Genomic DNA, 72,089 nt, shown 5'->3' with positions numbered 1-72,089 from the left:
TGACTGAACCTGTAATGAAGCATTATTCAGGACACACAAATAATAAGAAGATAAAGAACAGTAGTTAGTTACCTTAATTTATATTGACGAAAAGCACTCAGATCATTACAATATCTCCATTGGAACAACATCTGCTATCTCTCCCATCAAACCACTGCATAACATGGAACAACACTCACTACTACCCGATCTCATTCCAACTTCCGATACAAGCAGTGTCCACCACAACTTCTCGGCAAGAACTGCCTGCCGCTACCTCTCAATGAGCACTGCCAGTGGAGGCGGCGGAACAATACTCTCTCTGGCGCGATTTTTGGCGCTGTGGCTCAGTGTAGCCACCTTTCATACAGTGTAGCCACCTTTCAACATTCCCCAGTTATGTAGCCATCTCGTAAATTTGTTAACCATCTGAAAGATCATTTAACAGAGCTCCAGTACCTCTTGTATGCTAGAATGATAACAGCTGGGTGACACAGTGCCGAACACGTACCGTACCAATGCCCAGCGACACGGCAGCGCACGCCATTCTACATTATTCAGTACTTGAAAACTAGCTAGCATACAAAGAGACTATACTTAACATTATTGTCAACCTCCAACGCCGGCCACTGTGGCCGAGCAGTTCTAGGCGCTTCAGTCCGGAACCGCGATACTGCTACGGTCGCAGGTTCGAATCCTTCCTCGGGCATGGATGTGTGTGATGTCCTTAGGTTGGTTGCTTGGTTGCTTGGGGAAGGAGACCAGACAGCGTGGTCATCGGGCTCATCGGATTACGGAAGGATGGGGAAGGAAGTCGGCCGTGCCGTTTCAGAGGAACCATCCCGGCATTTGCCTGGAATGATTTAGGGAAATCATGGAAAACCTAAATCAGGATGGCCGGACGCGGGATTGAACCGTCGTCCTCCCGAATGCGACTCCAGTGTCTAACCACTGCGCCACCTCGCTCGGTGATGTCCTTAGGTTAGTTAGGTTTAAGTAGTTCTAGGGGACTGATGACCCCAGATGTTAAGTCCCATAGTGCTCAGAGCCATTTGAACCATTCAACCTCCAACCATGGTTCACTGTCAATGAATTAATTATCAGAATGGCTTTCACTCCAGTAGTTACTTTACATGAAACCACAGCAACAAACTGGCGGTGCCCTATTTCATCTGAAACTTAAATGACACGAAGTATATTTCTGGTAAATAAGATCGCGATGTATGTTGCTAGTAACAGATACATATTTCCATGCAGTTTCGGGATTGCAGCCGGATAACATCGACTTCCCGCCGCGAAATTTCGCCTGACAATCATTCAGCTATCTTCAGGTGAATGTTTTGCACAGGAGGCTGCTAGTTTTTTTTCTTTATTGTAATTTCATTCCTCTGGCCGTCACTGGCAGGGGAGGGCTGGCAGTGGCACATTATGCTGCTCTTCAGCCGAGTGGCATACGCATAATAAAAGAGCAAAATGATATATAAAAAAGGGAGGAAAAAGGGGTTTATAAAAATACAATAAATGAAGACAATGGAAGTTAAAATATAAGCATCAGGACGTTCATTGGGGGGTCAGCTAAAAAGTCAACATAAAGTTAAAATAACGCAGTCGGCGATTTTTGGGGCACTTAAGATGCATACAAGCTAAAAGTCGGCCACAATATAAAAACACACAGAGCGAGAGACACTTAAGAAATCACTGCAAGCGATGGAGCACATACGAAGAATAAAAACTGCTGGTAGGGACATGCCGAGGGACAATAGGCCTGAGAGGACGGAAAGAGAGGGACAGAAAGGTGCAGTGGAGGGTGTGGAGATGGAGAGGGGGCGGGACACAACAGTAAAGGTGTGGCAATGGGTTGGGGCTGGAGAGGAATGGGGACACAGGGAGTGGGGGGGGAGATCAAGGTGGCAGACGATGTGCAGTATGCAGATGTGTTCCTCAAGTGGGGGAAGGGGAAGAGGTTGTAGAGAGTGTGCATGCAGGACGGAAGGCAGATACGGAAGGCAAGGCAAAGAGCGTGGTGTACCAGGATTTGGAGGGCTTCATAGAATCTGGAATGGGCAGAAATCCAAGCGACACTGACATAGCAAAGGATGGGGAGATCAAGGATTTATAGGTGTGAAGGATTGTGGAAGGATGCAGTCCCCATGCTCAGCCGGACAGGAGTTTCATGAGGCAGAGTCTATTGTGGGCTTTGTGTTGGATTGTAAGGAGATGGGGAGTCCAGGTGAGGAGGCCAATGTATTTCAGGGTAGGAATGAGGTGGATAGGACGACCATAAATGGTGAGGTAAAAATTGTGGAGCTGGAAGGGGTGATACAATCTATGATCATTGCCTGGGTCTTGGAAAGGTTGATGTCAAGGAGCCACTGGTTGCTCCAGGTGGTGAACTGGTCGAGGTGGGTTTGAAGGGAACATTGGGACCATTTAAGGGCAGGATAAAGGGCCAGGAAGGTGGCGACATCATTAAATTGGAGGAGATGAACAGGTGGGGAAGGTTTGGTGATATCGGCAGTATACAGGAGGTAAAGGAGAGGGGAAAGGACTGTGCCTTGGGGCACGCTGGCAGTGGGATAGAAAGTACGGGAGTTAGTATTGTGGATACATAGTTGGGACGATAGGAGAGGAAGGAAGCAACAAGACGGATGCAATTTTGATAATGAAACAAAAACTTTGTTAGAATATTCTGCGTAGCCCGATGATTAGTTTTAAACAATTTCCCGAAAAAGGGCACACAGACCTATTGATCCTTTTTACGGAAAATGCCCTTAATTATAGAATCATTCCAGTCAGCGAGACGGACTATCGAAGTGTTTACATTAACAGATTATGTTTGCAGATGGAATAATTTAGACTGTCATTCGTTGTTCGTTAATTTACAGTGACAATTCCGTCGGTGTTGCTGCCTGCCCTTTCCGTCTCAGGGACAAATGTAGTCTCCTGAGGAAACAAGAGCGTACGTGACCCGAGGCCGTGTTCTGCCTGTACTGCCTGCCGACACGCTAGCATACGCCTGATTTCTCTCTTGCGTGTACTGCACACTGTATGCAGCTACCACTGTCCGTTGGCAGCGTCTAAGAATATCCCACATTGGTTTCCCCATAGTACTGAATTTTATATTCTCTGTCCTAATAATAAAAGATTTTGTCACTTCACTTATAGTTTGATGTAAATCAGCTGATTCTGACGTTTAAGGCCCAAAGCTGCTACGTTCTACATCTACATCCATACTATGAAAACCACCGGAAGTGCTTGGCAGTGGGTAGTTGCTTTTGTACCTGTTATTGCGGTTTTTCCCCGATCCATTCATGCATGGGCCGCTAGTAGAATAATTGGAATGACTGTGTATCCGTCCCTGTTCTCGTGCAATGAGTCTCGTCTTCGCGATACTTACAGGAGGACCGGCTTGTAATATATTTCTAAATTTGTTGCTTTAAGCTGGTTCTTGAAACTGACGGGATAGTTTGTGTTTATCTTCCAAGAGTCTGCAATGTCCCGTTTCTTCAGTATCTCCTTGGCGCTCTCCCACGGATGCAACTAAATGGTTCAAATGGCTCTGAGCACTATGGGACTCAGCTGCTGCGGTCATAAGTCCCCTAGAACTGAGAACTACTTAAACCTAACTAACCTAAGGACATCACACACATCCATGCCCGAGGCAGGATTCGAACCTGCGACCGTAGCGGTCGTGCGGTTCCAGACTGTAGCGCCTTTAACCGCTCGGCCACTTCGGCCGGCTACGGATGCAACAGAAACACAGAAATAACCAAATAAAAGGCCACAGAAATAAACTCTCGGGCACGGTGGTGTAAGGTGCTTAAACAAACCACCCGGAAGGGGCGAACTTTCAATTCAAAATTATGTTACATAAAAATTTAGAAAATTAATTTAAACTGGAAACTTATTACATTAAATTATTACAACAATGGATTCAACAAATGATTCTCGTTGCGGAAGCGATCAGCTACATGCCAACAACGTCCACCTGAGATCAGCGTTACACAACAATTTACAACAGTATGGACAGGTATTTCTGAAACACACACATAAAGTAAAAGAGTTATGATACATGAGAAATTTCAAGAAACCACTGAGTTAATATTAAACGCTCTTTAAACAAAAAACCACTTGACTTCGGCACTATACGATTATGTGACTTAACCAAAAGAGGATAAATCATTAACATCAGTTAAACATGATAAAACACACAGATTGCTCCAACGTGCAGAGATTAGCTCGAGCTTAAAAATTATCTCTAAAACAAATGAAACTTTAACCCGTGCCGGCGAATACAGCAATTAGAATTAACGTCTCAGATCTAAAATTTTAAGTAGTTACGCAAACTGGTAGACAATCTGTTCTCAAACAAATTACGAGGAGACACAGTTGGAATTAAATGAGCCAGAATATGCTTGATATTAATAACAGACAAACATGCAAATAAAGCTGTTCGTGGCTTGGCACTGCAACTTTGCTATTTCAAAAGGAACAGTAAATTTCTTTTTAACCAGCAATGCTACACAAGCAGGACAACAAAGTGCCAGCATTACACGGAAGTACGAGTACGTTCTCAACAGCCCATTACAACCAAAGCGTGACACTAGCGATGGTAAGGGAGAGCACATCTTTCAACCAGTTATCTCACGGCGAAGGCAAGAAATCAATTTACATTGAAACTGGCCGATGCTCACAGTTTTCAAAATGCAGTGCTGTAGCCTCCACAAACAGGCTCCATGATCCAGTTCTTCACCCATTACGAGTGCTCGACGACCGTAAGGACAAGGTAATAATTTTTTCATAATGCGGGGCCACAGTCATAATATCTTTAAAGTCAGTACCGCCATTAGACTGTTGTTTATTTACAGTGTTACATTTACACTTACACAATCATGATTTTGGCTTCAAAGTGCCATTATCAAGTGTTTTCTGAAAGCAGGTTAGACAATAACAGTGAAATACATAACAAGTGATATAACCGTATAAGAATCCATATTTGTAATGCTTATTTACAAGTGTTATAAATTGCTTAAGATGGCATGCTGTCGTATTAAAATACACTATGAGACACATTGTCTAAGAGTCGATATTTCTGGCAGAGCCTACTGCTTTGTTTCATTGCTGAGTACACCATCTTGACTGGATGAAAGTTGGCTAAGTGTCAAATAATCTTGGTCAAAGAAATTCCTATTATAAGCAGGTGACCTTTTTTTTTATTTTAGTCTTTGGACTCAGTGTCCGGTAGGATAGGAAAGGTTAGGAGCAATTTATTTTCTTTGGTCATCAGGCGTGTAAATCCTGTTACATATGGTGGAACATTACTTAGTAATAATTGCAAATACCACAGGTATGTGAAACAGGTCTTGTACAGAAAAGCATTTAAGCAAATAAAAGAATCAAAAGATTTCATGCTAAACAGCACATTTAAATTTAACATAATATAAAGAGTAGGGATATCCTAGTATTTGTTAATGGTTGATGAGATACAATTACAAACGTGAGTTCACCGTGGTATTGATACATATCGTTATAATCTTGGTGCTAAAAATCCTATTTACATGTTACAGTAGTGACATCTTATTTATATGATGTAAAGATGACTTAGTAATGTTAATCAGCTACCACATACGAAAGCCCCAAGTGGTTTAATTCCTATTTCTTAACAACAAAGATAAATGTAACATTATTGATCATAGTTACTTCTTAGAGAGGGAATAAACAATTGAAAAGAAACACAAGGTCAAGAATACTATGTAGGCATACGAAGTGCAAGTGTAAGGGAGGGGGGGGGGAGGATTTAGAAGGATGGATTGGAGGGGGGGGGGTATAAAATGACTAATGAAATGAAGAAGAAGCTATTATAGTGGGGTGTGGGCGTGGTGGGGGGCAAAAGGGTAACTAATAAAGTAATAAGAATAAAAATGTGAAGCGAGTGACTTTTTTTTCTTAAATTAAGATACACCTATGGTAAATGGGCACTTTTAAATGTCAAAGCTAGGACCAAATATACCATTTCATTAGTCATTTTACAAGGGTGCTCTTCTGTCACGTTGAATGATTCTCTTCAGTCGTCATCGTTGGTCCCGTTCTTGCAAGATGTTTTTCCGGATTCCTGATATTCACGGTACATTCGTGAAATGACCGTACGTGAAAATCCCCACTTCATCGCTACCTCGGAGGTGCTGTGTCCCATCGCTCGGGTGCCGACTGTAACATCACGTTCAGACTCACGTAAATGTTGATAACCTGTCATTGTAGCAACTGTGGCAAACACTGTTGTCTCATACAGGCGTTGCCGACCGCAGTGCTGTATTCTGCCTCTTTACATATCTCTGTTTTTGAATACGCATATCTATACCAGTTTCTTTGGCGCTTCAGTGTAGAAAATGGGAAAAGCAATCAGTGCTGTTTTAACAACAATGCTGACTTAAACGAACTAACAAAGCATAAGGCTTGGTACAGCATTGCTGAGATAATAACTTACCTGTTACCATGTCCCATGGCCTATTAGATGGTACGTGATTACATTCACTGTGCAAGACTTACCCCATTTCCCATTTGGTCTACATGGTCGTTTGTCGCTGTCGTTGTCGAACATTACAAATGATTACAGAATGGCACCATGCAGAGTCTGGAAATATTATACGAAATACAGTATCAATGAAGTACAATGCTCGATTTGCTTTAAGAGATAAAGAACGGGAGGAACAACACAAACTTGCGACGTCATTTAAGGACAAAACTTAAAACTTAACAATTCATCCATAGTTTGCAACAAAAATAGAAAATATCTCATCTGCTGCTTGCGTCTACATAATATGCCTTTATCTGCTTGAAACCTTTAAAATGGACAAATGCTTTCACCCTTTAGCAATGACTATTCGTAACAGTCGTATGATCTTCCATTGACACACGATTTTTGAGCATGATTTCAAAAAAATAGAATAGGTAGGAGAATACTGGCGATTTTTTGAAGTATTCAACCACACACCAGTTTTCGAGGAAAGTAGCGAATTGCGTATGAACTAAGTTTTCCTTTATTTGCCTATTTAATAGTTTGATTCTATATATCGTGAAACTGAGAAGTCAGAATTTTTAATCTTCATTCGGTTTATTACAGGAAATAATAGGAATAAAAAATCGAAACACTCGGATTAAATTGCTGTTCAGAAAAAGCGATATAACCGAAAATCGGTTGTTTTACTGATAACCGCCATACAGACTGTCTCCGATCAGGCCCACGTACTAATTTATTAAGTATCAATGTCATGACTCACCCACCTCCTCAAAGGCAGCGATACCACGCATTTACGAGGTTGGAGTAAATCTCTGGGACCGAGATCAAACTCGCTCCTGTGTGACATTAGGAAGCAATGGAATGGCTAGTGCAGCGCCTGCCTCACCAAAACAAAAGGAACTCGTTTTGTTGATTACCAATATATCTACCTCGGTAACGGATCATTCCGAAGTTGCGTATCGCATTGTGTTTTATATTTATAAACTACGAAAGGCGGCAGTTTTTTGTCAGTATTTAACTCATAGCAAGTAGTAAATTTTACGTCTGTATCTTCCATAACAATTCCATAATGATTCAGAAATGCGCTTATGATTTATTGCTGGCGGGAGGGGCCCAGCACGTTATCAGTCTGCAGCTTAAATCATCTAATATAGGCAGGCCTTGCCGGTTCAGGAAGTATATCCGTCAGGTTTCTTCAGAGTATGCTGATACAATATCTCCATACTTACACAACCACTCTCTCGTCGAAAGAACCGTACCTAAGGGCTGGGAAGTTGAGCAAGTCACACCAGTAGCCAAGAAAGGAAATAGGAGTAATCCGCTGAATTACTCGTACAGATTCATATCACTAACGTCGACTTGCAGTACGGTTGTGGAACATAACCTTGTGCGAATGTCATCAATTACCTCGAAGAAAACGGTCTGTTGACAAATAGCACTGATTCAGAAAATATCTTTATGTGAAACACAACTAGCTCTTTATTCTCGCGAAGTAATTGGTGCTATCGATAGAGGATGTCAAACTGATTCCATATTATTAGATTTCCTGAAGGCTTCTGACACCATACTTCGCAACCGATTTCTTATCAAATTGCGTGCCTAGGTATTATCAGTTGTGCGAATGGATTCGTGATTTCCTTTCAGAAAGGTCAAAGTTCTTAGCAATTAACGGAAAGTCGTCTATTAAAACAGCAGTAATATCTGCCGTTAACTAAGGAACTGTTGTAGACCCTCTTCTGTTTCTGATGTGTACAAATGATTTAGGAGACAATCTGAGCAATCATCTTATACTGTTCGCAGATGATGATGTCATTTACCGTCTTGTAAAGTCATCAGATAATCAAAACCAATTGCAAAATGATTTATACAAGATATCTGTATGGTGCGAAAAGTGGCAGTTGACTCTGAGTAATGAAAACTGTGAAGTCATTCACATGAATACTAAAAGCAATCCACCAAATTTCATTTATACAGTAAGTCACATAAATCTAAAGCTGTAAATTCAACTAAATACCTGGGAATTCAATTGCGAATTGAAAGGTGGCTACACTGAGTCACAACGCCAGAGATTGCGCCAAAGATTATTATTCCGGCGTCTCCACTGGTGCAGTAGTAGTTGAGAGGATGTCGAGGTTCAGTTGTTGTTCTGTTGGGCGAGAGAGTAGATGCTGTTCGGTTGGTGTAATGTATAGATGGAAGAAGTTGCAATTGTCAGAGTGTATTTGAGGAGATGGGCTTTTGATGCTGGTGTAATGGAAAATTTTCGTCAATATGTAATGAGGTAAAAAGGTATTACAGTTTTCTTTAATGACAATGCCTCTTGCTCAAAGGTACAGTCAACAAAGAATCTGGCTCGTGGTCATTTATTAGACTTGTAATTCTGGTTTCTATGTGCAATTATAGTATTTCTGGTTTTTCAATTAGTTCATTGTAAATGGTGTTTAAAATATTCTGTCGTATTGAGAAAGAACCGAGCCAGATACATGTACGTTGAGTCACACTACCACACACAGAACAGTTACACTTGTACTTTGTTGTTTCGTAGCTTTTATAGTTACAGGGGACTTCATTAATCAACTGCGTTAAGGGGAGCCAGACGTGGTTATATCCAAAAAAAATTACGATTTTTTTTGCTACCGAAAATTAATTCGAACATTCCTCTTTAATGTAAACTTTGAATTATTGTTCTACTCGCCTTAGAAGTGGGATTTTCTCGGCCTGTTACGCATACAGCGCCTTATGTTACGCATACAGCGAGTGTGCAAGGGTTGGCTACATTGTTTTCTGTGACAAATGAAGCGCTAAGAGCGCGGAACATCGTCTCTTTGCTGTTTACCGTTTCGAATTAGTTCAGAGTTGCGCATGTTGTTGGTAGTATTATGCTTCTTGTGGAAAGCGTTGTTCTGGTTACGATGCCACGTTTTAGTAACCGTGTATATAAGAAGAGGAAGAACGCAGGGAAAAGAAAATTAACACTAATACCAAGTTGCGATACTACAATTACTGAAACAGTGCGTTCTTCTTCTAAGCAACACATGGCCGGTCATAACCCTGTGCCATCTTCTAGTAAATACTACCTTGGGGATAGTGACTCCAAAGGTTTCAAGACTGTAGAGGAAGTGAAACCATATGGAAATGAATTTGTAGTTGAAAAGTTGGAATGCATTGGGCATGTGCAAAAGTGTATGGGTGCACGGCTTCGAAGACTCAAACAGACTTTGGGTTCAAGTAAGCTCAGTGATGGAAAGACAATAGGAGGGAGAGGCAGGCTTACTGATGAGGTGATTGAACGTCTACAGAGATACTATGGGTATGCTATAAGGCAAAATACTAGTAATATGCGAAAAGCAGTGTGGGCATTGTTCCTTCATACTGCCTCTTTCAATGAATACCCTCAACACAGCCTGTGCCCAAAAGATTCCTGGTGCAAATATAATGCAAAAAAGGACCATGATCACAAACATGGTTTGCCAGCAGCTGTGATAAATGCAATAAAACCAATTTTTCATGACTTAGCACAGCCAGAATTGTTACACAAATGTCTACACGGAAAGACGCAGAATCCTAATGAGAGTGCAAACAATTTGATGTGGAAAGTGATTCCTAAAAGGGTGTTTGCAAGCATAAAAACACTGCACTTTGGCATTTATGATGCAATAGCAACCTACAACCAAGGGAACAGTGTGAAGTGTGAAGTTCTGAAGGCATTAGGATTTACAGCTGGGGTGAACACTGTACGAGCACTAAGAAATATTGACAGAGAAAGGATAAGAGGAGCAGAAAGAAGAGAAAGGCATATGAAGTATGATGGAACAACAGGCCAGAAAAGAAGACAGAAGAGGAAGCTTTTGGAGGATGAAGAAGACCCTGATAATCCATCCTATAGTGCAGGAATGTATTGAGAAACTTTGATGGCCATTTCCCGTAAATTAGAATTTTTCGAATATAAGGAACATTTTCTCAAAATCCACTCAAGCTAGAGAGATGAAATTTTTATACAGCACTCCTAGTGGTCAAACTTACATTGTAACACAGCCATTTGGCAATATGTTCAGTAGTTTCATTTCAGTTTAATTATAAAGCAATTATTGGTAAAAGATTTGGGTCATTAATAAAAAAAATAATTGGAAGGAAACTAGAAAAGGTACTCCAAAATCCCTCTGTCATAACTGCAATACTAAACCACTCTATATGTAAAAAAATTCAAATTTTTCTATTTGGCTGTTTATTCATAAATGTTCCTCAAACTTAGTGATTTTAACATGGGCAGCATAGGCACCTCCGGCTCCCCTTAATGGAAATTCCTTGTCATTCTTTATTTTTATTTTATGCAGTCAGATTGCGTGCTAATACTAGCCAGGGCCAACCGGTTACGAGACTTCATAACCGGTCACACAGCTACTAAAACTATTGCATTTATTCATTAATATTTTTAACTAAGCCCCCATGCAGAATAACCTGAATTCGAACGATCGCACAAATAATACTGCGGGGAAAGCAAGCCAAAGACTGCAATTTATTGGCAGAAAACTTAGAAAATGCAACAGGTATACTAAAGAGACTGCTTACGCTATGTTTGTCTGTCCCCTTCTGGAGTATTGCTGAGCGGTGTGGAATTCGCATCAGATACACTTGTCGGAGGACGTCGAAAAGGTTCGAATTAAGGCAGCTCGTTCTGTATTAGCGCAAAATGGAGGAGAGTGTGCCACGAATATTATCGGGTGACAATCAACAAAACAAAGGTGTTTTTTGTTGAGGCAGGATCTTTTCATGAAATTTCAATCACCAGCTATCTCCTCACAGTGTGAAAATATTTTGTTAACGCCCACATGTGGAGAGATGATCATTATAATAAAATAAGAGAAATCAGAGTTGGTACGGAAATATTTCAGTGTTCATGTTTCCCGCACGCTGTTAGAGAGTGTAACGATAGAGAAATAGCTTGAATGGTTTGATGAACTCACTGCCAGGCACTGAAGTCTGAATAGCAGAGTAATCATGCAGATGTAGAAGAAGATGTAGATGTAAATGCCAAATCCCAGTTAATTTCGTTCGAACTACAGTTCTCTTTTCATTAACACATCCTAAAGCATTTAGTTCCTTTCTTCTTCCATTTCAGACATCCTATTCTACACTACTGCCTTGCTAGCGTGTAGTCCACATTGATGTTTGATTGTTTTCTACTAAAGCTTTCTCTTCCGCTAGGTTTGCAGGCCTGTGAGCTGCCTGTCCCGCTTGACTCTGTGTAACTATCGATTGCCGGCCGCTGTGGCCGAGCAGTTCTAGGCGCTTCAGTCCCGAACCGCGTGTCTAGTACGGTCGCAGGTTCGAATCCTGCCTCGGGCATGGATGTGTGTGATGTCCTTAGGATAGCCAGGTTTAAGTTTTTCTACGTCTAGGGGACTGATGACCTCAGATGTTAAGTCCCATAGTGCTTCGATCCATTTGGACCATTTGAACTGTTCATGAGAAGACCACAGAGCAGGTATCCTCCTGGACTGTATTGGAAGAAAGTTTCTGCTGTTGAGTCGTTGTTTCCAGTGATGTATTCACACCACTCAAGGCTTGCTTCTCTTAATTTATTGATGATCACTATCATGTCCATCCAACCCACGTCGTATTCGCTTTGCAGATGAATTAATCTTGTGACGTCGACGGACCGGGGCAACATTTTCATTTCCGATCCATCCGCCGATTGTTCATGTTTTGTTGTTGTCTTCCAACATTATGAGCCGTATAGAGCCTCCAGATGAATGATGGAACTACAATCTTCCACTTAAGATGGATGGGTACTGTCGTGACACGTAGCACTTCACCGAGTTGGAGCCTTTTCAGACATTCGCCATTAACTCGCGCTCAATCATGTGAGAGCGCCTCGCTAGCTGAAGTTGTGAGAGAGCCAAAGCATTTTCCTGATTGATTCTCTATAACAATCGTGTCTCTTGTCTGAGGTATACATTCTAGATAATCAGTTTTCCTCTTATTTAACTCACTCAGTGTTTTTAGTGATCTTCTATTTCGTTACCACTTATTTCAGTAGGTGCCATTTCGACGTTCGTGTGGTGGTTGAAAGGAGAAAGTGTATTAAGACCCTCCGCACTGTAATAGCTTTGGAAGACCGAATTGACTATTTCAGCCTTTTGTCTGTCCTCTTCCGTCACGGTGACAGTATAAACATATAGCATCGGAGTCAGTAATTCTGATCAGTTTGTTGATGTAGCATAACATCAAAACTTCAAATGGTTCAGAGCACTATGGGACTTAACATCTGAGGTCATCAGTCCCCTAGACTTAGAACTACTTAAACCTAACTAACCTAAGGACATCACACACATCCATGCCCGAGGCAGGATTCGAAACTTCGACCGTAGCAGCAGCGCCTAGAACCGCTCGGCCACAACGGCCGGCTTCATATGAAAACTTTCTAGGGATTTTTCTGCGATCGTTGGCAAAAATTACTTTCGGATTCACTGAACCCTTCTGACATTGCTCTCTTTACGTTCATTTTGCCTTCGTTTACCTTTGTCTGTCAATAAGGTTTTGACTTCTGTATGCTCATTCGTGTCACACTCGCTAAGCAATATTCTTTTACCACTGTTTTTTTTTTGGCTCTTCTTTTATCACTTATAGTTATTGATGCTATGGCAGATTTATAGTCCCTCCTCTACAGGCTGATTTTTTTCCACCGTGTACAAACCCCAGGGATTGATCGATGAGAGGATATGGAACAAAAAAGGTCTAATGAACTTACATCCGGAAATGCATGGTTTCCATGCTAGAGCTCATTTATTCAATCATACAGGGTTGTAGCCTCTCCCCGATGTTATTCAATCTGTATATTGAGCAAGCAGTAAAGGAAACAAAAGAAAATTTCGGAGTAGGTATTAAAATCCATGGAGAAGAAATAAAAACTTTGAGGTTCGCCGATGACATTGTAATTCTGTCAGAGACAGCAAAGGACTTGGAAGAACAGTTGAATGGAATGGACAGTGTCTTGAAAGGAGGATATAAGATGAACATCAACAAAAGCAAAACAAGGATAATGGAATGTAGTCGAATTAAGTCGGGTGATGCTGAGGGAATTAGATTAGGAAATGAGACACTTAAAGTAGTAAAGGAGATTTGCTATTTGGGGAGCAAAATGACTGATGATGGTCGAAGTAGAGAGGATATAAAATGTAGACTGGCAATGGCAAGGAAAGCGTTTCTGAAGAAGAGAAATTTGTTAATATCGAGTATAGATTTAAGTGTCAGGAAGTCATTTCTGAAAGTATTTGTATGGAGTGTAGCCATGTATGGAAGTGAAACATGGACGGTAAATAGTTTGGACAAGAAGAGAATAGAAGCTTTCGAAATGTGGTGCTACAGAAGAATGCTGAAGATTAGATGGGTAGATCACGTAACTAATGAAGAAGTATTGAATAGGATTGGGGAGAAGAGAAGTTTGTGGCACAACTTGACTAGAAGAAGGGATCGGTTGGTAGGACATGTTCTGAGGCATCAAGGGATCACCAATTTAGTATTGGAGGGTAGAGTGGAGGGTAAAAATCGTAGGGGGAGACCAAGAGATGAATACACTAAGCAGATTCAGAAAGATGTAGGTTGCAGTAGGTACTGGGAGATGAAGAAGCTTGCACAGGATAGAGTAGCATGGAGAGCTGCATCAAACCAGTCTCAGGACTGAAGACCACAACAACAACAACAACAACAACAACAACTTTATTACATAGACTGTGGTCTAGATGGCGCTGTACCATGCAGCCATACTTACAGTATGCGTGGTTTCCTCCTAGAAAGTAGTAGTACTGTTCCTCATATCTCATGCTCTAGCGCCCTCTCCTGCCCTAATAATTAGGAATGTTGTGTCCGATTCATTTGCTGACTCATCTTGCAATGGACATGATACAGTGTTGTACTCAACGGTTCCGTATTCGAATCGAGACCTTGCAGACCTAGTGTTTACTTAGGGAAAGGCAAATTGTGATGGGCGGCGGGCAGCGAGGTTGTATCACGAGACAACAGTGTTTAGCCATTTGTCTGAGACATGGTCGTTTCAGGAAGCAGGAAATCATGAAGGTCGTTCCCGAAATGTTCGGACACAAGATTTGGAGGAAAACGTGATTAACACTGTGGCAGATGACCGCCGTGTCAGTACCATGCAGTTGGTCTGCCAGTACAGGATAAGCCAGACGACAGTGTGGAAGATTCTCCATGACAATTGGTGCTACCCTTATCACGTACAGCATGTGAAGGGTTTACTAGCGACAGAAAAAATGGTTCAAATGGCTCTGAGCACTATTGGACTTAACTTCTAAGGTCACCAGTCCCCTAGAACTTAGCACTACTTAAACCTAACTAACCTAAGAACATCATACACATCCATGCCCGAGGCAGGATTCGAACCTGCGACCGTAGCGGTCACGCGGTTCCAGACTGTAGCGCCTTTAATCGCTTGGCCACACCGGTCGGCTAGTGACAGATGTTCCTCATTAGTAGTAGTTTCGAACTGGTTTCTTCATCTTCGTTACAGGATCATTTAGTAATCGCGAAAGCGTTACGGAGATGATAGATAAATTACAGACGGAGATGATAAATAAATTACAGTGGAAGACTCTGCAGGAGAGACGCTCAGTAGCTCGGTACGGGCTTTTGTTGAAGTTTCGAGAACATACCTTCACCGAGGAGTCAAGCAGTATATTGCTCCCTCCTACGTATATCTCGCGAAGAGACCATGAGGATAAAATCAAAGAGATTAGAGCCCACACAGAGGCATACCGACAATCCTTCTATCCACGAACAATACGAGACTGGAATAGAAGGGAGAACCGATAGAGGTACTCAAGGTACCCTCCGCCACGCACCGTCGGGTGGCTTGCGGAGTATGGATGTAGATGTAGATGTAGATCAGGCAATTGCGATTCCGGTATTTGCGTCAGCCATTCCATTCACAGACGACGCCACCCTTACGCGGAGTGGTGTCTTCATCTTTCATATCTGTGGGATAGTATGTAGGACCCCATGGTATGATGACAGCGTATCATCAGCATCGGTGCAGCCGGAATGTGTGGGCCGGGATAATTGGCGACTGTATTTTGGGACCCATCTTTCTCCCACTTCGCCTAACAGACCGTCCGCAGCTCGTGGTCGTGCGGTAGCGTTCTCACTTCCCGCGCCCGGGTTCCCGGGTTCGATTCCCGGCGGGGTCAGGGATTTTCTCTGCCTCGTGATGACTGGGTGTTGTCCTTAGGTTAGTCAGGTTTAAGTAGTTCTAAGTTCTAGGGGACTGATGACCATAGATGTTAAGTCCCGTAGTGCTCAGAGCCATTTTTGAGCCTAACAGACGGCCGCGGTGGTCTAGCGGTTCTGGCGCTGCAGTCCGGAACCGCGGGACTGCTACGGTCGCAGGTTCGAATCCTGCCTCGGGCATGGGTGTGTGTGATGTCCTTAGGTTAATTAGGTTTAAGTAGTTCTAAGTTCTAGGGGACTTATGACCTAAGATGTTGAGTCCCTTAGTGCTGCTCAGAGCCATTTGAACCATTTTTTTGAGCCTAACAGACCATAACTATCGGCGATTCTTGCGGGTGACTTTGCCTGGTGGAAGAAGTGCAATTGGTGGTTCAAAGGGCTATGTGGCTGCTACTGATGGTGCTTCAGCCCACTTCGCTGTTAACGTGTGGACGCATCTCAATCGTGTCTTCCCTGATCGATGGATCGGGCGTGGGGATAAAGTTGTATGGCCTGCTCGTTCACTGGATCTTAAACCGTGCGATCTCAGGTTATGTAACCATCTCAAAATTATCGTGTATGCAGAGCCCATTCAAGATGTGGGGACACTGGAGCAGCATATTCATGTTACCTTTGACACTGTTCGGATGCATCCAGCGCGATGTGAAAGTGTTGTAAGGTGGCTATAATTTCGTATGTTACAAGCACTCATCTACATACTTTGCAGTGATTTACAGCCGGAATACATCGTATATATGAATATTTCAAGAAGACTGAAATCGTCACATACAGCTTGTAAATAGTTGTTAACGCTTATTGCATGAAAGGTGAGGGATCGTCTTTGTTATCAAAACGGCGTATTGAATGGTTGCCTATACTAGCAGAGGTTGGAACGCCAGTGGAAATGAAAAGGCAGGCGTAACTCAGGCCCTGGGTGGAAAAGCCCGTACAGGTGTGTTGGTCCTGCTTAATACAGGAAGTAGCCCAAGACGGACGGTCGGGGCACCTGAGTGCTGAAGCACAGTAGAGTAGCAGCTGGCCGGTTTTGTAGCTAGGCTGAAAATCTGGGACGCAGCAGAGACGAACAACGAAGCGTTACTTCAGAAATCAAGCAGGCTCGGTTATTTCCAAGGATTTTTACTGTGAGAAGCGTGCCATTATATGAATTCCTAATTAACAGAGATAGGTTTTTCCTCGCAAAATTTCCATGCTGGGCGACAAAAGACTAAAATATGGTTGGTCGTCATTTGGAAGAATCTGTAGAGAGAGAGAGAATATTCCGTGGTTTCAAGAATATGGTTCGTCTTCTGCAGTTACGTGGGAGGGGAGCCGAGCTTTGCTGGGAAGCCAGCTGTGGAGAGAAAGAGGTCTTCCGTTTTGAGCGCCCGTGTCTGATGGTCACACAGTATCAGCTTTGTTGGTACAGACGGACTTGCTGTCTTTGCTCTCAGGAGGTTTTATGGTTAGAACGGTTAGGCAATAAAATAAATGTCGTGTGAGTAAGGCTTCCCGTCGGTAGACCATCTGCCGGGTGCAAGTCTATCGATTTGACGCCACTTCGGCGACTTGCTCGTAGATGGGGATGAAATGATGATGATTAGGATCTCGCGTCCGTCGGCCGTCGTAATTTAATATATTATTATTGTTATTATTATTATTTGATTGTTGCCGACTTACGTGGTGGGCCTTAATAAAAATGATATTCCATTTAATTTTTATTTCACGATTAAATGCTTTCCTGAAGTTCTCCTTTTTAACAATATTAATCTCAAATTATTTGTTACGTTAATGAATGTTAGACTCGCGGCATCTTAAAACATGAACATACAAGCTGAACAATGTAATAAACTTTTCATATTAATTTCCTCGCTAGTCAATTCACTTTAAAGCAAAAGATCTTTAGTTGTTAATTACAATTGCGGTCCACACACGCGCGAGAGTATTTTTTCTTACCTCCGTTAACCATTGTATTGTAGTCGGAGTCCTGGCTCTGGGTCTCGGCTATGGTACTGAAAATAAGAATCTTAAAGCTAAGTATTTTCTGCAACGTCGGGCGGCTGTGGAGAAAAATTAATATTATGTTAATAGCGGCCGAGTTTTCCGCTTCCGCTAATTTTTCATAAGTTAATATCGCCACGTAATGGCGTCGTTGGCTGCATCGGCCGCTGCGATTGTTGAACTATAAATTACTTGAATGCAGGTTAATTCAAGGAAGGCGGACATGAAATCGGGATCACCTCTTACAAATTAAAAGTGCACAATAATATTCAATTAATATATTATCTGCTTAACTCATACAAATATGCTCGAAAGATGTCCGTCTATACACACTCAAGACAAAAGAGGAAGTGAAGTCGACTAAAAAATTAACAAAAGAGCGTATCTTGTCTCTTTAGATCATTTTGTCATAAATTATTTCTTTGCAATCTAAACCTACACAGAGAAATTTTTATTTTACGGCTACATGATAAAAATATATTATTCAACTTTTTAATGTCTCTTCTTCATAAATACTGTTTTTAAGTCTTTTCGTAATATGGCACTGGGGAAGCTATAAGGACAACACAACACCAAGTCCCTGAGCCGAGAAAATCTCACTGATAGCACACGTTATTGACATACCTGCTTTAACTCCGAGCAAATGGACTCGCCCGTCCCACGTCAGCGGCGTGCGCACAATCGAGGGAAACACAGCCACTTGTAAGCGGGCGGTCCAACGGAACGGTGTCACTGTGTTTTCGAAACAGGAACAACGGAGTTGGATCAAGATTGAATGTGCCAGAGGCCGTACAGCACGACAGCGTCATCAAGGTCTTCAAGAGGCGTGCGGGGAAACGGCGTTGCCGTACAGAACAGTGGCACATTGGGTATAAGCCTTAAACGAAGGTCAGGCAACTGTGCAGACATGCACTGGCCAGGTCGTCCTAGCGTCTCTGAAGAAGAAGTGCATGCTGTTGCCATGTTAGTGGACAGTGATCGACGCCATACGATTCGTGAGCTCGCCCTCGAAACCGGATTAGTTCATACGACTGTGCTTCGCGTCCTGAAGGAACGGCTGGGCATACGAAAAATTGCATCACGATGGGCTCCGCATGACTTGACGGAAGTGCTGAAATGGATGCGTTACGACGCTGCTCAGACGCACCTGGAGTGCTATGAGCGCGAAGGAGAGGCTTTCTTAAGCCGCATCGTAACACTGGGTGAGACATGGGCCGCATCGTGCGAGCCAAAACTGAAACGAATGGCGTCATTATGGATGGCCGCGAAAGCCGAAAGTGCGTCAGAGCTCCAGTATGGTGAAAGTTATGGTGATTCCCGTGAAGGTGTTATCCTAACGCATTACGTTCCTCCACGGCAGATCATGGTTGAACATTATTAGAGTTCGTTTTTGGAGCATCACCTGCGACCAGCTTTGCGAAAGAAGCGGCGACACGTTCTGCGCAACCCACCCATCATTTTGCACGACAATGCGCGGGCGCATACAGCGCAAGCTGTGGCTGCTCTGTTCGGTCAGGGGGACTGGGAAGTACTGTGCCATCCACCATGCTCCCAGGACTTAAGTCCTTGTGACTTTGATTTGATTCAGAAGATGAGGGAACTACTTCATGGCGTTCGCTTCAGAACTGTTCCAGAGGTTCGACAGGCAGTAGACCGCTCCATTCGCACCACCAACAGAACAGGCTCTGCTAACGGTGTACTACGCCCCCCACGTCGCTGGCAATGGGTTCTACACATCGCTGGTGACTACTTTGAAGGACAGTAACAGGTGCAAACATGTAACTCTTTTGTTTCGGTTGTGAATAAATAGTTGCCACTGCTTAAGTTCAAACCCTCGTATGTAGACTTGAAGAATAAAGATTTAGTATATTAATAACGTTTCTTTTATTTAAAAAGCTTTAAGAGTGTTCACTTAAATTCCGAGTCATTACTCCTCAATACGCTCCCGTGTACGTGAGGGTGCACCTGATGAATTTTTTTTTTTTTAATAGCGGTATATGAAATTAATCTGGGTAGCGCTTTATTTTTGCTCTTTGTCCACCCGTCACGTTTCCGTTAGTTCTGAGGTCCTATATAACCATTATGTCATATAACTCGGACCAAATAACATCGACACAAACTTTTAATGAGCGGCTGACAGATTTAATTTTGACTGTTTTTCTGGTACTGGCGATGCAGCAGTCGTGGGCGGTTCATAACCGGTTTTGGTGTGGCCGGAGCCTCTCCGTCGGATACTCCTAAATCATAGCTTTTTCTAATGCAGGCGGCGATCGTTACACATTGCGCTAGAATCCACTAGCAGCCTCTAGTACCGACAGGGCTAAGTAGCCATTTCTACGTTTGCGAGGTGCCGGGGCTAGCAGTGTATTTAACACTAAATTCTTCTCGAATTTTCATATGGAAATGATGGTCTATGCCCCCCATTTTCTAACTCCTACTTTTTCTGTTGCACATGGATTAAGAAGAAACGCGAACTGACTATAATCGACCCTGCAAGTGTAGTAGAAAAGAGTTTGGCACCTGCAATAATTTAATTTGATAGACATTAATTAAATAAAGGAAAGTTTCAGTAACGTAGTGAGAAATGGAAGGGTTGCTCTACTGATTAACAGAATGAAAGTTCTGTCCAAAATAACAATTTGATTTATTATTACTAAACTCAAAATAATAAACAAAACATATGAAACATTCACAATACATCAAATTGGCTCAAATTGGATACTCAAATAAATGCTGTGAAGGTGAAGTTGTCCCTAAACTAGATCGTGACATTTATGACGAAGTGGTATGTGGAGCCAATTCCTTCCAACTCAAATCTTAAGAGAAACACACATGCCAACCCAACATTAATTGCTGCTACAGTAGTGAGAACTCAGACAATGAACATCCAAGACAGAACAAAGTTAGAAAAGACGAACAGGCGCGCTCTTCTGAGCTCTGATTATCGCCTAGCAAAAATACCTGCTTTGCCGGTGCTGCGGACGTACATTACCAAGCTGTCTTCTTAGCTGCAAGCACACGATCTGGCGTACTGGAAGCGATGGCTGGTTGCTTTGACGTCCCGTCGTGGTGATGATAATGTCGCGAGTATAGCCCGAAACAAATTGTCCTGGTCTGGTTGTTCCAGACTAAAGACTTCCTATCAATACAAATACGCCTCTGAGGGAGACGAAGAAGGCTCGCCACACAATCACTGACGGTACAGTGATTAATTTTCACAAGCGAAGTCACACAGTAACTCCAATACAGTCAACTTTAGCCAAAACTGCCCAAGACAGACAACATAGGCCGCTTGTACGCAGAACGCTCAATTGCCAACTGTACTTGGAAAGTTACGTTGAAGTCGAAACTTCAGCAACTTCGTTAAACAGTTACAATCAAATAAAAGTATATTAGACAGCCAACGGAAGACAGGCTGTCCAGAGCAGCGAGAGTTCAGTCTTGTGACGTACTCCGACCGAAAGGCGAGAGCCGACTACCCACAAGAGCACCCGTACAAACCGAACACAGAACATTCCCGCCCCCACGACAGTGGCCTTGGTTAACCGTTCCAATCAGCAACTCGAAAACCGGTGGAAAATTCCACTCTATTGCCGGAGCACTACCATTCCACCAATGGAGATTCTTGGCGCCAATTTCTGCGCTGATTTTGCTACGTCACGGAGCTATGCCCTGAGCAAGCCAATCACAGTTACGATTTTGCAGAAAGCGCGGGAATTTGCTCGCCACAACTGCCTGGGTACACAAGTCATTCCCATGCCTCGCTGGTAGCCCGCCAGAAAGTGTTTTCGCTAAGTTTCTACGAAGTAACGGAACCTCTAGCCCAGCCGCTACTTCAGGCCCTTGTGAGCGTGTCTCCGCCGCTATTCTACAATGTCGGCGTCTGGAAAGCATTCACTCATCTCCCTCACACCCGTCGGCTTACCCTTTCAAGATCAGCAGATCCCGCCTGTCAGCGGACCACCCGGGTGACGAGAGACGCTGTGTGGGAAGTCCGCGTGTGAAGGAATAGCAACTTTTCACCGCATGCAATTAGAGAGGAAAATCGTAAGATAGAAATATGAGAGGGGGCTCATGCCACCTCTCACGTTACTAATTTTATTTGTACTCTAGAGTCAACTGTAAACGTACCTTACAGTAGGCCGGAGACCACAGCCAGATGTGCTGTCCACATGAAGCGACCAGAGCAGAACTTAAACCCATATATTGGGACAATATCTCCAGTTACCTATACACTATCTTTTTCAATGATTGTCTTTGCTTCTCTTTTGCAACTTCTGAAAAAGTTATATCCGTGCACCCGAATGGTGTACGAACTGAAAAATACAAACAAAAGTTTTAGTTATGGACAGAATCACAACTGGAATGACGAAAACACATACCGATACTAATGTTGCAGTACTAACTATACGGACTGCCAGTGCAGTAAATCAATAATTCAGTACACTCCCATCTCTGTATGTAAGAGGAATGGCTCAAAATTCGATAAAAATGGATTCATAATAACTAATTGTACTCAAAATACAGGTTAAGCAATGAATTCTTTTAGATTCGATAACCACAAAAACGTGTAAGTTAAATCATGTATCAGCCCATATAGTGAAGACGATACGATACGATATTGCGGTACCTGTGTTATTCCGGATTACGATATAATGTTCCTTTTAACATACGTGTGCAAAGGAACATTGCATCGCAATTCCTAATAACACAGGTGCTGTAATACAGTATTTATTCACCGACACCGGGCAAGCGACTTTCAAGTAAAATGTTTCGCCTGTACGTTAATATATATAATGGATGACCGAGTACAGGTTGTAGACATGTGATTGACGACCTATAGAAGTTTGGGTCTAATGGGAAGGCGCTGCTAGCGATAAGTGGGAAACCCGTGTTCGAGGCCCAGACTGGCACAAATTTTCATTGTCGTCTTTCCATTATACAGCTAATGTGTCCATATTCGCAACTGCGAATAGATTTCACGTATACATATGGTGAAGTGTCACACAGTCTGTTCACTCATTACACTAGACTGCTGTTGCAGTACAAATACCGGCATTGTTGTCACGGATTTCAGTGACAAAGTCAAGGAGGTTAAGTATCTCACTCGACTAAAGGACGAATTCCCACGATGACCTTGAAATAATAACCGATTCGAAAACCGACCTGTTTTGGATTTAACCCAGACACTGGGATAAAGTCTCCAATTCACTATCTACACTGTATCGTCGACCAAATGCTGCTGTCGACATTTGGTTCCCCCCGGCACAGTCACTGGAGGGGGGGGGGTTTAAGAGGACTCAAAAACTTACAAAAAAAAACAAAAGAAAAAATCCAACAAGTGAAGACTTTTTTTTAAATAATAAAAAGAATTAACATGGAGATGTACTTGTCCTCCTAGCCCACTTGTCTCTATGATCTGCCTTCGAGGAGCCCCATTGTCGGTCCACGACTGGAAATGCACGCTGTTGTCACAGTGTCACTTGTACATTACTATTTCGTCCAAGAAACTAATAAAAAAACCGAGTACAACAGAATAAAGGCCAATCGTTAGCAATGTATACGTACAACAGTTCACACTTCTGCCGCCTACACAGCTCGCTCGTGTTCAACAGTGGAATTCCAGCTGCTACTTCTTTACTGTATGGTGGGAGTAATATACAGGCTGGTCTTAAACTGCGTGTCAAAAATGTAACGGCAAGTATAGAGGATCGAAATAAGCAGATATCGTATAGGAATGTGTGTGCGACAATGCCGTCTTGTGCCGGCACACAGCGCTCGTAACTGCGCCGCATAAAAGTGCTTCGCTAGCACAGAGCATAGAAGGATATAGAGCGGCCTTCTCCACGGCAGAGGCCCGGCCGGAATGTGCTCGCCTGGCTCGCCCTCTGGGCACCTACCTGGCCGGCTGGGCACAGCCCGCGCCGCGCTCCTGTTTCCTTCCTAATTTTTTGCTTATTACCTTACCTCACCTGATTTTCTGATCTCTAGTTGTTAGTTATTAACGTATTCATGGAGATGAACAAATAAACTAAATAATATAGGCGGCGAGATAAAAAACTTAAAAACAAATCAAATTGCGTGGCATTACTTTCACTGAAAACTTACTTTTTTTAACACATACTATAATTGCTTGCTAATTTTATTACTTTCGCACGGCAATAAGCATCCAAAATTACCTGTAGATTATTGTTATGTTTAATATATTCACAAAAGAAATAACGGAAAAAGCAAATAGGTTGTGCACAATTCTTTTTCATTATCTCTCTGCACCATTCTCTTCCTAGAAATCATAACGGAAAAGCTGTTTTTTAATCCTAGCATAATCCAGAATTAATGTCTTATTAATTTGAACATTAGCATAAATTAAAATGAGTAAATAAATAAGGGAGTAAGCTTAATTATTTCTAACAAATTTTTATTATTCGCTTTTCAAATGAACAATTTTTTAAAGTTTTTGTCTAATTTTGTGTTCCTCAATATTCCGGTTTTTAATACATATATATTTCTTGATTCTAATACTAAAATAAATTTTCCCAGTGCTGTCAGTTATCCTGTTTCTGTGATCGTCTTCCCCACCATTTGAGAAGTGTGGCGAGTCGACCAATAAATTGAGATTTGAGCACTGGTTGAGCAAACTGTTGCAATAAAAGGTAAGATTGCTCTTTGGTCCCCCTTTCAATGTGCTTGTCTTAAAAATGTATTCACAAATCCTACATATGCGATTCACATCAGACGAAGGCTGCACCAACCCTCCACGGTTTTTAATTGAAACCAAATTGACAGCTAACTTCAAAGGCATATTTTCGTTATGTCCACTGATTGCCACCAAACATTCTTCACATTTTATTTTCCGCCCTTTATTTTCACTTCCCATTGAAACTTCTGCGTCCAACAAGCTTGATTTAGGCGTAGACACATTTATTTTATCTTCACTGCTTAATTTAGTTCCAATTCCAAGTCCCAAAAGGTCAATTTTATCAAGTGGTATTACATTTCCACTGCTAACATCACTTTCATGCAACTACTTATACACAATAATTTTCCTGAACAAGTAGCAAAACTCGTAAGCACTTGGGTTGTCGTTGTTTCCTCCTCTCCTTCTGATATAGAACAACAATCTCTCCAAATGGTCTTGACTTATTTTATACATGGGTGTATATTTCAGCAACTTCTCCTCTTTTATAAGTCTGACATACATTCTGCGCTGTTGATGCATCTCAAAAAACCCATAAAACCAGTTTTACGAGGACCATTGAGTACTGATCTGCCGTCTTTTTCTTTTAGTTGCAGAATGTAAGTTTCCGCTCTCTCTAATGTTAGACAAACATCAAGTTCATTATTTTCATTTATTGCTTGTTTTAAATATTTTTCTCTAATAGTTCTGAAATTTAGTACATCAAATAAATCATTAAAAATATTTACGAATTTGATAGTTCGATCACAGTCTTCGAAGCCTGGAATGCCTTTCATTTTACAATATTTCAGTGCATCCGCCACACTCCTACATAGCAACTGAGCTGCTAGCTTCACTTTAATTTTTTGATTTTTGAACCAGACATGCTGATTTTTTATTTTTTTAGCCATACTCATACCTTCCATTTGTTGCAAATGTAACAGTTTATCGAAGACTTTCCAGCATATATATCTCCCATCTGAGTCCACTAATTCTTGCAAGTCGTGGAGAGAATTGCGTACTAACTTTAGCATGTGTGATGGATCGAAAAACACATTGACATGATGAGGTCCTGTTTCTAAATGCGTTACCAGCTGCTTTGGGTCTTTTAAATTACAACCAAATTTTCCGAAACACGCAAAATTGGATGAAGTACCATCACAGGTGACTGAGACGACTTTTATGTTTATGTCTGACAGAAGTTGCAAACACTGAGAAATCAGACAATAAATTTGTTCATGCAATTTTGTCATATGATGACATGTTGGAGACCGTGGCTGTTTTTGAAGACAAATGTTGATGGTGTTAGGACAGCAACCAGCCACAAATTTACTTTGAGTTCCTTTATTCAAAGGAAACTGTTACCGGTTTCGAATCGTTGCGATTCATCATCATACAGTTTACACGCTTTCTTTCTGACATTTGGTGTGTTTTTTATACATTAATTGTCCTAAAATATAAATAACATTACAGTTTTGTAAAAGAATATATGATCCTTTCCAAACATAGGACATCATTGTCAAATGTTACGATATATCATAGCATCTGTGACACCCATATGTTTGTAAACTCTTTGTATGTGCCAAAACATGTGGTGTGTGGGTGGAATGATCTCAGTGACAAATCTAAAGTGTACAGTGAGAACTATTACGTGTGCAACAACAAGGATGCAGTGGAAATGCATTTACATCGATTGGATGAACGTTATGGAAACAATCACTCGAAACCGACGTTTCACGTAAGTCACATGCAACGAAAATCTGCAACGCAACCATCTGTGTGTGGCGTGTTTGTAATTATGTTTTATTTATATTTTAGGACAATTAATGTATAAAAAACACACCAAATGTCAGAAAGAAAGCGTGTAAACCGTCTGATGATGAATCGCAACGATTCGAAACCGGTAACGGTTTCCTTTGAATAAAGGAACTCAAAGTAAATTTGTGGCTGGTTGCTGTCCTAACACCTTCAACATTTGTCTTCAAAAACAGCCACGGTCTCCAACATGTCATCATATGACAAAATTGCATTAAGCTTACCTCGCCAGGTAATGAGAAATATACATGCTTTCAAGAAACATAAAATTAACCTAATGAAAACGTCTCTTAACATTAAATTCAACAAGGAGTGTATGTCACTTAAAATAGTCCCAAAATATGTCAAAGTCAAAATTAACTGCAAAACTAAAGCTGCCAGATTTGCTAAGCAGAAATGTGAAAATATATGGCTAAAAACAGAGATTAAAATGCAATACAAGAAAAAAGAACACTTAAACAATGTCATGTACAACTTGCATCTGCAGCTAGGACACAGCCTCTCACCTTTACAATTCTCGCACATCCTTCAGCACATAGATGATAAAGTAGACAAAGAACAAAAAATTATCCTATCCAAACACAAAAAGAAAATTGAAGCCTTAAAATCTATGAACAATCCAGAGTTTGATAATAACAAACAGCTAAGCCAACACAAATTTTTTGATAGAGTCATTAATACAACTGACATCCAATTTAGCAGCAGTGAACTCACTTTATTAAATGAAGGTCTAAAACATAATATTGGAACAAATCTCAATAATCACAGTGTTAAAAACCTCATAGCCTGCACAAAACTTGCTTGTGACACAGCAAAACGAGACACATGTGAGAAAAATGCAGTTGCATACAAGACAAATAAACTGATAATGAAACAACTTCAAACAAATAATACCTGCAAAAACACTGAACTGAAAGATTTGAAAAATATTAACAGCAAACTGTCTGAAAGTAAAGCACTCATAGTAAAAGCTGACAAAGGAAATTCTTTAATCATAATGCATGAAAGAGAATATGTAGAGAAAACCTTGCAATTTTTCCATAGCAACAATATTACTGAAATAAAGACAGATCCTACAGTAAAATTCCAAACTAAACTCCGAAAGCTACTACAAAACTGTAACTTTTTACTGAATTAATATGAAATACGTAACTGCATAACAATGAATCCCTCGGCACCAAAACTGCGTGCACAGCCAAAGGTTCATTAAGAAAATTGTCCCATCCGCCCGATTGTTAACTCAAGAAACAGCCCTGCATACTTCATAAGCCGTAAATTAAAAGACCTCATTAACAAATACTATACATTTGAAAATAACTACACCATACATAACACACATGAACTCATAAGCTTAATTAAAGACATCCACATCCCACCAACAGCTAAATTAGCATCACTAGACATAGTCAACCTGTACACGAACATCCCTGTGAAAGAGACTATTAACATTATAAGAAACAATCTGCTTAAATATAAGAAAATTAGTGTTGCAGAGATCTGTGAACTCATAGAAATACTTTCACTTATTCTAGAGCATAATTACTTTAGCTTCAACAACAAACTGTACCAACAACATGATAGTTTGGCAATGGGAAGTAGCTTAGCTGGGATACTGGCTGACATCTACATCAACCATATAGAACAAAAATTCTTTTCTGCCAATCAGCACATCTCAAACAAAATAATATACTACAGAAGATATGTTGATGATACAATACTGCTTTTTGATGGTACAAGCAATGAAATAGATGGATTAGCAGCAGATCTTAGCAAAATGCACAAAAATATTAAATTCACAGTTGAACATGAAACTAATAAAAGCATTAACTTTCTTGACCTGAAAATTTGCAATAGTAACAATAAACATCAATTCAGTATTTACAGAAAACCTACCACCACAGATGTCAGTATTAGCAACTCATCTTGCCACCCCCACCAACAAAAAATGGCATATTTCAGAACGATGCTACACCGAATTAAAAAAGTACCAATGAGTGACACAGAACAACAAAATGAAATCAATATAATTAAAACAGTTGCTCATAATAATGAATATAAACCCACAATAATAGAAAAACTCCACAACAAAATGCAGACAAAACCCACAGATCCACTTCACAGCAGTCACTTCAAGCCAAATCAGTGTGCCACTGAAGCCAAACCTAAATATGCTACTCTCCCATACATAGGCCCACTTTCATACCAAATAGCAAACTTATTTAAAAAGAAGAAAAATATCAGAATCAGCTTTTCCACAAATAATAAATTACAACAAAAAGTAATCCATGATGTAAACACCTCCAAGAGTCCCTACCGTAAGTCAGGAATATACAAACTCAAATGTGATACATACCCAAAATTCTACATTGGACAGACAGGCAGAAGTTTTGAAATTAGATACAAAGAACATATTGAAGCTCTAAGACTTGGTAACTTGAACAAATCAGCATTTGCAGCCCATATTGCTGAAGAAAGCCATTCAGTGGGAAACATTGAAGACAACTTAAAGATTTTGCATCTAACAGAAAAAGGAGCCACTATGAATATACTAGAAGAAATAGAAATACACACACACAAAAACAGCACCCCAGACTATATCCTTAACGAACAAACAGAGTTGGCTAACACCCCTTTCCTGAAAAATTTCCAAAAATTACTTTCCAGCCTCCAAAGCAAATAATATTAATACACCTATCTGCAGATCAAGTAGAAAATTTATATGTCACTATAATTCTCATGCTGCCAAATGTAATAAAATAATATACTATTTTACCTATACAGTTCTAAATATATATAAAAAACTTTATAATTAAATTAGCAATAACAGATGAAAAAAAAATTCAATCTCTCTCTGTACTAATGTAAAAGACATTACAGTTTTGTAAAAGAATATATGATCCTTTCCAAACATAGGACATCATTGTCAAATGTTACGATATATCATAGCATCTGTGACACCCATATGTTTGTAAACTCTTTGTATGTGCCAAAACATGTGGTGTGTGGGTGGAATGATCTCAGTGACAAATCTAAAGTGTACAGTGAGAACTATTACGTGTGCAACAACGAGGATGCAGTGGAAATGCATTTACATCGATTGGATGAACGTTATGGAAACAATCACTCGAAACCGACGTTTCACGTAAGTCACATGCAACGAAAATCTGCAACGCAACCATCTGTGTGTGGCGTGTTTGTAATTATGTTTTATTTATATTTTAGGACAATTAATGTATAAAAAACACACCAAATGTCAGAAAGAAAGCGTGTAAACCGTCTGATGATGAATCGCAACGATTCGAAACCGGTAACGGTTTCCTTTGAATAAAGGAACTCAAAGTAAATTTGTGGCTGGTTGCTGTCCTAACACCATCAACATTTGTCTTCAAAAACAGCCACGGTCTCCAACATGTCATCATATGACAAAATTGCATTAAGCTTACCTCGCCAGGTAATGAGAAATATACATGCTTTCAAGAAACATAAAATTAACCTAATGAAAACGTCTCTTAACATTAAATTCAACAAGGAGTGTATGTCACTTAAAATAGTCCCAAAATATGTCAAAGTCAAAATTAACTGCAAAACTAAAGCTGCCAGATTTGCTAAGCAGAAATGTGAAAATATATGGCTAAAAACAGAGATTAAAATGCAATACAAGAAAAAAGAACACTTAAACAATGTCATGTACAACTTGCATCTGCAGCTAGGACACAGCCTCTCACCTTTACAATTCTCGCACATCCTTCAGCACATAGATGATAAAGTAGACAAAGAACAAAAAATTATCCTATCCAAACACAAAAAGAAAATTGAAGCCTTAAAATCTATGAACAATCCAGAGTTTGATAATAACAAACAGCTAAGCCAACACAAATTTTTTGATAGAGTCATTAATACAACTGACATCCAATTTAGCAGCAGTGAACTCACTTTATTAAATGAAGGTCTAAAACATAATATTGGAACAAATCTCAATAATCACAGTGTTAAAAACCTCATAGCCTGCACAAAACTTGCTTGTGACACAGCAAAACGAGACACATGTGAGAAAAATGCAGTTGCATACAAGACAAATAAACTGATAATGAAACAACTTCAAACAAATAATACCTGCAAAAACACTGAACTGAAAGATTTGAAAAATATTAACAGCAAACTGTCTGAAAGTAAAGCACTCATAGTAAAAGCTGACAAAGGAAATTCTTTAATCATAATGCATGAAAGAGAATATGTAGAGAAAACCTTGCAATTTTTCCATAGCAACAATATTACTGAAATAAAGACAGATCCTACAGTAAAATTCCAAACTAAACTCCGAAAGCTACTACAAAACTGTAACTTTTTACTGAATTAATATGAAATACGTAACTGCATAACAATGAATCCCTCGGCACCAAAACTGCGTGCACAGCCAAAGGTTCATTAAGAAAATTGTCCCATCCGCTCGATTGTTAACTCAAGAAACAGCCCTGCATACTTCATAAGCCGTAAATTAAAAGACCTCATTAACAAATACTATACATTTGAAAATAACTACACCATACATAACACACATGAACTCATAAGCTTAATTAAAGACATCCACATCCCACCAACAGCTAAATTAGCATCACTAGACATAGTCAACCTGTACACGAACATCCCTGTGAAAGAGACTATTAACATTATAAGAAACAATCTGCTTAAATATAAGAAAATTAGTGTTGCAGAGATCTGTGAACTCATAGAAATACTTTCACTTATTCTAGAGCATAATTACTTTAGCTTCAACAACAAACTGTACCAACAACATGATAGTTTGGCAATGGGAAGTAGCTTAGCTGGGATACTGGCTGACATCTACATCAACCATATAGAACAAAAATTCTTTTCTGCCAATCAGCACATCTCAAACAAAATAATATACTACAGAAGATATGTTGATGATACAATACTGCTTTTTGATGGTACAAGCAATGAAATAGATGGATTAGCAGCAGATCTTAGCAAAATGCACAAAAATATTAAATTCACAGTTGAACATGAAACTAATAAAAGCATTAACTTTCTTGACCTGAAAATTTGCAATAGTAACAATAAACATCAATTCAGTATTTACAGAAAACCTACCACCACAGATGTCAGTATTAGCAACTCATCTTGCCACCCCCACCAACAAAAAATGGCATATTTCAGAACGATGCTACACCGAATTAAAAACGTACCAATGAGTGACACAGAACAACAAAATGAAATCAATATAATTAAAACAGTTGCTCATAATAATGAATATAAACCCACAATAATAGAAAAACTCCACAACAAAATGCAGACAAAACCCACAGATCCACTTCACAGCAGTCACTTCAAGCCAAATCAGTGTGCCACTGAAGCCAAACCTAAATATGCTACTCTCCCATACATAGGCCCACTTTCATACCAAATAGCAAACTTATTTAAAAAGAAGAAAAATATCAGAATCAGCTTTTCCACAAATAATAAATTACAACAAAAAGTAATCCATGATGTAAACACCTCCAAGAGTCCCTACCGTAAGTCAGGAATATACAAACTCAAATGTGATACATACCCAAAATTCTACATTGGACAGACAGGCAGAAGTTTTGAAATTAGATACAAAGAACATATTGAAGCTCTAAGACTTGGTAACTTGAACAAATCAGCATTTGCAGCCCATATTGCTGAAGAAAGCCATTCAGTGGGAAACATTGAAGACAACTTAAAGATTTTGCATCTAACAGAAAAAGGAGCCACTATGAATATACTAGAAGAAATAGAAATACACACACACAAAAACAGCACCCCAGACTATATCCTTAACGAACAAACAGAGTTGGCTAACACCCCTTTCCTGAAAAATTTCCAAAAATTACTTTCCAGCCTCCAAAGCAAATAATATTAATACACCTATCTGCAGATCAAGTAGAAAATTTATATGTCACTATAATTCTCATGCTGCCAAATGTAATAAAATAATATACTATTTTACCTATACAGTTCTAAATATATATAAAAAACTTTATAATTAAATTAGCAATAACAGATGAAAAAAAAATTCAATCTCTCTCTGTACTAATGTAAAAGACATTACAGTTTTGTAAAAGAATATATGATCCTTTCCAAACATAGGACATCATTGTCAAATGTTACGATATATCATAGCATCTGTGACACCCATATGTTTGTAAACTCTTTGTATGTGCCAAAACATGTGGTGTGTGGGTGGAATGATCTCAGTGACAAATCTAAAGTGTACAGTGAGAACTATTACGTGTGCAACAACGAGGATGCAGTGGAAATGCATTTACATCGATTGGATGAACGTTATGGAAACAATCACTCGAAACCGACGTTTCACGTAAGTCACATGCAACGAAAATCTGCAACGCAACCATCTGTGTGTGGCGTGTTTGTAATTATGTTTTATTTATATTTTAGGACAATTAATGTATAAAAAACACACCAAATGTCAGAAAGAAAGCGTGTAAACCGTCTGATGATGAATCGCAACGATTCGAAACCGGTAACGGTTTCCTTTGAATAAAGGAACTCAAAGTAAATTTGTGGCTGGTTGCTGTCCTAACACCATCAACATTTGTCTTCAAAAACAGCCACGGTCTCCAACATGTCATCATATGACAAAATTGCATTAAGCTTTCCTCGCCAGATAATGAGAAATATACATGCTTTCAAGAAACATAAAATTAACCTAATGAAAACGTCTCTTAACATTAAATTCAACAAAGAGTGTATGTCACTTAAAATAGTCCCAAAATATGTCAAAGTCAAAATTAACTGCAAAACTAAAGCTGCCAGATTTGCTAAGCAGAAATGTGAAAATATATGGCTAAAAACAGAGATTAAAATGCAATACAAGAAAAAAGAACACTTAAACAATGTCATGTACAACTTGCATCTGCAGCTAGGACACAGCCTCTCACCTTTACAATTCTCGCACATCCTACAGCACATAGATGATAAAGTAGACAAAGAACAAAAAATTATCCTATCCAAACACAAAAAGAAAATTGAAGCCTTAAAATCTATGAACAATCCAGAGTTTGATAATAACAAACAGCTAAGCCAACACAAATTTTTTGATAGAGTCATTAATACAACTGACATCCAATTTAGCAGCAGTGAACTCACTTTATTAAATAAAGGTCTGAAACATAATATTGGAACAAATCTCAATAATCACAGTGTTAAAAACCTCATAGCCTGCACAAAACTTGCTTGTGACACAGCAAAACTAGACACATGTGAGAAAAATGCAGTTGCATACAAGACAAATAAACTGATAATGAAACAACTTCAAACAAATAATACCCGCAAAAACACTGAACTGAAAGATTTGAAAAATATTAACAGCAAACTGTCTGAAAGTAAAGCACTCATAGTAAAAGCTGACAAAGGAAATTCTTTAATCATAATGCATGAAAGAGAATATGTAGAGAAAACCTTGCAATTTTTCCATAGCAACAATATTACTGAAATAAAGACAGATCCTACAGTAAAATTCCAAACTAAACTCCGAAAGCTACTACAAAACTGTAACTTTTTACTATGAAATACGTAACTGCATAACAATGAATCCCTCGGCACCAAAACTGCGTGCACAGCCAAAGGTTCATAAAGAAAATTGTCCCATCCGCCCGATTGTTAACTCAAGAAACAGCCCTGCATACTTCATAAGCCATAAATTAAAAGACCTCATTAACAAATACTATACATTTGAAAATAACTACACCACACATAACACACATGAACTCATAAGCTTAATTAAAGACATCCACATCCCACCAACAGCTAAATTAGCATCACTAGACATAGTCAACCTGTACACGAACATCCCTGTGAAAGAGACTATTAACATTATAAGAAACAATCTGCTTAAATATAAGAAAATTAGTGTTGCAGAGATCTGTGAACTCATAGAAATACTTTCACTTATTCTAGAGCATAATTACTTTAGCTTCAACAACAAACTGTACCAACAACATGATGGTTTGGCAATGGGAAGTAGCTTAGCTGGGATATTGGCTGACATCTACATCAACCATATAGAAGAAAATTCTTTTCTGCCAATCAGCACATCTCAAACAAAATAATATACTACAGAAGATATGTTGGTGATACAATACTGCTTTTTGATGGTACAAGCAATGAAATAGATGGATTAGCAGCAGATCTTAGCAAAATGCACAAAAATATTAAATTCACAGTTGAAAATGAAACTAATAAAAGCATTATTTTTCTTGACCTGAAAATTTGCAATAGTAACAATAAACATCAATTCAGTATTTACAGAAAACCTACCACCACAGATGTCAGTATTAGCAACTCATCTTGCCACCCCCACCAACAAAAAATGGCATATTTCAGAACGATGCTACACCGAATTAAAAAAGTACCAATGAGTGACACAGAACAACAAAATGAAATCATAATAATGAATATAAACCCACAATAATAGATAAACTCCACAACAAAATGCAGACAAAACCCACAGATCCACTTCACAGCAGTCACTTCAAGCCAAATCAGTGTGCCACTGAAGCCAAACCTAAATATGCTACTCTCCCATACATAGGCCCACGTTCATACCAAATAGCAAACTTATTTAAAAAGAAGAAAAATATCAGAATCAGCTTTTCCACAAATAATAAATTACAACAAAAAGTAATCCATGATGTAAACACCTCCAAGAGTCCCTACCGTAAGTCAGGAATATACAAACTCAAATGTGATACATGCCCAAAATTCTACATTGGACAGACAGGCAGAAGTTTTGAAATTAGATACAAAGAACATATTGAAGCTCTAAGACTTGGTAACTTGAACAAATCAGCATTTGCAGCCCATATTGCTGAAGAAAGCCATTCAGTGGGAAACATTGAAAACAACTTAAAGATTTTGCATCTAACAGAAAAAGGAGCCACTATGAATATACTAGAAGAAATAGAAATACACACACACAAAAACAGCACCCCAGACTATATCCTTAACGAACAAACAGAGTTGGCTAACACCCCTTTCCTGAAAAATTTCCAAAAATTACTTTCCAGCCTCCAAAGCAAATAATATTAATACACCTATCTGCAGATCAAGTAGAAAATTTATATGTCACTATAATTCTCATGCTGCCAAATGTAATAAAATAATATACTATTTTACCTATACAGTTCTAAATATATATAAAAAACTTTATAATTAAATTAGCAATAACAGATGAAAAAAAAATTCAATCTCTCTCTGTACTAATGTAAAAGACATTACAGTTTTGTAAAAGAATATATGATCCTTTCCAAACATAGGACATCATTGTCAAATGTTACGATATATCATAGCATTTGTGACACCCATATGTTTGTAAACTCTTTGTATGTGCCAAAACATGTGGTGTGTGGGTGGAATGATCTCAGTGACAAATCTAAAGTGTACAGTGAGAACTATTACGTGTGCAACAACGAGGATGCAGTGGAAATGCATTTACATCGATTGGATGAACGTTATGGAAACAATCACTCGAAACCGACGTTTCACGTAAGTCACATGCAACGAAAATCTGCAACGCAACCATCTGTGTGTGGCGTGTTTGTAATTATGTTTTATTTATATTTTAGGACAATTAATGTATAAAAAACACACCAAATGTCAGAAAGAAAGCGTGTAAACCGTCTGATGATGAATCGCAACGATTCGAAACCGGTAACGGTTTCCTTTGAATAAAGGAACTCAAAGTAAATTTGTGGCTGGTTGCTGTCCTAACACCATCAACATTTTTCTTCAAAAACAGCCACGGTCTCCAACATGTCATCATATGACAAAATTGCATTAAGCTTACCTCGCCAGGTAATGAGAAATATACATGCTTTCAAGACACATAAAATTAACCTAATGAAAACGTCTCTTAACTTTAAATTCAACAAGGAGTGTATGTCACTTAAAATAGTCCCAAAATATGTCAAAGTCAAAATTAACTGCAAAACTAAAGCTGCCAGATTTGCTAAGCAGAAATGTGAAAATATATGGCTAAAAACAGAGATTAAAATGCAATACAAGAAAAAAGAACACTTAAACAATGTCATGTACAACTTGCATCTGCAGCTAGGACACAGCCTCTCACCTTTACAATTCTCGCACATCCTACAGCACATAGATGATAAAGTAGACAAAGAACAAAAAATTATCCTATCCAAACACAAAAAGAAAATTGAAGCCTTAAAATCTATGAACAATCCAGAGTTTGATAATAACAAACAGCTAAGCCAACACAAATTTTTTGATAGAGTCATTAATACAACTGACATCCAATTTAGCAGCAGTGAACTCACTTTATTAAATAAAGGTCTGAAACATAATATTGGAACAAATCTCAATAATCACAGTGTTAAAAACCTCATAGCCTGCACAAAACTTGCTTGTGACACAGCAAAACTAGACACATGTGAGAAAAATGCAGTTGCATACAAGACAAATAAACTGATAATGAAACAACTTCAAACAAATAATACCCGCAAAAACACTGAACTGAAAGATTTGAAAAATATTAACAGCAAACTGTCTGAAAGTAAAGCACTCATAGTAAAAGCTGACAAAGGAATTCCTTTAATCATAATGCATGAAAGAGAATATGTAGAGAAAACCTTGCAATTTTTCCATAGCAACAATATTACTGAAATAAAGACAGATCCTACAGTAAAATTCCAAACTAAACTCCGAAAGCTACTACAAAACTGTAACTTTTTACTATGAAATACGTAACTGCATAACAATGAATCCCTCGGCACCAAAACTGCGTGCATAGCCAAAGGTTCATAAAGAAAATTGTCCCATCCGCCCGATTGTTAACTCAAGAAACAGCCCTGCATACTTCATAAGCCGTAAATTAAAAGACCTCATTAACAGATACTATACATTTGAAAATAACTACACCATACATAACACACATGAACTCATAAGCTTAATTAAAGACATCCACATCCCACCAACAGCTAAATTAGCATCACTAGACATAGTCAACCTGTACACGAACATCCCTGTGAAAGAGACTATTAACATTATAAGAAACAATCTGCTTAAATATAAGAAAATTAGTGTTGCAGAGATCTGTGAACTCATAGAAATACTTTCACTTATTCTAGAGCATAATTACTTTAGCTTCAACAACAAACTGTACCAACAACATGATAGTTTGGCAATGGGAAGTAGCTTAGCTGGGATATTGGCTGACATCTACATCAACCATATAGAACAAAAATTCTTTTCTGCCAATCAGCACATCTCAAACAAAATAATATACTACAGAAGATATGTTGGTGATACAATACTGCTTTTTGATGGTACAAGCAATGAAATAGATGGATTAGCAGCAGATCTTAGCAAAATGCACAAAAATATTAAATTCACAGTTGAACATGAAACTAATAAAAGCATTTACTTTCTTGACCTGAAAATTTGCAATAGTAACAATAAACATCAATTCAGTATTTACAGAAAACCTACCACCACAGATGTCAGTATTAGCAACTCATCTTGCCACCCCCACCAACAAAAAATGGCATATTTCAGAACGATGCTACACCGAATTAAAAAAGTACCAATGAGTGACACAGAACAACAAAATGAAATCATAATAATGAATATAAACCCACAATAATAGATAAACTCCACAACAAAATGCAGACAAAACCCACAGATCCACTTCACAGCAGTCACTTCAAGCCAAATCAGTGTGCCACTGAAGCCAAACCTAAATATGCTACTCTCCCATACATAGGCCCACTTTCATACCAAATAGCAAACTTATTTAAAAAGAAGAAAAATATCAGAATCAGCTTTTCCACAAATAATAAATTACAACAAAAAGTAATCCATGATGTAAACACCTCCAAGAGTCCCTACCGTAAGTCAGGAATATACAAGCTCAAATGTGATACATGCCCAAAATTCTACATTGGACAGACAGGCAGAAGTTTTGAAATTAGATACAAAGAACATATTGAAGCTCTAAGACTTGGTAACTTGAACAAATCAGCATTTGCAGCCCATATTGCTGAAGAAAGCCATTCAGTGGGAAACATTGAAAACAACTTAAAGATTTTGCATCTAACAGAAAAAGGAGCCACTATGAATATACTAGAAGAAATAGAAATACACACACACAAAAACAGCACCCCAGACTATATCCTTAACGAACAAACAGAGTTGGCTAACACCCCTTTCCTGAAAAATTTCCAAAAATTACTTTCCAGCCTCCAAAGCAAATAATATTAATACACCTATCTGCAGATCAAGTAGAAAATTTATATGTCACTATAATTCTCATGCTGCCAAATGTAATAAAATAATATACTATTTTACCTATACAGTTCTAAATATATATAAAAAACTTTATAATTAAATTAGCAATAACAGATGAAAAAAAAATTCAATCTCTCTCTGTACTAATGTAAAAGACATTACAGTTTTGTAAAAGAATATATGATCCTTTCCAAACATAGGACATCATTGTCAAATGTTACGATATATCATAGCATCTGTGACACCCATATGTTTGTAAACTCTTTGTATGTGCCAAAACATGTGGTGTGTGGGTGGAATGATCTCAGTGACAAATCTAAAGTGTACAGTGAGAACTATTACGTGTGCAACAACGAGGATGCAGTGGAAATGCATTTACATCGATTGGATGAACGTTATGGAAACAATCACTCGAAACCGACGTTTCACGTAAGTCACATGCAACGAAAATCTGCAACGCAACCATCTGTGTGTGGCGTGTTTGTAATTATGTTTTATTTATATTTTAGGACAATTAATGTATAAAAAACACACCAAATGTCAGAAAGAAAGCGAGTAAACCGTCTGATGATGAATCGCAACGATTCGAAACCGGTAACGGTTTCCTTTGAATAAAGGAACTCAAAGTAAATTTGTGGCTGGTTGCTGTCCTAACACCATCAATAAATTTGTTCGCTAGTGATCCCTTTGATGAAGAAGTAACCCAGAGGAATTTCCACAGTGAATTGATGCACACGAGATGAATGACGAACAATTCACTGCCTCCGTCGTCCGTATTTCCACATCCGAGGTCCATGTACCCATACAACGTTTTTCCATTCCAATCAATATGCTGTCGAATGGCCATTGTGTCGAATGTCAAACTGCACGCAAGTCCATGATGAAGTTTGCAGTTTTCTTTCAGTACCCGGAAGATTTCTGAGCTGAAACCTGGTTCAGTTTTGATGGAAGAAAACCACTTAGCAATTGTTCGTGGATGCGGCAGGCAATTCTGAAAAGTGTGTCGTACAAAGTTGTAAGCCTTAGGAGAGAGGAAATGCAACTTCGTGGCGAAATTCCGTATGCAGTCATCGTACTGTTTCTTCATGTTTGGATTCACACGCTTTTCTGACTCTCTCTGCACAAGACACAATGATGTTGGAGAAATGTTGCACAACAAATCGCCGTGCTCTGACTGAATAAGATTTTTTTTCTTTTTAGTTCTTTAACGATATCTGTTAAACTGGTCACTTTTAATTGCAGTCTCTTTGGTTTCAGTTTCATATTCCGCAGTTTTTTCTAGGTTCATTAAGTTTTTGTTGGGTCTTTTCTAGTTTTTCTTTAGTTATCGTTAAATCAGTTTTTGGTACTTTTTCGGGCACTGACGATGGAATAGGCGAAGTAACACGTTTGAGAACTCTTCTTGCCTATGAAGCTGATGTTGATGGCTGTATATGTGGTGGATGTGAACTAAATATCGATGGAACTGCATCTTCTCTCAAATATCTTTGAAAAGGAGAAGAATTCTCGAAGTCTTCCTCCCTGAAATGACAGCTGCAGATACGGCTGTGAGTTGAAGTTTTCCAGCTGTCTCTTTTGATCGCTCGAATCCATTTCTCCTTCAGTTCTGGATCGTTAGGAAAGCGGTGGAAAGAAATTCTTGTCCTCTCGATATTTTCTTTTTTTTCCTACAGTTATTACAACCGTACGCCACACACATACCCATTCGAAAGCAGGAAAGTTTTCGCGCACAACAGAAAAATCTCACACAATAACAACTCGTCTCCGGCTCTACACCGAACCAACACTGGACTGAACAACGAAAAGCTCTAGACTGCATACCTGTTCGCATAAAGGAAGGAATTAACGGTACCCAGGCGGGAACGGTGGAAGTAGGCTGTTTAGGTTTTTTTAATGGTAACGCCACGTAGCGCTCTGTATGAAAATCACTGGCTGTGCTGTGTGCAGTCTGTGGCTGGGTGGCATTGTTGGAATTTGCTATTGTAGTGTTGGGCAGTTGGCTGTTAACAGCATGTAGCGTTGGCAGTTGGAGGTGAGCCGCCAGCAGTGGTGGATGTGGGGAAGTGAGATGGCGGATTTTTGAGAGCGGATGATCTGGACGTGTGTCCATCAGAAACAGTACATTTGTAAGACTGGATGTCATGAACTGATATATATAATATGACTTTTGAACACTATTAAGGTAAATACATAGTTTGTTCTCTATCAAAATCTTTCATTTGCTAACAATGCCTATCAGTAGTTAGTGCCTTTAGTAGTTTGAATCTTTTATTTAGTTGGCAGTAGTGGCGCTCGCTGCATTGCAGTAGTTCGAGTAATGAAGATTTTTGTGAGGTAAGTGATTTGTGAAACGTATAGATTAATGTCAGCCAGGGCCATTCTTTTGTAGGGATTTTTGAAAGTCAGATTGCGTTGCGCCAAAGATATTGTGTGTCAGTTTAAGCACAGTCATGTATAATTGTTCTAAGGGGACGTTTCAACGGCAGCTCAGGGCCCCAGCGCGGTAGGTGCCCAGCAAGGCGGGGTTACCTGGCACATTCCGCGCCGGTCGAAGGCCGCTCTATATCCTTCTATGCTCTGTGTTCGCTGGCTGGCTTCATTATTTCCCACACGTATCTCGAGCAGCATGCATTGTTTCACCAGTGTCGAGCTTCACAAGGAAATGGATTAGCTGCTCAAACGATGCACAGGAAACTATTCTCGGATAGCAATCAGCCGCATCGCCGAACATCCTGGCGTCTTCGTCGGAAGTTACGGACGGGTGGATCGTTTTATGCTTCCAGGCGTGCATCTGGCATTGGAAGATATCGCATAACTCACGTACTGGAAGAAATAATAGTAAACACAGTAGAAGATAATCCTTCGACAAGATCGAGACGATGACGTCCGTTGGGTGTGAGCTATCAAAGTGTTTTGCGAACTTTACATGATGACGGAATGCATCCGCAGCATTTACAAGGAGTGCAAGCAATGACTCTTGACGATCATCTTCCATGTCTCAGTTATGCTCGTTGGTACCTGCAGAAGATTGCAGACAATGAAATCGTCCCTGCAGGTATTTTATTTGCTGATGAAGAAACTTTACGCCTTCGGGCATGTTGAACATGCGTAATTATCATGGTAACCCACATGGCACAATAGCACACGCCTACTAAGAAACGTTTTCCGTTAATGTTTGGGTAGTATTATATCTCTTAAAAAAAGTAATGTATGCTATTTATTTAGAGGAAACACTCTCTTAGTAAATTTGTTTGTCCTTTGATTTATCGTGATCTGTTACTGATTTTTAGTTTAGTTAGTTTTTACTTTTAGCTTTCAAAAAACTACAAAAGAGATATAATAAGCAAAACAATGAATTTCGTAGGTTGCCAATTACGTATTATATCTGGTTTTATCGAGCGCCAGGCTCCCTACAAATTACTGTAAATGCAATAGTGTAGTATTACTCAGCTCCAGTTCACTATCATAGAAAATAGACAAGTTTTAATAAAATTATTTCACTGGATTACTTCAATTAATCTCACTGAATATTTTTACATAATTTCTTCCGCTCCGGCTATCAGACATTGTGCTGTGAAAAAATATTTTTAAATGTACCGCGTAATGGCGGCTAATTGTTAACAATCAGAGATCACTGTTACTCGCTCCGCAGCAGCTGGAAACATGCTAAATAATTTTCATTAAATATTCTTTTCATAAGATAAATGAGGCGTAGGTTCTTGAAATAACACACGGAGATCACTTTATACTAATATATTCTTACTAGCACACAGTTTACACCATTAAATATTTGCAATTACGATACGACAGAAACAAATGCTAGCGCAGCACAATAGCTTGCGTACCTTATTCCAACTAACACCAGAACGAACAGAACAAAACAGGCTAGACAGAAGAATGAACATTGCATTGTGTTTTATACTCTTACAGAGGTGATAATACTTCTTTTAATTACTTACACATTATAATCTCATACACTAAAAAAAATGTCTTTTCTGCATCTATCAAACTGTATTGTATATTTTTACAGTTAGAGTTATTACCTTTCGCCGATAAATTGATGTTTGCAGTACATTTTCGGTCACATACAGCCATTTTTATTTATGTTTCACCTCGATAAGGGTGAATATTGTTGTGTCTAGACAAGACAGGCTAGACACAATGAGAGGAAGCCGAAAGGCACGCCCTTAAACTCACGCAGGCTGGCGTGAGGTCTGAAACAGGATACGTGATGAATGCTATAAAGAAAAGTACGTAGCTTCTGGAATACTTAACTTTAATCCACATTTGTAGAACATCGCTCTTGAGGATACATTAATAGAATCTCAATATCTATACTTGTAATGGCGCCTTGCTAGGTCGTAGCAAATGTAGCTGAAGGCTATGCTACTATCGTCTCGGCAAATGAGAGCGTAATTCTCAGTGAACCAAGGCTAGCAACGTCGGCTGTACAACTGGGGCGAGTGCTAGAACGTCTCTCTAGACCTGCCGTGTGGTGGCGCTCGGTCTGCAATTACTGACAGTGGCGACACGCGGGTCCGACGTATACTAGCGGACCGCGGCCGATTTAAAAACTACCACCTAGCAAGTGTGGTGTCTGGCGGTGACACCACAAATATTGCAAAAGGGACACTACAGTAGGCATTTGTACAATAAGTAGGACTGTACATTCTACCTAATTGTTTAACTGGCCACACATACAACATCTTCCTACAGAAGGTCTTTCCTGAACCTCTGGGTAATGCTCCTCCAGCTGTCCGCCGACGGATTTGGTTGCAGCACAATGGTGTCCCAGCTCACTTCAGTTGAAACGTCAGAAATCACCTGGACGCTGTCTACGGCCAGTAGAGGATAGGACGGGGCGGTCCAGTTCTCAAATGACTCTGAGTACTATCGGACTTAACGTCTGAGGTCATCAGTACCCTAGGCCTACTTAAACCTGACTAACCTAAGGACATCAAACACATCCATGCCCGAGGCAGGATACGAACCTGCGACCGTAGCAGCAGCGCGGTCCCGGACTGAAACGCCTAGAACCGCTCGTCCACAGCAGCCGGCTGTCCAATTCTCCTGATTTAAGCTGCGTGCATTTTTTCTTGTGGGATCATAAGAAAAGCCTGGTCACATCTGAAGAAGATCTAGTAGCCCGCGTGTCTATTGTTGCTGGATATGTGACCGACATGTCTGACGTCTTTCCTAATTTAAGCCGATCAATGTGCCGTCGCTCTGAATCGTGTACCGCTGATGACGGCCGCTCTTTCGAGTACCTCTTCTAAGCTATTAACCAATTTCTGATGTAATTTGTCTTTACAGACCTTTTCAGTTGCTGTGATTCATACTGCTGTACAAGCTAGCGCAGTAATGTGTCAGTACCGCACACACTTTGCTATACGAAATCTGCTTATTTAAGTCCCCTATAACTGCCTTTACATTTTGGCATATAGTTTAGGACCACCTTGTATAGAAGAATCTGAGGATCTGTTGGCTGGTGTTCTATTTGGTTTTCGGAAAGGTAAAAAAAGTATCACAGACGGAGTTTTGACTATACGAATGATAATGCAAGCACGATTTAAATAACACTTTATTTTACAGGTCCGTCGCGATCACACAAACTTTTGCAATTCACTATTGCCGGTTTCGGTTACTGCCATTTTCAGGTCTCTTACAAACAGAAACAGTTTCCTGACGCTAAATCTATAAAAGGCCTGGTGCTACATAAGAAAGATAAAAAAATATTACATAATTAGTAGCCATGTATACTAGCCATACATACCATAAAATGTTCTCATGTAGTATCAACGTCAAACTAAACATGTAGGTACATAGTGAGAGCTAGTGGCGATCAGAATGCGTCTCGAATTACACACACACACACACACACACACACACACACACACAAAACAAAAAAAAAACTGAGGTCAGCAGAAGGCACTACAGCTAGGGAACCTAATTGACCACTATCATAAATGTAATGGTTATACAGGGTGATTCAAAAAGAATACCACAACTTTAGGAATTTAAAACTCTGCAACGACAAAAGGCAGAGCTAAGCACTATCTGTCGGCGAATTAAGGGAGCTATGAAGTTTCATTTAGTTGTACATTTGTTCGCTTGAGGCGCTGTTGACTAGGCGTCAGCGTCAGTTGATGCTAAGATGGCGACCGCTCAACAGAAAGCTTTTTGTGTTATTGAGTACGGCAGAACTGAATCGACGACAGTTGTTCAGCGTGCATTTCGAACGACGTATGGTGTTAAACCTCCTGATAGGTGGTGTATTAAACGTTGGTATAAACAGTCAACTACCCGAGGCGATGGATCGGCCGCCAGGCAGCCCGTGACAGAGCACTTCATCACTGGCATCCAAGAAGCCCTGATCTTACCCCCTGCGATTTTTTCTTATGGGGGTATGTTAAGGATATGGTGTTTCAGCAACCTCTCCCAGCCACCATTGATGATTTGAAACGAGAAATAACAGCAGCTATCCAAACTGTTACGCCTGATATGCTACAGAGAGTGTGGAACGAGTTGGAGTATCGGGTTGATATTGCTCGAGTGTCTGGAGGGGTCCATATTGAACATCTCTGAACTTGTTTTTGAGTGAAAAAAAAACCTTTTTAAATGCTCTTTGTAATGATGTATAACAGAAGGTTATATTATGTTTCTTTCATTAAATACATATTTTTAAAGTTGTGGTATTCTTTTTGAATGCGGTATGCGTAGTCATTAACTGAAATTGCTTCACATGGTAAAACGAGGGTCTGACAATAAAATATGTATTCACATACTATGCGTGGAATGGATCCGTACTTAAAATCCACATAAAACGTGCAAATCTAATAATGTGAAGCTCCTGGCCTGCAAAGTAAAACATACAGTTTTTTAAAAGTCAGTAAAAAAGTTTAAGAATAAAATCATATCTGTTGTATAAAACGAAATCTTCCAGCATGACAAAACAATCACCGTAACCGTAAGTGTAAGGAAATTAACGAAACAGTGACTAGTAATTAAAAAATTTAAAAATCGACAGTCAATAATACATCCGTAGTGGAATCTCAATGGCGGCGCGTCGTGGCTTCTCTGTATGACGTTCTTGTTTTCCTGCGGCGGAACTTGGGGAGGAAGGCCCAGTCTCCTAGTCGCCGACGGCCGGCGCAGACGACCGCACGCCAAGCTGGTGGGGCGCCCGACGCTGCTCAAACTAGTAGCTTTCTGAATGCATCAAAGTAAGCATTCACGTTAAACTCATTCTGTTCATTCAGCAGCAATTCCGGTTGCCGTTTTCTGTGTACATAAATCGCCATTTCCTCGAGTAGATTCAGTAGCTGTCCCTGTGGCGCCCTATGCAATACTCTCATACTGTTCTCTCTGCTTCCTGCCGAATGTTTTTCTCTGCCCAAATGTGTACCGAAAGCGCTCTTATTTTGGTTATACGTATGCTCTCTAAAACGGGTCTTGAAATTCCTTCCTGTCTGACCGATGTAAAACTTGTAACAGTCTTGGCAGTTGATCTTATAGACACCAGATTCCATATGTTTGTTACTGTTGTTGCCAGATATGTGGCGTAGCCTACAAACAATTGTACTTTTCGTTTGAAATTCGATTTTTTACTTCTTTTTTTGAAAGGCTGTGCAATTCTGTCGGAAAATGCATCGTTGTCCGACATAGCAACAAAATTCTTGCCCTTTGGTTCTATTGTTCTCCTTCTCGTCACATTTTTTTTCACATTACTTTGTTATAAATGAACTGAACATCTCTAAATCGAGCGATGAAGACGGTCTCCAGAACGTATTGAAGAAGAGAAAAGTGTGTATAATGTTTGTCTCACAAACCTTGGCTCCCGAACCAAAACAGCTATGTGTCGAAACCTGACACGACTTCATTGAAATGTAAAAAGTGGACTTTTCTAGAAAAAGTCATCAAGGGTGACGAGTCTTAGTGTTATCAATACGAGTGTTTCATGATGAATGATTCTCCCGTAGTTCACTAAGACCAAACAAGGAGTCAGTGTGCTGCGCAAATTGAGCGATATTCCAGTGAAGGACTTTTCTGACTATTTTTCATGGTTGAATGATCATTCTGTGCGTTGTACTCAAGTAGACGGAGACTATGTAGAACACCTGCAGTGTAAAAACCACCATCTTATCTTGTCTCTATTGGTAATTAATTCGGCCTCAAAAGCTTTTGGACTGAGGGTGTATGCTTTTGTAAGCACCTACTTCAAAAAAGTGTCAGACGTGAGAGGTGTACAGTTATCTCCCGCTACACCAGAATTTTTTGTAATGATGATTAGAGGCTTCAAGAAGGCAAATGATTCGACTCTTAAGGCAGCTTCATTGACTCGCTGGAATGATCTGGGATTGATGATAAAACCAAGAGTTCTATCGAAGACACCATCACTGGCATAAAGTCAAATTGGAGTTCATGGACATATTATTGAGAACGTTTGTAACTGGAGAAGATGTTAGGCAAGGGAATATGATCTCGTTTCAGTTATTTAACATTGTCTTCGAGAAAGTGACAAGGAAGAGGATGACAAAATTGAGATGGTATGTCGAGTTATTTCAGTGATTACGAAATCAAGTGAGATTTACAAGGAACTTGGAAGCATGAACCCATTTACCAGTATCACACTGCACCTCCTCAGAACAGGATGCAAGCACTGATTAGCTTGGGAAGGTTCAAATGGTTCAAATGGCTCTGAGCACTGTGGGACTTAACTTCTGAGGTCATCAGTCCCCTAGAACTTCGAATTACTTAAACCTAACTAACTGTAAGTAGGCTGTTTAGATTTTTATATTGGTAATGCCACGTAGCGCTCTGTATGAAAATCACTGGCTGTGCTGTGTGCAGTCTGTGGCTAGTTTGCATTGTTGTCTACCATTGTAGTGTTGGGCAGCGGCAGCTGGATGTGAACAGCGCGTAGCGTTGCGCAGTTGGAGGTGAGCCGCCAGCAGTGGTGGATGTGGGGAGAGAGATGGCGGAGTTTTGTAATTTGGCAGTAGTGGCGCTCGCTGTATTGCAGTAGTTCGAGTAATGAAGATTTTTGTGAGGTAAGTCATTTGTGAAAGGTATAGTTTAATGTTAGTCAGGGCCATTCTTTTGTAGGGATTTTTGAAAGTCAGATTGCGTTGCGCTAAATAATATTGTGTGTCAGGTTAAGCACAGTCGTGTATAAATTGTTCTAAGGGGACGTTTCATAACCTAAGGACACTAAAATGTAGACTTTCATTATAATTATCCGGGCTGTTATGCCGTGGTCGGTTGATGAATTCTGTGTCGATTCCCAACGTTTCGTCTCCGACTGCGGGAGACATCTTCAAGGGGGTCCGTAGCTCAATGGAAGGTCCAACACACCCACTGGCTCGCTACTGACTGCCGCTAAATTCCGTGTCCCCGCGCTCCCACGCCGCGGCGTGACGTCACGTGTTTTCAGTGCAGTTGGCCGCTGTCCGTCGCAGTCGATCGCCGTTGCCATCACCCAGTAGTGGGCGGGTGGTACACATCTTCTTTAACACCGGCATCCATATGCCGTTTAATTTCACACCCTCCTCCTTACGGTTGAAATTATTTGGGTCGTAATATCCGCTTGTGGCCGCTAGTACTTGCGTCTCCTCGAAACGAATATTGTGGTTCCCTGGCTGGAAAGCATGCTCCGCAACAGCTGATCGTTCCGTTTCTCCTCTTCTGCAATTTCCCTTATGCTCTTCCAAACGTTTAGAAACTGTTTCTAAAGCGACCAATTGCACTGACGTTTTCAAAACACGTGACGTCACACCGCGGCGTGGTAGCGCGCGGACACGGAATTTAGCGGCAGTGAGTAGCGAGCCAGTGGGTGTGTTGGACCTTCCATTGAGCTGCGGACCCCCTTGAAGATATCTCCCGCAGTCGGAACGAAACGTTGGGAATCGACACAGAATTCATCAACCGATCACGGCATAACAGCCCGGATAATTATAATGGACATAGCCTAAGGACATCACAGACATCCATGCCCGAGGCAGGATTCGAACCTGCGACCGTAGCGGTCGCGCGGTGCCAGACTGTAGCGCCTAGAACCGCTCGGCCACCCCGGCCGGCTAGGTTGGGAAGGATGTCATAAAACCGCTCAATCCCCTTCTGAGGCAAGCTTGTCCACAACTTTTGTCGCCGGTCCTTGATATCCTGTATGCTGACACTGGGACAGATTTGATGTCCGAGCTGCTCCCACTTACGTTTTATCAGGGATATGTATGGGGATCTTCATGGCCACAGTATTACCTCAACTTCACGCAGACAGTTCCTGACGACGATTGGCATATGTGGGCAGCCATGGCCCAACTGAAAAATGGCACCATGATACTGCCACATGAGAGGATCCAGGATGTTAGTGATGTACCGTTCTGCCGAGTTCCCTCAGTCGTTAACAGTCGTGATCTGAAGTCCAGTTGAAAAATGGCTCCATAATACTGCCACATGAGAGAGGATGTCGGTGACGTACTGTTCCGCTGAGTGTGTGCGTGTACCTCACCCCTCATGGTAATGTACAGTCGTGGACAAAACGAGCGAGACCCCTCGCCTTTTCGTTATGCTGATCCGCACGGCTTTAAAGTCTGCTACACAGCATAACAGGCAAGGCGACGAAGTGCTACCAACATACTATGCACTTGCGTGAAATTGACAAACTATCTGAACTTTTTTAGGCTGTTTTCAATAATTTGTAAGACTATATTAATGCTGATTAGTGTGTTAAATACAACACGTAAATATAAGACAGAATGAAGGAAGAAACGCTAATTGGTATGAACTGTACCAATAAAAATGAATTTCAACTTATCGAGATAACATAACTGTTTTAGTAAGACAAAGAACGCCGGATCGTTACGAATTAGCAAAATATTATCCGCTTTCGGCCGCGAAACGGTCTGTGTCAACGTTCAGACCAGTCATACTGGATTACCGTTGCTGACCTACCATGAAAGTGTGCAAATTTAGCAATGCGTGAAGATTCATAACGAAATTCAGTTAAAAATCATTCAGTGCCACACTTAAGTCAATTCCATTATTGACAGAAGCGGAAAAAGTAGGCGGTAACATGTATGAAATTCTACAAGAGTGTCATATTGACATGCACAGGGCGGCAGTACAGAATAAAGGTAGCGATAAAAAGTATTGAGGGCGCGAGAATTTCTTAAAATTGCTTTACTGATATTCTACCTGCCTCCATCGAGATTAGAACCGAAAACAAACCAGACCTTCCTTTCACTACGCTAGCAGACAACCCAGGCAAACAGCCCTCTATTATTACCCCAGACATGAATAAGCCGGCAATTTCGCAATGAAAATGGTAAAATGATCTACAGATTCTGTTCCATAGAGCTTTCTGGGCTCAAAAACATGAATTTTCTTCCTTTATGTCACCGCTTATGTGACAACCATTCGGGATGTTTATCGAAATAACAAAATACTGTTATTAGAGAGTAAATTCAGTAGGATATTTCTGCACCACCCCAGGAAATAAACGGCTCCACAGCTGCCAAACGTATTCTATACAGTTTCGAATTCTCCACTAGACTCGCCACAGCCGCAAAACGTTCATTAGCCTCAGTGTTTCTTAAGCTAGCTAGCAATGGGAATGTTGGCACTTCTAAAACGCGGTAGCATTAATACTGGGATGTGAACTACCACGTGTATATGCAAATGGATTCTATTTGCATTCCTGTATACGTGATTTGGATCGAAAGCGTAGCTACGATTAATATGCTGATGTATCGACTGCAACTAGAACATTTCGAATAAAGAGTAGGGGGTGTTATTTATGCAGCCCTCATCTTCAGTCTCTGTCATAGCTGTTTTCGTTGTTAGGATTTCGTCACCTAAACCGGTAAAAACGGAACCCTACAAGTCTCACTTTCTTGACCGTCTATCGGTCTACCCAAACTTTAAAACCCGTTTACCTCCAGAACGGGTAGACATAATAAGCGGAAATGTATCGCACTTCTTGTGGTAACCGGTCCCTTGGTGGTGTAAAAAAGTGAGCTTCTATGTCAACGCAATCTAAAGATACGGCCGTTTATGAAAAAAAAATTTACGTGAAAGGTCAAAAAATGGCTCCAAGAACTATGCGACCAAACTGCTTACGTCATCAGTCGCTAGCCCTATAACTACTTAAACCAACCTAACTTAACACACATCCACGCCCGGGGAAGGATTCGAACTGAAGGCGCAAGCAGACGTGCGATCCGCGATATGACGCTGTTGAAAGCACGGCTAACCCGCGCCGGAAAGCTGTTAATATCATCTGATGTTGCTAACAAGTTATTTACTTCTGGTGAATGATTTTCTGCGCAGTTCATTTAAGATAGAATAACTAAAATATACTTGATGTTACGGAAGACGAAGGGTGCCTAATTCATTTCCCTCTCTTTACTTATTATGTTACATTCGCAATCTGAGCACACGTATTATCCATAACCACACTTTAGCGCCACACAGATACGTGAATGAAACACATTGGAGTACAGTTTTAGACATAAAACCTGACCGCCGGCCGCCTGCCACAGAGACTAAGTCCGAGTCTATTCACTTAACGTAGCCAATAAAACTGACCGGCCATCTGCACAATCTGGCAACACTGTAAGATGCGGAAGCGTTAGGAGGAAGTGTTGTCTACTTCCGAGATGTTCTCGGATTGTGTGAGCCCGTGGTCTAGTGCTAGCCGGCACGGTAGCTCAGCGTGTTCGGTCAGAGAGCCGGTTGGCCTCTGTAATAAAAAAACTGAGTGGAAGGATCAACCACCGAACTTGAACAGGATGTCCTGCGACGTCCGCAACGACCAAACACAACGATCAATAATGAACAATAAGAAAAAAAAGAAAAGAAAAAATGGTAATCGTCATGCATTCTAAACTTATGGTCGCCTGTTCGTGTCCAACTATTTTTTTTTTCCACATTTCGGTCTAAAGTTATGATTCTGATTGAGCATCTAAGATAATTCGCTTAACATTCTACCCACCAGCAATGACAAGTATTCCAGAAACAACTCCGCAGGACAGCTCGTGGCTGCGCCGCGATCATAACAGCTTACGCTCGAGCGTTTCCTCACGCTGCAGCGGCTACCGGCCACCGGCCAGACGCCACCCGCCGCCTGAAATCCGGCGCCGCCCATGTGAACGCGGCGCCACGCTGTCAGTGTATGTATCAACTGTCATTTTCGAATTTGAAGTTCTAGTTATCATCCTGCAGTTAAACATTCGATTTTGCATACTTGAAAATCATGAACTACAGTTAAGCATTGTAAAATTGAGTCGCAAGTGGAAAAAGGTGTAACACCTGAAACACAACGTTTATTTTTGGTATAACAGAGGGGTGAATGCAGAGGAGGCAGCTAGAAAGATTTGAACTGTGTTTAGAGCGAGTGCTTTTGGTAAAAATACGCCAGAAAAAGATATTCGTGTTTCAACAAAGATCGTTCTGGCATGAATGATTTTCCACATTAAGGAAGTCTCGACTACTGATACATGTGATAGATTACCATTTAACCATCATGCGACATTTGCATTCAACAGGCAAAGTTCAGAAGCCTTGTGTAGGAGTACTGCATGCTCTAATTCGAAACAACAAAAATCAACGGAGTGACTATTATTGAACGTCATCAGGTCACTCATCGAGCATTCCTTTCGGTCGAAGTGTAAGAAAATCGAGCAACAAAACTACATCACCTGTGCTACTGTATGATAACGCACTATGTTGATTTGAGAAACAAAACAATCCAGGAGATTGATAGAAAAGTCGTCTGTCAGGCACTTGTATTGATAGGGAAGTCCTCTCTCAAGCACTTGTCCCTCTCGTCATATATTTGTAAAATTTTACCTTTCCCGCTCTTGATCGATCAACCGTCAAGGCAATTCATTTCTAGACGGAAATACTCTTAAAACTACTCTGGTTTAATGACATCGTTAGAACCAGTAGGCTTCTACAGGCGTAGAATTTGTAAACAACTTTAGCATTGTCAGATCGTTTTAGATATCGTGAAAGAAAATTCTGCTGCTGATTAATTTCTCTTTGATAATTACTGTTGCGTTTAGTAAACTAATGGAAAATGCAATTAAAATATTCACTGTACTAATATAAATTAAATTCAGCTTAGTACAGAAACATCACGACGGCAGTCTATCTTAATAAAGCATTATGTGTCTGTGAGACGATCGAACCTATTTTAACACGAATTAGTAGGATATTACCAACTTTTGACTTCGAAAAGATCTGTATTTATTTCATTTACTGTACCATTCGCAAGTATTATGAAAATGTGACATTTCATAGATAAAATTATGTATTCACAACAACAAAAAATATGTCGGCAGAAAACAAAAGTGGCATTATGAATTTGGCAGTACCGTAAGGTTTTCGCTCTGACACTAAGAGTTACTGAAAGTAGCAAGACGAATTTTTCTCGAGCGTTGTCTTACGATTCCCTTATTGAGTTTTTATCAGCCTGCTTGTAGCTGTGCTACAAAAGAATTAAAAATCTGGCTTTCAGCGAGTCGCGAATGGCGAACGAAAGCAGCTTGCACCTGTTAGCTAAGCATGTTACCTGGGAACTGGTTTTTTCCTAAACTGGGAAGACGTCCTTTTGTGGTTGAATTGTTGGCAAATGTCAGTCAGACGTGTGCCGTTGGTCTAAGTGTTACGGTGTGTTGAATTTGTGCCAATGATTTTTCTACAGGTTTCTTCTGTCCCAAATAGAGAGTTGAAATATCCCACTAGTATTTTCACGTCATCCTGGTGAATTTTGCTCATAGTATTTTCGAGTGTGTTCCAAAATTTTTCGACATTTTCGGAGTTTTTCTTATTTTCGATGTTGGTGGGGACACGTGCATTGATGAGTGTATGTTTTTTACTGTGGCTCTGAATGAGCATAGTCATAAGTCGCTTGTTGATGGGCCGGCCACGGTGGCCGAGCGGTTCTAGGCGCTTCAGTTCGGAACCGCGCGACTGCTGCGGTCGATGGTTCGAATCCAGCCTCGGGCATGGAAGTGTGTGATGTCCTTAGGTTAAGTTAGGTTTAATTAGTTCTAAGTTCCAGGGGACTGATGACTTCCGGTGTTAAGTCCCATAGTGCTCAGAGTCATTTGAACCTTTTCATTGTTGATGGGTGTGATTTCTTTGACAGAGTTGATGATAGATCTGTGTTCGAGAAATGCAATGCCGAAGATTGGTACGCCTTTCGCTACCTTCTGTTGTATTTTGCTTTTGAAGACGCAACGGTTTCCCTAATGCAAGGTTTCATTGTCAGTTAGTCGTGGTTCTTGAAGAGCAAGGATGAGAATTTTTTGTCGGTGGATTTCTTTTGTGAGATTATTTAGTTTTCGTGTTTGGATCATTGTATCGATGTTTACTTTTAAATGTATGTTTCTTCCTTGTAGGGAAATTTACCAGAGATCTTCGATATTCTCTGCCGTGCTAACCTGGACTCCCCAGAATCCGAAAATCCAACTGCCGCCTGTCGACAGCCGGGTTGTGTACCACCTGGGGTAAAGTTGACTTTGCTTGCATAGTTCATGTTTGCTTGTGTTTCATTGGTTTGGCTTGGGTGATACGAGGACCGGACAGGACCAGAGGGTGTTGAAGCCTTTGAAAGCAAATATTTTCAGCCAAGCTCATTGAGCTAAGAGACGGTGACCAGAGTAGCGGTGAATTTCACTCAGACGTGTCTGGATTTTGGGTTCAACGGATTTGGTAGCCGTTCAGGATTGTGTTAGTATTTGGTTCACCCCTAGTATTTGATTTCCTCGGTACCACCCATATGGGGGAGGGTTTCCCCTATCCGCCACACGCGATTATTATTATTATTATTATTATTGTCATTATGTCATCAGCAAATCCGATATGGTGTATCTTCCCACCACTGAAATAGATGTGTATTGTTCGATTCAGTATTTCCATCACATAAATGTGGGTTATAATTACGTTACATTGCTGCTAGAAGACATATTTCTCACTTTTTCTTAGACAGTTGCTACCTGTTACACCATCATAGGAATTTATGTGCGCAGCATTGTTGCAATACAGACGTTCAAATTATCCGATTTCTGTAATTTCGTTTCGATACCAGATAGTTCTAATCGGATTCAGCTAGGCAGTCTTAATGTGGATATCTGACTACGACTCTCATCATGTGATAGACTGGGCAAATCACATTCTTAATCGGACTGTTGAATATAGATCACTTATCTCTGACAGCTCCTGAATTCTTAAACACTGTGGAAAATAATAATCCAATGTGCTTATTACAAATACGTTATTTAAATATAAATACATGGACTAACGAGATAATAGTTTATTTACAGGAGCAGAGGCCCATCCATCATAGCAGAGCAGTGCGTGATTGGTTTCAGGCCCAAGAGAGGATAAAGCTGTTGCCGTTTATTCCACGATCACCAAACATCAACCAGATAGAGAATATGTGGGCAGAGGTAACAAGGCCATTGCCACGTGGATCTACAAAAGCAAGCGACCTTTGGACAAATATAGAAAACATATGTTGGGAAGCAAACCATCACGCTACACTGTCGACGACTTAATGAAATCAATTCCCTAAGCCTTCCAGAAATCTTACGTAATGATCGTGGGTGGGTTGGTTACTAAAAGTATAAAAAAATGTTCAAATGTGTGTGAAGTCTTATGGGACTCAACTGCTAAGGTCATCAGTACCTAAGCTTACACACTACTTAACCTAAATTATCCTAAGGACAAACACACACACTCATGGCCGAGGGAGGACTCGAACCTCCGCCGGGATCAGCCACGCAGCCCATGACTGCAGCGCCCCAGACCGCTCGGCTAATCCCGCGCGGCTACTTAAAGTATACTCGTCCACAAAACCCATGTGGACAATTATCTGATAATCGGTCAAGATTTGCTTTGTGGCAGCTCTTTACCATACAAGACCATTTACTTTCAGGCTCCTCCTTACAATTCTTGCAGTGCAAGGTAATTGAAAAAACTCATCCACTCGACGCCAACTGAGGAACTGAGTGGTGCATGTGTTGTTCAACACGCAGTAGTTGTCAGCCTCACTAGAATCAATGACTGTGTGTCTGTCTGTGTGTGTGTGTGTGTGTGTGTGTGTGTGTGTGTGTGTGTGTGTGTGTGTTTTCGTGTTCATGCACAATCTGAATCAATACTATTAACATTAGAGAGACAACCAACAATAAATAATTCATCAAATATGACTGTAAAGTATTTTAATGCGATGGGAAGTTACTAACTGAATTTTCACCCAACGCACGTCCTGCATATTACGTTAAGTAAGATGTATTAACTCCATAGTATCGTTAGCAGAGACAGTGCGCTCTTGTTGTCGAGGCTCGCGACAAGCGCAGCGATCAGCAGTGCCCAATGCCGCCGCGATTTGTTTATGTTGGCTGAGCGTGGACACTGCAGCAGACGCTTCGCCATAAACAGAAAGAAATCACCTTGTCTCTGACCGCAGTGAGCGGATATCACTGCCTGCGTGTTCTTATAGTAACCAACGTGAGAATCTACTCACAGGAGCCATGGAGCAATTGCAATGGGTATCATGTCATTAGTCATCAGAATATTAACCAGTGATGAAATGTCCACTCTATATGAATCCCAAGAAAATAGGAACCTTCTCACAAAGGAATGTGAGGTGATATCAAAATTTATCCAACATACAAAAATTAACTGCAGGGCTTTCATGTATGCAGTAGTAGCACACAAGGAAATATTATGTCTTGGAAGCGTATATTTCATTTCTTCTTCTCATTTTAACGCCCTTGTTTTAGTATGAAGTGGGAAAATAAACACGAAAAACTCAAGTTCCTGAGAAGCATATAAGTCATTTCCTCTTCTCATATCATAACTTTTGTTTTAGTATGAGGTAAAAAAATAAACAGTTTAGGGTTCTGAAACATAATATGACACCAGATTCTTATCGTAGGCGCTATCGGAAACGCAAAAAGCAGGGAGCTGTCCATTGTTTTGTCCAAAAGTCTGTTTCCTTTCATGCATTACTCACGTTAGGAGATTCTTATTTAAGGACTTGTGGGCATCAAGTTCTTCAGCAGAACAAGCCTTATGTTATTGTGCTAATTACGGTATGGAAAAAATGCAACAAAGACGAGTTCCCCTGGAGCACATGTCTGTATTCAGCAATGACCGCCAGCTGCCACAACACTTCACAGAATCCTTGCGGCGGGCAACACAACTGTGCGTGCACTTCAGACTTCATTCAGTAAGACGTCAGGAGATGGATGGAAACGTCAAATTAACGTTTCTTTCCGAGTCGTATTCAACCCAGAATGAGGTGTTATTAAGGTAGTTGAACGTTCTAGCAATTACACTTATATATAATTCCAATATGAGTATTCAGATAGCCAAAAGAACCCGTTAGTGCGAAACCATCTGGAACTGCATTAACATCAAACTGCAAGAACTTGAGACAATACGTGGACTCTTCTCTTCGCTAGGTGACCTATTACTGATATTTAGGATTCTCACCTGCCTAGGCGTAATGGAAACGGAACTTCAGAGGCGCTTTCCGCTATTCTTGACAAACATGAGAAACTTGTAATCACTGTGAGTTACAACTGCGTGATGATAATGGTTCAGGTTGTCAGTAGTTGTGGTGGTGTTATGCTGTCAAACTGCTTACAGCAACGTTAACGGTGGCGCACATAATTTAGCGCTGACTACCTACCTAAGTAAAGATAGTGTTGTGGAGTCGTCGCTTGTCTTTATTTGGCCTCAGCTTGAGTAATCCGATTTAACGAACATAGTACTACATTCGCGGGCTGCTAATGATACAGTATGACTACAGAGATCATCGTGCGGGTATTACATTAATTCTGCAATGAATTGCTTAAAAAATGTTACCCTCAGCTATGCAGCTGGAATGACTCATTACACAGGTACTCTATGTTGCACTTGGTTAAGTGATCAGTTCGCTACAATCCTGCTTCTTCTGTTTGTAAATGCTTGTATACGTCAAAAATGGTTCAAATGGTTCTGAGTGCTATGAGACTTAACATCTGAGGTGGTCAGTCCGCTAGAACTTAGAACTACTTAAACCTAACTAACCTAAGGACATCAGACACATCCATGTCGGAGACTGGAGTCGAACCTGAGACCGTAGCTCTCGCGCGGTTCCAGACTGTAGCGCCTAGAACCGCTCGGCCACCCTGGCCGGCATACTTGTATACTGACCATTCGTTATTTGACTAAATATGAACTACAATCTAATTCGCATGTATATGGCATGTGTTAGCTCCGGCACGAAGGTATGACTAAGGATTGGTTTCCGTTGGAGTCCCGTTATTTTGATGGCAAGACTAATGTTCGCAAATCACCTCTATTGCCTCAAAAAACAATTGCATCTTAAATATCGAAGGACCGACGTCCGCACTGTCACAGCGCGTTGAAATACAGCAACGACAGCAGATGAAAATTTGTGACCGACTGAGCTTCGAACCTAGACCTGCTGCTTACTAGACAGACGTTCTGACCACTGCACTATTACTTTTTTTTAAAGTTTGAGAAGAATTTCAGCACCAGGTAGGCGGAGGCAAAGAGGGCAGGGGTCGAAAATCCGAGGCCTGGCCACAGTGCCTCCCCCATACCTGTCACTGAGCAGCTGCATTATTCACATGTATTCCATGTTTGCACTCATATATTCCTTTAAATTGTTGAACAAAATTGAAGTAGTAATTAAGGTAAAATAAATTACAGATTGTCGCCTCCAATCGCGTGCGATCCTTGTGGAACATAACTTATAACAGTGAACAGGGTGACGGAAAAATAAATAACAAACATTCATTCAGAAATATATTCACAATTTAAGTTATTATGCACTAGATGCATATGAAGTCTGTAAGGAAGCCATATATTTTTCAACAAATGGAAGAAGTTTCGGAGCCGGAGGGGGTTTGCCAAATTAGAACAGTTGTGATTTAAGAACCGACGTAAAAGAATATTCCAGGAAAAAAAAAAGTGAAAGAATAGTATTCTGCTTCTAATCAATAAAACTGTCCATCTCTTTGTAGCCCACATAAAGCAATAGATAAAAAAATTTTAAAACATTCCTTATACTTGTTATTCTTCTTCAGCTTAAAATGTTCTTCTGCAATATAAAACATGCACTCTTCTAAGTTCTAAGTTTTGTTTATTACGACGTACAACACAAACTGTCCCAGAAGCCACGAATAACTGTTATTCTTTGCGGATGGGTAACATTTCCAGTCAGGTTTAAAGCTTCAGTTATCGGTACATGACTTTCTGCGGTTCTGTGGATAGTGCTAATTTCTTCCTAGAACAGAAAACTTTAGATGAGCCGCGGAGACCCAAATAATTATACAGGAAGTTTCAGGAGGAATAATAAATATTGTAGGAGGTGGTAGTATAGACAAGTTGCAGAAAAAATGCCATATTACATGTGTCCAATTTTTATTTCGTACATACAGCTGGGTTCAATGCATTTATGTTTCGTATGTTGGTCCTTACAGGAACCAGTTGTCTACATTTCCATGAAAATGACTTCCAGCGTTATTGGAAGAGGTTTATTTGGCTACAGGAATGCCTATGTTCCTCCAGCATGACGGGGCTCCTGCAAATTCTAGGCGTCAGGTGACACATTATCCAAACCTAACATTTTCTGGAAGATGGATCATTAGATATGGGCACTTTTCTTGGCCTTCAAGGTCCCTGCACGTTCTCTCTTTGGATTTTTGCCTGTGGGGATGGTTAAAGGAGAAGTCTACAAAGAAAAAGTAAACCCAAGAGCTGATTTGATCGTTCGGATTATGAATAGTGCAGCCCTCATAAAAGAACGCAAAGACGACCTCAGAAGATCTAGACGTGGTGTTATCAAGAGAAGTCAAATGTGCATTGAAGTTGGTGGGGAAATTTTTGAAAATCAACTTTGAACGTCCTCATTTGCCTTTGATTTGAGTTTGTTAGGGTTACGTACACTCTTTGCCATAAAACTCGACCGGCGGCCGGCCGCTTCAGAGGCTAAGTCCGCGCCGATCGCGACATGGGACAAAAAAACTGGCCAACTCGCTAATTCTCTAAGTCCGGTTATCTGCACAATCTGGCAACACTGTAGACTGCGGCACTTCCTGGAGGAAAACTTGTCCCAAGATAGAGAGATTCTGGGCTGATTACGCCTGTGGTCTAGCGGTAACGTGCGTTGTTTCTGTTCATAATGTCAGTGGATCGAGAACAGCTGGCATAAAATATTTTTATAGCCTCTTCTGTCTGAATGCTGAAGACGTGAATGTAATGGTAGCGCAGATTCAATCTATTTCGCTTTATGACACACCGATACCAAAATTTTATCTAGTAACGATTTTGCGGCAGATTTCCTGCAGACTGTCCTCCTCTGGACGCCGTATGCGGCAAAGCTCCGGGATCCATTTGCTGGCTACTGGCAGCGGCCGTGGCGACAGCAGCGGCGCTGCACTCCCCCGTTCTTTATCGAAAGCGCCTGCTACCGCTCATCGCTTTTGATGATTTAAAACGCTTTATTATTAAATGTTGCTCCACAGAAAATTTCTACAATTTCCATTCACGCTCAAAAGCAACGGAGACAGACGCCCTGATTAGTAGGCGGGTAATCGGCAAGAGCTGAGTATGGCCCGAAATTAATTTTATACTCTGGGACGAAATTAAACCACCGCACTACTTTCGATGAATTTATAAATGCTTCATACCTCGTTTCTTTTCCTTTCAAACTTAATTATTTGTGCAACTTTTGGTCAATGTTTGGATGTTTTCGTCAAGCCAGAGTGAGCGTCTGTGGTGTAAAGCGTATTACAGTTCTTGTTTCATTCCTTATGGTAAGTCTATGCGATAAACTGTGTGAATACCTTGCAATGCATGCTCTGTAGCAGTGCAGGCACACTGCACATTTGGAGTTCCATGTACGGGTTCATGAAGTATTTATTGTTGATCGGAAGTGATAGTTAAGGTCATCAGATTTCAACCAGAAAAATTTGTCGTTTTGAAGGTTTCAGAGAACGGAAAGGAATTGTTAACGCCGGTGTTAGAAAACGTCTACAGTTAAATGCTATTGCAAAAATTTAGAAGATGGGAACTATATTAATGAACAGGTGCACTTCATAAACAACCTTCCGACATGTTAGACCTATATGACGAACAAAGCTCAAATTTATATCGTTGACAGTCGGTTTGAATCTTTTCAGGACCTATTTTACAGTGAAGCGCCTTGGAATTTGCAAAGCAGAAATCCATGATATTAACTTAATTTACTAAATGGAAATCGGACGAAGATTGATGTTTAAAGGCATTCTTCAGATTTCGCATAAGAAATTTTTACTAGCAGTTTGCAACTCCATTAATTAAAATGGAAAATAAAAGGTTGTAGTCAGCGGCTTCTACCGTGATTCGAACTTATAGTACAAGCACTGCAACGCACAAGGGAACCTCTGCGCTAACGACACACTGGCGGCCAGAGGCGGACTATAGTCACTGCGATGTTGCCTGAGCCTCAAAACGCAACCTTAAACACACAAACAGAGGAGGTGGAGATTACTGTTTTAACATCCCGTCGACCACGATGTCATTAGAGACGGAGCACAAGCTCGGATTAGGGAAGGATGAGGAAGGAAATCGGCCGTGCCCTTCCTAAGGAACCATCCCGGCATTTTCCTGAAGCGGTTTAGGGAAATCATTGAAAACCTAAATCAGGATGGCCGGGCGCGGGATTGCACCGTCGTCCTCCCGAATGCACACACAAACTGGTGTTACTTATGTGAAGAACGCCGTTCTTGGAGTCCAGAAATTAAATATACTTTCTAATTGTGTCATCTAGCAGTCGATTATATCGTACGAGTCTTCGATGTGGAAAACGAATGTCAAGTGAATTTAGCGAGGTAACGCCGACCTACACCCGGAAGTAAATGCACTATCAGAGTGTTGACAAATACTTGCTACGACGCTGCCATTTCTCGGCTCTCTGACGAGGCAGCTCTTCAGCGAAATGCTTGCCGTGATTCTCCGATACGGTTCTTCAGAGTGGAGACGCGCGCGCACGTTTGGTTTTTATGCGGCGTTCTCCCCTGATGGTTTCTGACGTCGCCTTGTGGGCTATGTATACATATGAGACATTCAATTATCATTAATCCAGAATGATACAAGTTTCAGCTTCCGGCGTAGAAGAAGGCTGTTGACGCCGACATTATATCATTTCAACGTAGGGAAAGCAAAACGGATCATTCAATGTTTCTCATTCAACATAAAGCATGTGAGATAAATTTCCGTAACGTTCATAATCATCTAAAAATACAAACGAAGTAAAAATACACCGGAAGCTTATTCGAATTGAATATAATGTAAGATACCAAACGCTTTGCACCTCGATGTCGAATTTGTCCACTTGCAATCGTTTGCAGCATGCACATAGAATGTCATGATTACCACGAGAATGAAGAAATATGTTGGTAAGGATGGAAGCAAGAAGAGACGCAGTCAACAAATATTCTATTCCTCATGGCATTCATTTCATTTGACACGTAAGAAGAGGTAAAGCGGGAATTTACTTTCGTTAACACGAAAGATATGCCGCACATATTGATAACGAGGAAGTCTGCGTCTTCATACGTTCCCTCCTTGAAATCTGTATGCTCTATTATATACTAAGAAGCCCGATCATTGTTTCAGTAATGTTACCCTCTTGTTTGACCCCGTAACGATGAACAGATTCCAAATGCATGTCTCTGCGTGAAAGTAGCTGTTCGAACCCTTCCTGGGTTGTTTTTTGTGTTTTATTGCTTGGAATTCCTGAAGCAGACCACTGTGCCTTCCCCCCTCGTGGGTTAGGTCTCAAAACTAAACCGCTTTGTATGCAATGGCATAATTTATTCATACAGCATCAGCATAAGACTCTTCCGAGTGAGAGAATGACAATAACAATCGTAACAAGAACAAGCAAATAATGAATGGTGTTTATTCCAACGCAGAACGAGAATGGCTTTAAATATAAAAATCTATATCTATATCCATATCTATTGATCTTTGAGTTGGCACAATGCAAATATATTCTTAGCATTTAGTTACTGAATTTAGTTCTGGATGTTTGCAGAGAAAAGGAAAAGTCGGTACTTCTCGCTAGTGTAATATAATGTGAACACGACTCAAGCAGGTCCTCAAGCAGGCACTGCTGCATTCTGTTCCCTGACATTGCTCTGATGACGGTTAATGCAGATACTTCCGATTAGGAAATACAAAACGTATTGTAGGTTAGTTCCTAGGATAGTAACATTGAATTTGCGTTGTAGATGGCACATGAACGTGATGACTATCCATATTACCCATCAATATAAAAAGACAATATTTTGGAAATTTAGTAGGATTACTCAAAATGAATTCTGAAATTGGGTGACTGACCGCACAGGTGCTAAACGTCGTCAAGAGTATACGATGTCCTAATCGCATTAGGAATATGAAGATCGTCTTCGACAGCTCGCCACTTTCACATTGCTATCTCCACCCTACTCCAGACAGCTCTCGGTGGAGTTGCACTACGTTGCCGATGTTATGGAAGGCCTTCAAACCGACAACAGACCACATATTGAAAAATACAAGCGAATTCTCTTGCAGCGTAAGCTTATTGTAACTAATCTAAAAATTATTGGAGAGGAACATTGTCCTATTCAAAAAAAGTAAAATGTTACACACTGTTGACGTCAAACGGACATTATCTATGTCCTGTCTTGTGTCCTACTCATCTATAATATCAAGTGTACTATGAAAATGATTATATATAATGGATTATAAGGTAATGCATTGATACCAGATGGTGGGGGCCGGCCGATGTGGCCGTGCGGTTCTAGGCGCTTCAGTCTGGAACCGCGTGACCGCTACGGTCGCAGGTTCGAATCCTGCCTCGGGCATGGATGTGTGTGATGTCCTTAGGTTAGTTAGGTTTAAGTAGTTCTAAGTTCTAGGGGACTGATGACCTTAGTAGTTAAGTCCGATAGTGCTCAGAGCCATTTGAACCATTTGAACTATTTAACACAAAATGACATTAAAAATTTAAGTTATTCACGAGCAGCTAGTTGAGAATATGTATGAACATTAAATGACACGACGAACCGTCTTGTTCTGCATATGGATTCAAACCCAGCTCATGCAGACTAAGCAAAGATTTCGTGACTGACGGAAACTAACAGTCATTCCTGATTAGGCATACAGAGAGTGATATACCTCGATTTTAGACAGTATCAGTTAGCAAATATCAACTTTAAATTGCATAACGCAAACACTTTTAACAGACGTGAATTCCTACCCAGCATCTATTGTCCCTGTTAACGAACTACGAGAGATGTTAAATATTGCTTCTTCACAAGTAACTTACTTGAAATGCCGTGAGGTAAAGCTGTGTGTTGGACACGGATTCGAACCCGGAACCTAATCGGATTGCCATCGAAGCACAGTCAAATGTGACATATCGGAATTTCGCGGCAGTAACTAGATGTTTTAACTGAAATGACGAGACGAAACATTAATTTTTTCCTTCCCAGGACTCCAACCCGGCACCTATCGCTGTTATATTCTAGAGAAAACTAACGTTAAATATGGGTTTGTTGCACCAGCAGTGACATGTGAGCATGTTTGAACTGAAATAATATGACGAAGAGTTCAGCGCTCACTGGGAATAGAGCCCCACACATATCGTTGTTGACTACACACAAAGAGACGTCAGCTACCGAATTTTTCTCCACCAGCTGCTCAGAATAGCATCTTGAACTTACAGTCATCTCGCAAATAATTCTGTGTCTCACTGGGAGTTAAAAACGTCGGATATCGTTAGTGTTGACAGCGAATGAAAATACATTAAAAATCAAAATTATTATCCACCAGCAGATAGGTGTTCTCATGCTAGAGCTTGATAATACATAATTAAATCTTTAGTGCCGGGCCAGGATTCGATCCCATTCACGCATAATATGTGAAGGTGTTGAGGAATCTGCAGTTTTGAACAAACAACAAATTGTAGTCGAGCTGTATTGCCACGAAGGGATCAAATATCGCGTTAAGGGCGGTCTGAGTTGCATTCCCAGTTCATAACCAATTTTATCGACATACAGAAGCTCAAATAAAAGATGGAATAAGTGTCCTGTGACCATACATAGCGTTTGTGTCGTCACTTGAAATAAATAACTAGTATAAGAAAGGTTACTGGTGATAGAGTTTCTACATGTCGCCACTCCAGACTTTATTGTGGTTCAACCTACCGTCTACTTGGTAAAGAAGGAATATCATCTTTAATGTGAATTTTCAGACCACGCAGCCATTATATCTCCTTCACTTGGTGTAGCCAGGAGAGAATGGAATCTGTCTCTCCCTATCTAAAATCATTGACAGAAGTGGGTATCGAACCCAGACCATAGGTATAACAACCTACCATCCGTCCAACAGACCACGAAATCCTCTTCTCTGCGAGTCATTTTTCTATCGTAACGCAGTTGCGCCACACTGGATGAGAATTCTGACACACAGGCTCCCTGTAGTAATTTGCAGCATGTTCAGTAAATTCATTTACTTGGTTGACCGAATCACCATGAACTAGCTGCCTCGGCTACCCAGTGCATACATTCGACTATTTTGTAATCACAGAAATAAAATCACGTTACTCCCACCTACACACAACTGCCAACATTGTAGGATGCAGAAGTTTAAATAGGAAGTGTTCCTTTCCACTTGAGCTATTCTATTGCGCTATCTGTTACTAGAAAACGTCGTTCAGTCCAAAAGAAAAGCTGTAACTGTTTGTCTCTCAGAAGTCAAGACCTGGCCATATGCATAATCTCACAGTGCTGTGGAATCCGAAAGTTCTGGAGGAATAGTTGCCGAGCTCTGGAGCTGTTGTAGCTACGTGTCAGCTTGTAGCATAGATAAGATGTCGCGAGTTCGAATACATGCAGTGCTACATTTTTTAAAACGCAATTCTGCTCTCTGCTGAAGTTATCAATCTAATGGAACTTTGAACATAATTCCCTTCACTTCTCAACCCAAAGTAGTCGCATGTGGAAAAAGGACTAACTACTGTGACATTTTGTTCTATTCAGGTTTAATAGACAGCAGGCAGCAGATGCATCTCGAAGATGTGCAGGGAGAGCGCATCGTGCCATAATATGTCAGAAAAGTATTTTCTACATTAGCCGTCGTGTGGTAGTGATATTTGATTCTTCTTCAAACTTTGATTGACAGCTTTAACTCAGAACAAATTTTCTACATGCATGTAATCAATAAACTGCATGTGCATTGTCAGACTGTCATAGGTAACATCAGAGAATTCGCATATATCGTTGATGATTAATTTCTCTCTCATATTTACTATTGTTTTAACAACACTAAAGGAAACCTTACGAAAATTGTGCACTGTATTATAAGAAATGAAATAAAACTAACCATGATAACCTTACGACGAAAGTATCTGTACACAAGCATGCCTCTATCGACACGAATTAATAAAATTCTACTCACTTAGATTTTGATTGGGTCTGTGTTTAATTGGTATGCTGTGTCATACTCAAGAGGTATGCAAATGTGGCATTTCATAAATATAGTTACGTATTCCTAGAAACCCAAAATTCGCTTGTCAGCAGCGGAAAGAGGCGTTACGTGTTGTGCAGCATTGTAAGTTTTTCAACATTGCACTATGAGCTGAAAGCATTTTCTTGCGATTTCCTTATTGATGTTTGATCTGACTGCTTGTAGCTCTTTCACAGAAGGGATAAAAACGTTTCAGTCAGTGAGACTGGAACTGCGAACCGTAACAGACGCTGTTTCACAGGTCAGCACGTTACCACAGAGCTGGCGAGGAGGTATGGGTCTCAGCTTCCTATTACGACGGCAATAGTAACTAGAACTCGTAAACCGCTATTTAAAGGTCGAGATTAGTTGCGATTTCCACCTGCAACGACTTTCCTGGGCTGAAAACCGTAAATTTTCAATCTTTTGTTACCCTTCAAGCTATAATAACTCAGATTATTCAATGGAAATGACAGGTAAAATCAAGTGAACTTTGAGGCTTAATTCCGTGCACACCAGGAAGTAACTCGTCGATCACAGAGTTGCCAAACATACGTTGCCTTGTTGCCAAATCTCAGTTACAGTACCAGCAGGAAGAAGACGAACCGATGTGATCCTACAGCGGTCTGGGAAGTGACCATAGCTGGTGTCTCCAAGTCGCGGCTGCTACGGCCTGGAATACGTAATGCGTCTGATTCGCTTTCTGTAACTAGGTTTAGGGACTGGAGCGTAGTTACTAATAATACTCAGAACTGACTGCAAACTGAGCATCATAAATCAGTAACTCTCATTATTGTTTTTATATTTCTTTCGTAAGTGCACTCAAAACTAAGAAAGTCATTCACAGGCGTTTTCGTGCCTCGCCGATAGTCGAGCACAACATACAAATAAAAATAAAAAAGAATGTGTGTGTGTGTGTGTGAGAGAGAGAGAGAGAGAGAGAGAGAGAGATAAAAAGCAATGAGAGAGAGTGTAAAAAATTGTTGTAAAGAAATTGAATCATGGTATTTAAAGAAATCTTTCATTAAAATGACACGTTCCACATCATTACGAAATGTCGTATTCATGATCTATGGAACAAGAGTTAATCTAATGTAATCTAATCTAATCTAATCACATCATATTGATGATTAGCCATGAAGAGTCATGAATTACCGAAAGTTTTGCCAATACCAGTAATCAAATCTAAACTTGAAAATAAAAGACGACAATTTTTGTAATAAACCGTGACTCCTATCAAGACCCTTTCATCCCTGTTATCTAACCACGAAAGATGTCTGATATACCTCCATTCTGAAGTAACAAAGTGTGCATGCATTTAAAGATGAAGTGCATGATGTGAAGTTCTGTGACGGAGATACGAACCCAACACGTAATCCGATTGTTAACTAAGAAAAATCAAATGTTACGTATCGGTTTTTCTTACGAGCCGCTAGGTGTCTGAATCTAAAATAAGGATACAAACTTTTGTGCCTAAGCGACAATCGAACTGCACACCTACCGTGCATCCACGAATATAGCTTAAGTATCAGTTGCTTACTCATGAACAGTAAGATGTGTGCGTGTTTGACCAGAAATAACGAAACCTGTTGCGATTGTTGGCAACACATGAACAGACATTGAAAATGCGCGTTAATTTTCACTAGCAGGTGGTTGTGCACTTGATAAAGCTAGAAATGAAATTATGAATATTTTTGTATTGGATCAGGTTTCAGACCCACATACTTACCTTTGGAGGAGACCTAGAGAAGATTGCAGTCTTGGGAAAAGGAACGAAATGACTGAACTATACTGTTCCGAGAGATTCAGATCCTCGAAAGAGGAGATACGAATTCGAATCACAGTCCAGCACCAAATTTTTAAACGTCTCTAGTTCAATCAAGTACAAGTAAAATAAGAGCCCTGTCCCTTTAAATGGCTATCGGTTCATCAAATAAAATAAAATTTTCTAACGTAAGTAAGCTTACTGGCGACTGTATTTCTTTTTACCATGACTTCCGCTGTGTCATTTCCCAACGTAAACCGGCTCTGCCCAGTTAGTAATGAAGGAACGTGATGTTTAATGCGGATTCTGGATTATAACGTCTTTCTCTTGAAGTTACCAGAGGTAAAATAAATCTGTTTGTGCCTCTTAAAAGTAAATGCCTGAACCCACGCATTGCACCTGTGATAGCTCGTTCCACCAGACCATTGTGGCCACATTACCCAGCCCCAGGAGTGTGCTGTAACGGATGATGTGCTTAGCTTACAAAATTAGTCAAGGTGGAAAAAATGCGAGTCTATTAAATGGTCAAGTAGAAGCAAGCTTCTGACGCAGAGATTATGCTATTCTCATGTCAGCAGGATGTAAAGAGTCTTCTAGGCATCATAGGCTGGATGTGAAGCCATTTTGATTTTTCACAAATTCAGCAAATTTCTTAGTTCGAGAAAATCCACTGTGAAGTGTGAAGTTGCCGGATAATTCGATTATAATATCATTTTATTCATACCGCTGATGGAAGACGACCGTAGTCTTGAGGTAAAACGCGAGACCAGCTAATATGACGTCTGGCGACCGAAAGCACATATCAACAACATTTTTATCGCCCCTTTCCTCTCGGTGCTGAAGCTATGAGTGTAATTCAAGCGAATCTACAATATCATATTATCTGGTCTCGTGTTTAACCTCAAGACTACGGTCGTAGTCAAAAGTAATGTACTAAGACTGGAGTCAAGACTTCCTCTGGGAAGTGCCGCAGTCTACATGTTGCTAGATCGAGCATATTGCCAGACATAGAATTCTGAGAGGAGCATGACTGTATTGTCCACCTTACGTGAACGACTCGGCGGTCAAGTTTTTGGTCTGAGACTGTATCTACAACACATATTGCACGCTTAAGACCCAGAAGAATTTAAAAAAAAAAAAAAGTAGTTTATGAGAGCAACGTTAACCATAGCGTTCGAAGTATTCATAGTATTGTATCACGTGTGTGTAAACGCCTTCCAATGACCACTCAAGAAAGACAAGGATACACAGTCTAGCTTCAATAGGCCGGCCAGTGTGGCCACGCGGTTAAAGGCGCTTCAGTCTGGAACCGCGCGACCGCTACGGTCGCAGGTTCGAATCCTGCCTCGGGCATGGATGTGTGTGATGTCCTTAGGTTAGTTAGGTTTAAGTAGTTCTAAGTTCTAGGGGACTGATGACCTCAGATGTTAAGTCCCATAGTGATCAGAGCCATTTTGAGCCTAGCTTCAATATTATAAATACGCCTCAGTTTGTGGATGAACTCAGACTTAGGTTGATAATAATTTTGAAAATATAGCAGCACTGTACCCATTGGTGTTAAACTCGTTTTCAACCAATGATTCCCACAGCTACAGGGATACTACTTGTGATACCTCCTAGACAAAATACTTAAGCAGTGTTATCAGACGAAAAGATCAACCTGACACAAACTGTGGGAAGTTTGTTTTACAACCTTCGTACCTGGATATTCAGCTTTTTCCTATTTGAGATATCTGTGAACGTTGCTGCTTAAGACGATTTAAGCATAAACTAGTTTCCCTCAGCTTCGACAATGTTTAAAGAAATCGTCTTATCGGCACTAAATCGTGGTTTGTGAATTGTTTACCGGCCGTACTCTTCCGTATTTTGCCGGTTGGAAGGCGAAAGCTTACTGACAAATTTCACACAGAAATTACTGTTACAGTGTACTTATGGAGCCAAATGAGTCAATTGCGTATTTTCCGGTGAGAAAGAGCACTGGCAAACAGTCTTCGCTACATTAGGTTATTTAAACTGGTGTCACTCTGAGCTAGAATTTATGGTCAGCGACTAAGTGTAAGGTCAACGTTTCGAATGCGAGATTTGCGACTGTGAAATACTTTTATACATTATAGAAGCGAATATTAAATTTGCACTAATATTGCGAAAATATTGTACTTGGACAGCTTAGAATGAAAATACTTCTGTTTATTGCAAAGGGAAACAATAGATTTTCTAAAACACTGTCTGTCATACACTACTTGAAACAGGTCATGTCGACCAAATCATGTGGAAGAACTAACAGCAACGTATATCGGAAGGCAGTAAGATCTCTTGCCTTTTGGTTTGTCAGTACTCGATAGCCATTTCTAGGCGAAAGTAAATGAAAAAAGGCAGTGCGTTTTTTTACCAAGTAACGTCTTCGTCAATTACTTTAGTTTTAATGTAATCTACGAGTAATTGCTGGTGTTTGATATTAACATGAAAAGGATTCCGTAGACAGGGAAAGAACCTGTACTTGGGAAACTATTTCTATAGTGACCAAAAGGCACTAAATGATGTTCAAGCACTTGTGTTACAGCAGCAGTATTAATAAAATGATATTAATAATAACAGTAATAACCGAATTATCCGGCAACTTCACACTTCACAGTGGATTTTCTCGAACTAAGAAATTTGCTGAATTTGTGAAAAATCAAAATGGCTTCACATCCAGCCTATGATGCCTAGAAGACTCTTTACATCCTGCTGACATGAGAATAGCATAATCTCTGCGTCAGAAGCTTGCTTCTACTTGACCATTTAATAGACTCGCATTTTTTCCACCGTGACTAATTTTGTAAGCTAAGCACATCATCCGTTACAGCACACTCCTGGGGCTGGGTAATGTGGCCACAATGGTCTGGTGGAACGAGCTATCACAGGTGCAATGCGTGGGTTCAGGCATTTACTTTTAAGAGGCACAAGCAGATTTATTTTACCTCTGGTAACTTCAAGAGAAAGACGTTATAATCCAGAATCCGCATTAAACATCACGTTCCTTCATTACCAACTGGGCAGAGCCGGTTTACGTTGGGAAATGACACAGCGGAAGTCATGGTAAAAAAAATACAGTCGCCAGTAAGCTTACTTACATTAGAAAATTTTATTTTATTTGATGAACCGATAGCCATTTAAAGGGACAGGGCTCTTATTTTACTTGTACTTGATTGAACTAGAGACGTTTAAAAATTTGGTGCTGGACTGTGATTCGAATTCGTATCTCCTCTTTCGAGGATCTGAATCTCTCGGAACAGTATAGTTCAGTCATTTCGTTCCTTTTCCCAAGACTGCAATCTTCTCTAGGTCTCCTCCAAAGGTAAGTATGTGGGTCTGAAACCTGATCCAGTACAAAAATATTCATAATTTCATTTCTAGCTTTATCAAGTGCACAACCACCTGCTAGTGAAAATTAACGCGCATTTTCAATGTCTGTTCATGTGTTGCCAACAATCGCAACAGGTTTCGTTATTTCTGGTCAAACACGCACACATCTTACTGTTCATGAGTAAGCAACTGATACTTAAGCTATATTCGTGGATGCACGGTAGGTGTGCAGTTCGATTGTCGCTTAGGCACAAAAGTTTGTATCCTTATTTTAGATTCAGACACCTAGCGGCTCGTAAGAAAAACCGATACGTAACATTTGATTTTTCTTAGTTAACAATCGGATTACGTGTTGGGTTCGTATCTCCGTCACAGAACTTCACATCATGCACTTCATCTTTAAATGCATGCACACTTTGTTACTTCAGAATGGAGGTATATCAGACATCTTTCGTGGTTAGATAACAGGGATGAAAGGGTCTTGATAGGAGTCACGGTTTATTACAAAAATTGTCGTCTTTTATTTTCAAGTTTAGATTTGATTACTGGTATTGGCAAAACTTTCGGTAATTCATGACTCTTCATGGCTAATCATCAATATGATGTGATTAGATTAGATTAGATTACATTAGATTAACTCTTGTTCCATAGATCATGAATACGACATTTCGTAACGATGTGGAACGTGTCATTTTAATGAAAGATTTCTTTAAATACCATGATTCAATTTCTTTACAACAATTTTTTACACTCTCTCTCATTGCTTTTTATCTCTCTCTCTCTCTCTCTCTCTCTCACACACACACACACACACACATTCTTTTTTATTTTTATTTGTATGTTGTGCTCGACTATCGGCGAGGCACGAAAACGCCTGTGAATGACTTTCTTAGTTTTGAGTG

The sequence above is a fragment of the Schistocerca cancellata genome, chromosome 1, assembly GCF_023864275.1.
Source record: "Schistocerca cancellata isolate TAMUIC-IGC-003103 chromosome 1, iqSchCanc2.1, whole genome shotgun sequence".
In the NCBI taxonomy this organism is placed as follows: Eukaryota; Metazoa; Arthropoda; class Insecta; order Orthoptera; family Acrididae; genus Schistocerca; species Schistocerca cancellata.
Note: the sequence above shows the minus strand (reverse complement) of the source record.